A 59,372-nucleotide genomic window follows, 5' to 3' on the forward strand; every position below is an offset into this window, starting at 1 on the left:
GGGGGGGGAGCGGTGTTTCTCTATCTCTCTTCAAGCAGACTATTGAGACAAGGCAAATATCCTTTCTGGAGTCTTAAAAGTCACTCTCCTATGATTGGAAGCTCTTTGTGGCAGAGCAAGCATTTTTGCCTTTTGCTCTTCACCTGTCATTTCACACACCTGCACCTGGCAAGGCTTTCTCTTGACATGGAGACAAAGTCCAGTGCTGAAGGGCTCATGATTGTTGTGGGACTTGGTTCTGAACACTTTACATCCCCCTTGCTGCTCTCCAGGAGGTCAGACTTCAGGAGCACAACACAGATGCTCTTGCACATGTGAGAGGTATTTTTTAATAGCAAAATAAACAAGAAAGGTGGGGGAAAGCAGAGGGAAAAACTTTCTCTCTAATCATTAGGGCAAACCTAGTTCTTGGCACACTATGGGAAATTAGTAGCTTTTAAGAAAGGGCTTTTAATTGCTTAATCTAAGTAATGTGGACAATGGCATACGTGTTTTATTTTAGGGTCTATCTAGCCCACTCAGAAAATGTAATGGACCTAATTTTCATTTAGTATAGGTCTGTGCAGTTCCTAAAACATCTAAATGGCTATTAATTTAATCAGGTAATTTAACTATAGCTCTAGAAAAGGCCACCAGCTAGTTGTCACGCAATGATTATGAGGATGACATTTCTATCCCATGATGCCAGAGGCAGACTTTGATACATCATTTTCTTTTTGAAGGTTAAACTCAGATAACCTGCCTTTGGCATTTAATTAGCTACATATTAAACACTCTTTTAATAATAAAATGATTAAAAATTTTATTGCTTCTCAAATGAGGCCCTTTTAGATAGATTTAATGACTTGGTTAGAGCACTGTAGTTTGTGAACCAAACCTTAGTTAGACCAGTATATAGTATAATGATATGCTTTACAGCTTGCAAAATCTGTATTTTATTCAAATGACTGCCATAATCATTTTGGGTAAAACTTATAATGCATTCTTCTGTATTTTTAAGTCTAACTGTTAAATGTCATTGAAAAGTATCTCAGAACCAACTGATTTCAGGATTTAAAGAAATGATCAAATTCAGGTAGTTACATTTAGCTGCAGCAGGATTAATGTACTGTATTTTATACAGAAATTGTTTATCCTTTTAAAAATCTTTTTTTTTTCACAGTTCAGTATCTGTAAAAAAACCCTCATGTTCACCTAGCAATGATAAAAAAGCGTGAAGTGGTTGACAGCCTCCACTCTTTATTTGGTATAGAAATGTTAGCAATTTAATGAAAACTGACACAAAAAAAGATAATATTTTTCCCATTCCTGCATGGTAATAACAGTGTCATGACTGCAAAATAGCTGTAAAGATAATAATTCCATGGGCTGTGCCCACAGAACAAATAGTGCTATAAGGCAAATGGCATTTAAGAATATATATATATATATGTATGTATGTTTTATATCTGTGCACATACAGATTTCTCTCTGTACTTAAATCAAAGAAGCAGCTTATCTACAGATTAAGATAATTATGAAAAACTCAAATTTTTGTGGCCAGGAGTTTGGCCTGCCAAAATCCTATCACCTTCACAGCCAGAACTAGGTCATCTCCTCACAGGCAGTTAGTTAGTGGCAGAGACACATAATGTAGGAATCAACCTACCATCCAGTCCCCTTAAAAGTGATCCCTTAGGGAAGAAGTAGATTGTCAGGACAGCTAGATAAAGAGGGAAGTTCATCTCCAAGTCTGTCAACCCAGCACTTTCCATGGCCATAAAAACAAAGGAGATAAAACAAGAGCAAACCCAAGGAAGAAGTGAAAAGTGGTATCTTTTAAACTGTACTGCCTTGTTTCCAAATCTTTGAAAGATTTCTCATCACTAAGACTCTGCTGGAAAAAATAGTCGTTCCTCAACATCTATTCAACCCAGTCATGACAAAGTAAAAGCTGGAGCCTTTTTAAACCTGCCCTTTAGAAGCAGGAAGGACAGATTATTTCCTTCGCTAAGATCTATTTGATAAAGGAAAAGTGGGAGGCCATCAGGACTGTGGTTATGCCCTTTTAATTTTCAAGCTGCCTTAGTCCCTGTCCAGATGTAAATTAGGACAATCTCCAAGTTCCTCTGCTTACAGACTCAGCTGAGTTGCCACAGTGAGTAGAGGTCTACTTCTCCGTGTTCTTCCCACATCTCCTGTGCCAGGGCAGGCATGCACCAGTGTCCTTCTCACCACTGACATCCACACAATTAATTAAATACCTCTCTTTGACACAAGCCACCACAATATTTATAGAGTCAGGGCAGGTGTTCGTGTCAGGACCAAGAGCACATCCCCATTGTCCTGAGCAGCCTCTCACACAATGCCCTGGTGATACCTCAGCCTGGCATGTCCCTGCAATTTGTAGCCACCAGCCCACCYGGGTTGTTGGCTGGCACTGGTTGCWGTTGTTGGACTCAATCTGCTTCTCTTGCTCAGGTGCTGTGAGGCTGAGAAATTTCTGCTGGAGCTTCTCTCCCTCTGTCACCGCTGCCTCTGGTCTCATCAGCCCTTGGGGAGCAGCCTGCTCCTGCTGCTCCCTGACAGGTTTCTAGTCAGTGCAAAATGCTGGGGTTGGGTTTTGGCTTGTTGCGGGGTTTTGGTAGGTTTTGGCTGCGGGTTTGGTTTGATTTTCTTTATGCCTGGCCAGTCTGACTCCTGGTAACTGTTGAGAGCTCCTGACAATGGTTTCACACAGCATTGTGTGGATCTGTGGACATTCACAGCCTGCTCCCTTCCAGCTTTTGGAGGCCAGATCTCATTTCAGTTTTTAACATGTCTGCATGCCTAAATATATGGTATCTGTAAAAGGGTAAGATGTGCTTTGCACCTCACTTGATGCTTACAGCACCTCACCTTTGAGATGAGAGAAAACTTTAGAATTGTTGTCCTGACAGCCCAAAGGCAGCACCACATAGAACATTCACATTTTATAACCTAAACGAAGGTGTTCCCACAGAGGAACACCACAGAAATRTTTCCAGTAGAAATTGCAGTGGATAAAAGAAAAAAGACCAGGTTATCTGCTCTTGGGCAGTTCTTATAAAAGCAAATAGAGAGAATGTAAAATGCCACCATTTCAGTTCACCTCCACTTTAGTAAAATGCAGTTAAACCACCAGGAACCACAGCCATGCAGCAAGAAGTAAAGATTTTRGAAGCTATTTCTTCTCATATATAGCAGACATGCTGCTTCAAGACACAGTTAATCACTAGGTGATGACACTCACATTGTTGCCTTTGCACCACCCTTTTGTGAAAAGTTGGGAAAAAAAAATCTCTCAAAGTTTGCCTTCAAGTAGATACAGATTTCCACTCCAGAAGAATGATGGTGGGTAAAAAGAAAGGCTAAGGATCTTCTTAAATACTAGATCTGCAAGCATGCAGTAAAAAAAAAAAAAAACGGTAGACTTTTTCAGTATCATCCATTTTAAGCATGCCTTCCAACACTGGGACCCTTTCCAGGATGACTTTTGTTTTCTGGGGTTTTGTTATGGAAGTTGAACCTTCCTTTTCAAATCATCCAACTCTGCAAGCTATTGTTATGTGAAAGCAGAGGAATGAAACAAGAAGCAAATTTGTCTTAAAATGCAAATGCCCTCTTCCAGTCATGCATGTGCCTGCTCTGGAACCATGCCCACCTTCTGCAAAAATCCTGGGCATATCAACTTCCATATTCTCATTTTCCTTGGTGAATAATGGCTATCCCTTTTCTTATGTTCCACTTCTGTGCCCAGCTATTCTCTTTCTGCTTTTTCACAGGGGAAAAAGCTATGATCTTAGCATCATGGGATGAGACTTTAGTGCATTATCTATGCTGCAGGTGAACTAGTGAGTGAAGAAGGCTCAGGCAACCCTCTCTTTTCTACTCTTTTGAAACTATATATAATTTTTACTTTTGAATACTACAAAAGGACATCCTAGCTTGGTGGATTGCATGGCCAAGGAYTAAATACAAATTTTTAGCCCTTTTRTGCCTTTTGCARTGCCCATCARGGCTAGAAAGTGTGAATACAGGTCAGAAGCTGTCCTCCAGCAATGCCACTAAGCAGGTACTTGGGTAAAATCCTGACTTCAGGAAACTCTGCCTACCTGCAGCAATGCTCATGTTTACCCAATTTATTAAAAAACATCAGTCACAGCTAAGCCAAACATATTGTATTAATGGTTAAGCCAAGTAGCCACTTGTTGCAATGAAATCAAACTTTTCCCTTTCTCCTGGGCATGTGATCCCACACTCCCAATATCCTATAGAGTCAGTTCATAACATCAATAAACATCTGACTTGGCAAGGAGAAGGATTTCTGGTTGCACAGTTAGCAGAGCTGGCTCACTAAGGAATCTGACAAACCCCAGAGCTGGCCTAAAGGAACAAAACCGGGACCAGGATGGTCTCTTTCAACAACAGTGAGCCTTCTGCTGTCATCAAATGATGCCCTAAATAGGAACAAAACATAAAAATAACTCGCCAGCACTTCTTCAACAGAAAGATAAAACAAAGCTGTAATTTGTTGAGAAAAGGCAAGGATCCAACTTTGTAAAAGTCATAATCACATAACAAGACTTCCAGAATTCAGTACCATCACATGTTATTTGGTGACACAAGCAAAGAGATTTGGATCTGCATCTTACACTTTAGCTCCAAGCTACCTGCAAAGTAGTGGAAAATACAAAGTGGATCTGGAAACAAAGTATTTTGTACTCAGAAACTGCAAGAACTTCAAATGTTCAAAAGTGTATTTCTAATTATTATTTAAAACCACCCACAAAGACAAAACCCAGAGCTCTGCATGTGAAATTATAATCTCATCTCATCTCATCTCATGATTAGGAACTGGCAAACTGCTGCAAACTATTTGTAACAAAAAGTACACTAATAGCACTGTGCTAGCACGATCAGAACTACAACACCTGAAAATAAAAAAAAAAAAAACAGAAGATGAGATGCTTCCATGCAAAAGCTTGATGCAAAATTTCATGGAGGAAATTAATCTTTCCTCTGACTTCAATGGCCTTTCTGTGAGGACTCAAGCATGTAAATTTAAGAGGTATTTTTTTGCTTAGATAATTGGAAACAGAAAATAAATCTACTTACCAGACTTYAGATTTATATTTGCTTATSTTTTTCCTTTAGAAAGTAGGAGGTGGTGAAAGCCACTATGAGCTTGATGTACTTACTTATGAAAGAGAAGTGCAGTGAAACTATACATATAGTTTAATTCTTCATTTGGACTAAAAAAAAAAAAAAAATGGAAAACACACAGTTATAAAGAAAAAGCAGGCAATGAAGAAGACTTTTATGTTCAGAAAGATACATCRTTTGGCTAATAAATGTCTGGGATAATAGTTTTAAAAATATTTACTGTTTAAAAAGTTAAAGTCACACTATTAGTTTAGCATCACCTTTTTTTGGTTTGAAATACCTGAAGTCAAGAAAAGATAGTGCAAAGTGGTAGCATTTTTACATTTCAATATTATTTGGCTTTGAAACTTACAGTTTTCAGTCTCTGGGTTTTTTTAAGGTACATTTTGGCAAGCTGTTATGCAATTTGTATTTTTCTTTTGGAGAATGGTTTCAAGGCYGGAGCTAGAAAGCAGCTGACTGATAGTTCCAAGCTCAGGAGACAAGCATTGGTTTGGAGTTCCACATACTTACAGCAGGTAATGCTTCTGGCAGAATGRAAACAAACCCAAGGAAGAATAAGGTTATTAACTTTTGCMATGGTTTAACCCAAACCGTCYACCAAGCYCCTYACAGCYGCTCGCTCACTCCCCCACCAGTGGGATCAGGGAGAAATTGGAAGGGTAAAATCTGGAAAACCAATGGGTTGAGATAAAGACAGTTTAAGAGGGAAAGCACACAAGGAAAGAAAAAAATAAGGAATGAATTCATAGGAAAGCAGGGCCTCAACACTCTGCAGTCACCTGAAAAACAGAGCATCCCTTTTATATGAAGCTCTGGTTCAGGCCCTCGTGGCCATAAGAGCTTCTATCAGTTAAAGGATCACCATGAAAATAAGAATCACGATCTGCTTTCTTGGAATGACTCTATTTAACCCCAAAATGACTTTTCTTCTTCAAACAGGGTGGGTAGTTTCTACTGAATACTACTTGATTTCCAAATAAAAACTAGATTATCCATAATCATTCATATTTAAAWTCCTGTTATTTTTTTTCTATTTTTCTGTGTATGAACTCAGAATTATGTGCACAATGTGTTCCTGAACCCCAAACCTCAYGACCTGAGACAATGGAGCAATCTACTCTTCCAGCATATTCTTTGGCCTGTGCCAGAAAACAAGTGATCCTTTTGTTTTAYTCCTGGCTTAGTGTCTGAAACATTAAAGAACTGATCATTTGTAAGGAATGTGTCAAATCATTAGGCATATTTTGATACACATCAGACATTTTTCTCATAGTGAGTGAGAGTGATGAAAGACCAAAGTTGACTGCCTTTGTGGCAATAATGACTCAAGAGCATAAATAAAGTGATTAACTTTCTGCTGATAACCAGTCTTAATACCTCTTTACCCCCAATAGTAACACCAAGTGTCACAAAAAGGAAAACTTTCCACACAGGTTACCCATTCTAAGTAGCACTCTACTGAGCTCAGCTGCTGTGCTCAGCCACACATGCAAGAGGTAACACTGTATTTTCATCACTGAAAATGCTTTGCCTGTAGCAGTCCCTGTTGCAGAAGAAAAGTTGGATGTGCCCAGTGGAAGGGAGCATTTGCTCCCCTGTGGAATATAGTAACGATGCAGAAGGCCAAAAGAGAAATCACTGCAATTTTCATTTTATATATATAAATAAGCTTCCCATAGATATGTACAGCTTTTCCTGTGTAGAACAGCAAGGATTCTTGCTTTTACAAAACCAAGTAAAATCCAGCTCTGCCTGGCAACTACTACCTGCAGAGCACRGGAGCTTTCCTTTCCTTACACGAAGTACATGAAACCTTACTCCCTGCCCACACAACYCCAAACCCCAAAGCTGTTGTTTCTCTGCCCACTTACTGCTTTGCTGTCTCCCCTCAAGGACAGAATCTTGGGGGTTTCATGTAATTTGTATGAAAATGTAATGCTTTCCAGCTCTTTCATTTATGTTATGCAAAGTCAGTATTCTCCTCTCCAGAATTTAAAGCATACCCAGTGAAACTTGACAGGTAAGGGAGGGTAGGTGGAGGAAGGTCTTAGAGGTCTGAGAAAGCGAATATAATTTACAGCACCTAAACCCATAAAATCTTATTAAATATGTAAAGGCAGCSTACCTACCAGGAGAGGAAACTGGGMAGGGCTGGCCCCAAGCACAGAAGACACGCTCCACAGACACTCCCTGGTGACCTTCAGTGGGGAGAGGACTGTGTGTCAGGGAGCTTTCCTGCACTGTGGCTCAAATCTTGTGGGAACGGACAGCACTCCATCCACCCTCCCTCTGCAGCAACAGTGGGTGAAGTGTGGGGTCTGTGTGTGTATTTGTCCATTGTGCCACTCCTTTGCTTGGCAGGGATTGCTGGGGTGGATGAATGAGAAATCACTACCCTGTGTTTTTAAACAATTCCTGGGAAGTATCCATGACTTTTTTTGCCATTTTTACCATAGATCGGATCATCTAATGTTTTGAGTGTATAGGTAGGGTGTAGGAAGTGTAGCTGTCCTGTGAACTATGACCCACCACAGCCCATGAAAACACATTATTGGGCAAAACTTACCTTTGCCTCTCACTAAATTCTTCCCCCAGTCCTCTCAAACCAGYTCTAAGAAAAGCACTATTAAAATGCTAAGTCTAGGAAATGCTCAATATCAACAAATGAATTTTTCAGACAAATGCTGGTTTGGGGCTTTCCCAAGCATGTCAKGCTCAGTTTCCAGATGGGGCCCATTTCTATGAATTTGTAGGAACAGAGTGTGCTTAAAGACCCCACACGGATGTGCACAGAACCAGATCCTACACTTGATGGATTAAATCATATGTCCATTGGTCAAACAACACAGAACCATTTCCAAAGTTTTCCAGATGCTTGGTGTTCTCTAAAAGGACTAAACACATATGATTTACTGTGACACCAAGTAAAATTCATCTTTCTCCTTCTAGTTCCTTACCTTTTTTATCCCACTCTCTTTGCTTTCTGCCTCAGTGAAAAAAAAGAAAGAAAGAACATCTTAAGCACGGCACTCAGCCTCTCAGCTTTACTACGAATATGAAAAACAAATGCTCAAAAGAAATGTATCTGGCTCTATGCAGTTCTCTAAAATACAAGATGCAGTGAAAGACCTGTCACAAGTCTTACTGCAAGCATAAAAAAAAACCTGGGGTTTTTCCTTTGCATGCTTCACATCTAATCAATTTACAACCTGACACCATTCCTAGAAAACCTTCTTTCTCACTGTACAAAGGCCTGRTATTCAAGCATTTTTGAGTGATAATTCAATAGGATTAAATTACACTCATGTGACAGCTCAACCTCACTAATGAGGTACATTTCAGTAAACTGTTGACAGAACTGTCTGGAAGGCTTCTTTAATTTACCAACATGTAACAACATGGGAAAAGCATTAGTCAACTAGATGAAGATGAATAAGCACTGGGGTCTGGGGGCATTTTGCATTAACACATGACAACCTAAAAGTGTTTTTGTCATTTGCTCTTTTTAGCCCMAGGCAGTCACTGAATAACTGGTACCTGTTAGTGTGATTGACTTACCAAAGCAACAGAAGGGATTATATTTACAAATGTCTGTATGGAAAACAAGCCAGAAAAWKKTTTTYYTTTTTTCTTAAAAGATAACAGTTGKTCTRTGGGAASATGTTTTACAGCTACAGCCAGGCTGAAAGAATATTTAAATCTCCTCAGCCTGCCAGCATGCTGCCATCAATTATTTAATTTCAGAGTTCTTTAAGATTAGAATTTTTTTAAGCTTGATTAAAATATATAATTCCAGGGAGCTGTTGACTAGCAATAGTAGATATAACCTTTTACTAAGGAGAAAGTGTAAAAGGACATGTAAAGGATGCAGAGAAAAACTCTATGGCTTAGGGAGRCTAAAATGCATATGAAAACTAAGATAAAACAACGCCAGTGACTTCAAATGTGCAACTTCCTGTAGGTGTAAATCATTAAAGATGTGATGAAAAATGTCTTGCCCGATGAACTCAACTAAWGTATCTGTGCATTTTTAAAACTAGGAAGGTTAAACACTTGCAAATAGCATAAGATTTAAGCAAAGCAGTTTGCACCATGACTGAAGTGGCCAGTGAAGGAAAAGTCTGCCTTTCTATTTAATCAGGTTGCATATTCAGTGTGTGTGCATTTTAATCTGTTTTTCCTTGGCATTACCTGGCGCAATGAGTTCACTTCCCCAACATGGATTGTCTGCTTCAGAGGAACTAAAACTTTTCTTGATGGACGGGGAAAAAAAGACAACTGAATCAGAACCCAAGTTTTCCAGTGTAGTAGGAACAAGATAAGCATCCTAAAATAAGACTGTGGTAGAGGACTGAGTGAAGAAGGAGATTTTTTAAGCTTACCAAAAGAGAAAAATTGAAAGGCTGATTTCACTTGAATGGGAATCAGACCCCAAAACCACATAGCTGTCTGATTATATTGAATTTGAAAAATATGAAAAGAAGAGAAACAAAAGAGGCATAAATAAATATTGCCTTGAGTAAAGCTGATGAGGTTAAGTGATAGATAACCACCGAGTCTTTTAAGATTCATCTTTTCCCATTGGATTTATGCTTGTCTGCTGCTGAGCGCTACAATCACCTTAATTTTTTCCATCTGTACTGGCTGTACTACCTGAAGTCACTGCTTCTTTCATCTGGTCCTTATTAAAACAAGACTTAATTTCACCAAAGTAACCTAATAGTGTCAGTGATCCCAAGTTTTAATACCAGTCAACAGCCCTCCCCAGTCTCTTCCGCATTTCAGACTGAYGAGAGCAAAAAGGGCTACTTGGCTAACACCTGGGGAGTGGCATAACCACTGTAGTCTCATGCTGAGTGTCCCTGTCACCTCCCTGACACTTGGCACAGTAATACCCCTGGCTCTGAAAAGCGGCAGATCCACAGAACAGCACAGGCACAATATTAAGGACAACCTCAACAGTTTAGAGTAACCCACATTTTGGTCTCTTCACACCTACTACAAGTTACTTTCTACAAGAACAAAAATACTGCAAGTCTGGGGCTGGCAGATGCCTCTGTCCTCCTCTGCCAGGAAATCTCTGCACTCCTTCCCCAGTGACCTCCCCTCTTTACAGCTGCAGTGTTGGTATTTTGTATGGGCTGTGCTCTCCTTCACAGCAAATGCTGGGGAGCCAAGAGCTTTTGTCTACATTTGAAAAACTGAGTTTTGAAAATGTATGGAGAAATGTCTCAAATGACAAAYATCCAGAAGAAGGAAGAGGGAAGGGGAAAGGTGATTCTCATATATGGAAGAGCTTGTTTAAAATTGTTTCTGAAGACCCTTGCATGTTGCAATCCCACTGATGGCTGATTGAAAGCACTGATGCCACCAAAGTAGAGTAGAAAGATAGATGCGTGCTGTGCCGATAATGTATCTTTTTTAACAGTTTGAGTCTCTGGGGCTAAAAAGAGCTGGTGCGTGACTCTGTCTCTTCCTTTTTTCCCTCAATTCAGGTGCAAGTATATTTATTATGCAGCAAGCTGAAATCTTTTTGTACGAAGAGTTAACTTTTTTTTTTTTTCCACTGAGTTTTACTGTTTATTGGAAAGGGGAGTTACTTACACCATTTTCACAACTGCAGTGCCAGAGTAGCTCACAGTCCTGGGTCATTCATCATTGCAGAATTATTTGAAGGAGGGGTAACCCTATTACCCACACTTTGTGCATGGCAGAACTTGAGCTCAGAAGCTGGTGCATTCAAACTCAGTGACTTGCCCAAAATGACATCAAATTCTCTGCCACAATGAGGCCCTGAAYTTGRGTCAACCAAAGTTRTCWATATGGAAAAATAAGTAATTCAAARARCTTTCTTTTCAGACAAACCAGCTTGTGAAAACACATTTAATTGGTTCTTAGGTGTACCAAAAGTCTACAGCTGCCAGGTGACACCTTGAATAATTCTCAGGATAATATGGTCAGGCATATTAATAAGTCTATTGATGGCTTTAGGTGTTTTTCCTCTTTTTCTATTTTATTATTAATTGTTTCTAMCTACAGTGTAATCAGTGAGACTGAAAATGCTGGCATGCATTGGCTAGCCAGGGAAAGGATAAGAGTCCTAGCATCCAGAATACCAACAGAACTAATTGTCTAGCCTCTTAAAAACACAGGGATTCGATTTTTTTTAATAGCACAAAACTTTCCTAACTGGTCACCAGTATCCTTAGGAATAATTTCAACTGCTTTTCAGGAATCTTGTAAATTTGTTCCTGCCCACAAATACTTGACCTCTTACAGAAAGAGAATTACAATTTTATAAGGTGAGGTGCTCTTTCAGAGACCAGAGTTCATAGGTGTCCTCCCTTTTCCCTTTTAACAAAAATACTTGGAATTAGTAGAACTTAAGAAAGCAGTCTGATCCTCTTTAATGAAAAACAGCTTTTTTTCAAGTCCATCTCATGCGCTGCCAGAAACATGTRAAAAAGGAGGGAAAGTTAAAACACTGACTCCATTCTCATTTATTTTTGCATGACAGAAGGCAGCTTTAGAGCATACATGAACCTGAACAACTTCTCTTCCTCAATGAATCCATGGATTATGAACTATACTGTGTTTTCTCTCAGACCCCATGACCTTCTCAGGCACCACAGATGATGCTAAGGAAGTGGGTGTAGCTGAATGAGCACGAGGATCTAAGCCATGAAGGCTCTGTATGTACAGAGAACTACAGCATATTCTGAGCTGGAAGGGACCCACAAGAAGCATCAAATCCAACTCTTCAGTGAATGGCCTGTACTGGGATCACACCCACAACCTTGGCATTACAAGCACCATGCTCTAAGCAGCTACATCACAGACATCCATTGTGGATTCACCAGTGGGTTAAATGTACACTCCTCTGGAATGAGTTCATGCTCAATAATGTCATCCTTTCTCWACAWGAAAAGAAATTGGTCAATGCAGAAYTTAAAGTAGGAGACASAGGGGCACCAGAAAATCTGGTTTTTGAGGGCTTCCTCCCCAACAGCATCATCGTGCACACAGCCGGAGCTTGCTGGCAGTGCTCACCCTCTCAGCACCCTCAGCAATCTCTACAGGGCACTCAGAACAGAGCTCGGCAACCTCCCTTGCTCCATCCCATAAGGGAAGGGCAGCAATGCCATCACATCCTCCTGACAGTTTTATCATCAGTTCCAGAGCTGGATCTTGGAGCTATTTTATCTCTGTGTTGAAAAATCCATGAGTTATTAATTTACTATATGCCCATCACTGTCTTGATTCTTTTGTTCAGTGAAGARTCCCATAAGCCAGTGTCCTTTTTTAAAGATTGTAACCCAAGGACTKCACTGATGGCAATGCCTTTGGGCAACGATATCCACAAAATCTGCACTTTCCAGTCCACAGGCAGTGCAGGAAATGGTCAGGAAAGGCAGTCAGCTCCACCCTGTCCTCCATGGCTCCAGTTCTCAGAACCTAAGTCCCAGTCCTACCTCTGCTGACYAAGGGAAGCTTTTGGGGCAGAGGTGATGAGCTGGGCTGGAGATGCAGCCCCTGCACAKGAATCAGCTGCCCAGGGTGGCTCCTTTCTGCAGCTGTGGGCCTGAACACCAGTGGAGCAATGGGCACAGGTAATACCAGCCTGGAGGCATCTCACAGCTAACAAACATTTGAGCAAATAGCTCAGCTCCCACCTTGCCCTTCAAAACATGTCTTTACTGACATTTGTGCAGCACCACCTAACACCAGGGAGAGAAGAGGCACCATCCCAGAAAATACATCATTGTCTTAAAAAATAGAGCACCTACCCAAACTTCCCTGTTGCTTGTTTGCACTGCATGGCCTTGAGCTGCCCTGACAGAGCAGCTGGGTGGGCAGARTGTGGATATCCTGCTCCATCTTTCAGGTCAGGGAGAAAAACATACCCTAGGCTGCTACTGCTGCTGTCACTCTGCTCCTCCAGCTCRGAGGACTGACAATTCCTGCTGCTCTTATCTGCTACAAGATCTGCCAGCCAAAAGATGACACACAATTTGTCTTGTTATGACAAATTGCTTAATTACAAGTTTGGCAATATGTAATACTTTATATTTGCTGCTATCGTTAAAGCTGAAGAAAATGAAAAAAACATCCATTACCCTGAGAAAAAAAGTCTACTCTTACCATAAATTTCTGATAAAGAAATGAAGTAGGTTCAAGTTTAATCACACCAGCAGTAAATCAAACATCAAATTTAAAACAACGAATTACAAAGAGCCTCCTCACCGTCAGTTAGCATTGATAAATTAGTAATGTAATATTAAATTATTCATATCTTTTTTTTTCCTTAGGACTATAATGATATACCGTACACAGCACTGATAATTTACTTAGGCTGAGTCCATTCATTTAATTATGCTGCTAAACTTGGTAGGCCAATTGGTCATCATGAGAGTTTCCAGGCAAGCTAATCACAAATATATAGAACATGTCCCTTATTGTCCCCAGCGGCTAAGTGCTAAAATGCTATTTAGTGCTCAGAAGGTTAATGTCCTGCTTATGTAAATTGTCCAATTTAACATTCAGCAGCAGTATCATAAATTCTGGCTCCAGGATTTCATTAAACGTATGTTCAAACTAGTTGACCTTAAAGGTTAACAAGCACAAGTTAAACAGGACAATTATTTAACTCGCTTCTTATCAAGAGACTGAAGCACTCTAGCCATTTAATAGTTATGCATACTTCACAATTAGAATTCTTAAAAGGTCTCTGATAAAGAGGCAGGTCATGAATTTTCATAAGGATGTCAGATAATAACTATTTATCTGCACTTGTTTTTCTTTCTTATAAACTTAAACTTTGATCTTAACATTCAATTAGAAATGATTCCACAGAGAAAGACTAGGTGACTCAAGGAGCTTGTCTTCACATTAATTTGAATCTAAATTAAGCTTTAAAAACATTGCATCCATATTGTCTCCTACAGAAATTAATTCAGAAGTTAGCGACCTATTCTTCATGCAAAAACTGCTTCAGCCTTTCAGCATCAGGCGATCGAAAACCACTGAATGCCAAATTATTACATCAGGTTAACCACTGCATTTTAATGCAAATCACAAGGAAAAAAACTATCCCTATACATCATGAAATAATTTGTATCATACACAATCAACTTGCCTCGTGCTATGTTAACCAAAGATGAAGACAGATTAGCCGAGATCATTCCTTTTTTACGCTGCCCTATTTCTCACACAGACTCCTTTCCGGAGGCTTTGGTGAAATATGAACGGCAGCAGCTCCTGAAAGTGGCTGCCACAGCCACTGCTACCTGTGGCAGCAGTGATGCATTGAGAACAGCTCCTCTGCTGACATTTCAAATCCCAAACACAACTTCTAAATGCAACAGGATCAAGTCATAGCTTGAGGGATACATTAAAACAGTAAACATACACAAGAAATCTCTGGAGCTGGCATAAATATATTCCAAGGAAGTCATAAGAAACCTTTCTTTTCCCCCCCAAGCTCAATGGTACAAGGTGATTTCACTTTCACACAAAATAGCAACTACAGTATTATATTTATAAATCATGCAGTTGCCACGTTATTTTAGAAAAAAAAAAGAAAAACAAGGAAAGGAAAGAGAAATTGAAGGGTTATTTGAGAGAAAACAAACCTTTTTCTTTTTCAGTGTGATTATGCTTTCACTCATGAGGATTTTTTTAGTACAAAACTTTGTTCCTGAGTGTGTCTTCTCTAAATAAGACCACAGAACATTTTAGAGCTGTGGCCTAACTCTTTCCAGTAACACATACAAAAAAATGCAAGTCAGATGCAGCAAGTCCATGAAGATGGAAAGTTTGCTACATATTTTTCAGTAYTCTATATTTGAAGTTTTCTATCCTAAAAGACATCAGAAAGCTACATGCTTTGGCAGTCAGGACAAATACTCAAGAATAAAGTTACGTCATGTAAGCCTTGAGGGGAAGGAACTAGGGCTCTGAGAGCTGCTACCTGCAGTACATTTAAAGAGCCCAAGGAACTGTGATATATTCTAATTTTGCAAAATTAGCAGATTACTTTGGCTTGCTTCACCAGAGTTTTGTTTCCTAAAAGCACTGTAATTTAATGATGGCAAAGCAATACATGATGAATACTCATTTGTCTTTCTAAAGGTTATTGAAAACCTTGCAGAAAGAGAAGAATTTTCTAGCATCCTGAAAGTGACAGCTTTTTATGACCTCATGTGTGGCTCCTTTTCCAAACTTCATCTTTTGAATTCTGGCATCAAATTCTCCCTGAAAGAGGACATAAATAAAATGGAATGGCTAATGGACTAAAAACACTTATGATCAGGTTTTCATAACGAACATTATTAATGGCTTCCTTTGCACATGCACTGACATTAGTGCAATACTCATTTCTAAAGTAAGATTTAGAGCCCTATTTGCAATAAAAAGCTACCAGATGCAAATAAAAAATGAGAGATTCCATTACATAGCTACACACAATGGATTTCTATTAAAGATAAACAGAAACTTTCTCTTCTAAAGGCAGGAAGAGCTTCATTRGAAACCCACACACGGATGTAGGATTCACATGTGTCTTCTCAGACAGATGTGGGTATGTTTCTTTCACTGCTATCAACAGTACCAACACCTTGGGTCTGGTTTGAGTAGCAATGAACACACACATCCTATTTTGATTCTTCCTAGAGCTGTGAATCCCACATCTTCACATCTGAAAAATCAGGTTGACAGAATCAAGATTATCTTCAAACAATGCAAAAAAACCCCACCAAACACAACCAAAAAACCCTGAACCAAAACCCCACAAAACCAACCCCAAACGGATGTACACCCTTCCACCAGACTTCTAGTCTTTCTCCAACATCACCCCACCACCTTTTTCTTTTGAATGGGTAATAATGATACAAAAATTAAATCGAGAAATGAAGAAAGGCAATTTGAAGAGTTACTCTTGCACAAAACACTGCACTCTGTACATTTATTGGTTAAGATCACCACCAGTCCTCTGCTCTGGCTCTTAACAAATCACAGATTTAGGTAAATATTTGTGTCCCTATATRGAAAGCCAAGTTGTTTTTGCCTGCTGCCACATTCCTGCAGAACAAATGAAGATGCTGCCAGCATGGGGAAGCTCACTGAGGGAAGGAGGCTGAACAGCCCCATGAGCCTGATTTACTGAATAGGACTTAATCTCACAACAAAACCAAGAACATTTACAGAACTAAGTACTTTTGAACTTAAAAGCAAAGCTTGTTTCTCTGACTTCATGTTCTGTCAATTATTTCCTAAGATCCATTCCAAATATCCAAGCTCGTTGCATCAAAAAAAAAATTAGGGATTTCTTTTCCAATAATTATTTTTGTTGAGGCTACAGGAAAAGAAAAAGYTATTTGGGTTTAGTTAATGTCAACATTCAGATAAAAGCTGAAGGATACTTTTATAAMGGGTTTGTTATAGCAATTCCATCATCAAGGTAAAGCACCAGAAGYGTATAGGCAAGCAAATGAACTTAACAAACAATGACTAGTAATTACGGTTTTGTACAGGAAACAAAAATATGGTATGTAATTCTATTTTCCCTGAACACAGTAAGGGATCTACTACTGACTTTGGGGGAACCAGGARTTTATTCATTTGTCTTTTATTAAAGAGGAAAGACTCCTAAAACACTTTGAAAAATAATCCCACAGTTGATTCAGAGGGTGACTATCGTTAGAACACAGGCAAACTTGATGAAGACAGATTGGATGAGAATCTCTCCAGCAACATTCTTACGATTGTTGGCCAAGTTCTCATTCAACTGAAGGAATATTAACTGGATTCMCTGATTTGTAAATGATTTTCACTGTGAGGAGGAGGGAGGGGAGAAGGAGGAGGGATTGATTTTTAGGAATAAATTACTTTGCAGCAATATATCTGAATGCATAGTTTCCCATKTTTAAAGTGTTCCTGTGACCTTACTACTACTAGCAAAGTTCAAGTTCCTAAAAATATTTAATTACTTTAAAATCTGAGAGTATGACCAGCTGTAAACCAATTCCCATTGTGCTTCAGTTGTCAGGAGGAAAAAAACCTCAAACTTAATAATTTTACAGAATATTTCCTGATATGAGAATTAAGGCTTTTCATCAGCACTTGGGTGCAAGTAGCACATCCCAGTAACAGCTCATGTGCCTGCAACCTCGTGTATTCAGGCTTCATCAAGGYAATTGCACATAGGCTTAGTTAAGCACATGCTTCAAGCTTGCAARAACTCATGGAGAGATTTCATAGGCTGGAACGTTACATGTATATAAGTCTTGGTGAAGAGGGGTTTAGAAGCCTTTTGAAGCTGGATTTTATTTGGTTGTTTTGGTTTTTTTCACTGATTGGTGTAGGATAGCGTGCATCAGGTGGTATTGAAGGGAGGTGCATCAAAACCTGATATTAAATGAAGTGCAGCAACACATGCAATTGCTGATCTTGTGCAAACAAGTTTGAAGTAAAGGTCAAGTCCAGCTTAAAACAAGAATTTTCCTGTCTTAGGGTTTAAAAAATACCTTATAAGAATTTTAACTTAGTTTAACATGATCTTTCTTTAGCTCTTACACCATTACATAAAGGTATAATCTCATCCTCCTCAATTATCCCAGTACAGATTTTACTTRGTAGTGACAATACTGTTTTTGGCTAACCCTTCTGCATCTATGTTTTATAATGACTTTTAYGGCCAATGTGAAATCACTGCAGAGAGGCTTCACATGGTTTCRTGAAGACTGTTATAATAATGAACAAAGTAAATCTGAAAAATTTTACTATTTGAAGTAATAATTAAGCTTAATTTAAAAATGTTTAGGTAACAAATATATAAACCTTTCAATAAAAAAAATAAATATAAACTTCTCTGAGTCTATTCTGTAGGAGGAAATTACTCATAATTAGTCATCCTACAGAAAYATTTTTCTCTGCATTTTGCTGCTTTATAACTTATGTCCCTGCACAACCCTCACTGCATTCAAGTAAAATCACTATTGTGGCACCTTTGTCCCACTTGGATGTTTAATTATTACTTGGGTGTTAGATATTTTAATTTTCTTCTGCTACAGACAGGCTCAAGGCATGATCTCTTCTATGACTCCCAGAGAGCAGGATACAACTTTCCGAGCTTACCCAAGCTTTTCAGACTTTTCATACATGCAACTTCATTCTTCCCTTTACTAATGATTACTGAGAATTCTTTAAAATGATCAGCCATGAAGAATATAGCTGGTAATAATTTAAGTGCAAAAACCTCATCTCTAAAACCTTAAAGATTTGGATACAATATGCATTGCCTATCATGTTTTCTCACCTGCCCACCTGGACAAGTCCTTAAACATTTAAAATCTACTCAGGACATAAACCTTATTTTTGGGCGTGAGCTCTTTTTCTCATTTGATCATCATGGCTTCAGCCAACCCCTGTGATGCAAGTATTGATAAAATGGAAAAAAATCTGACATTAATTCCTAAAACTGCAGTCACTGGTTTGTGTTTCAAATTTGATTATGTCAGGTAATGCATCACTACCATTATTCATTCATATGAAATATAGGAATAAGATTATTAAGCCTGAATAAATGAATGAATGGAGTTAGGGAAGAAGAAACACGAAGAATTTAAGATTTAGGTACATATTAGGTACATTAAGTCCTTTTCTCTCTCTTTCATTTTCTCCTGTTGTGGGAGAAAAGAATTGTAACTAATACAATTGTAATTGTAATAATAATTGTAACCTCAACCTGACAGATCAACTTACGTTTCTCTTAAAACAGGAAGCTTTTTTTTAAATGGCACCATGGTATTGGTGTAAATCTGATATATAGTAATCAACAACTGCATGCAGAATAAATTGTAGGGATAGTTGCAAACTCAAGTWAGGAAAACACAGATTTAAGACTACCCAGCATCACTTCATGCATGCACACTGTGCAAACCTGTTTTATTCAATGGGCAATATTTCACAATTTCTTTTTAGAATAATTTTTCAGTCTATGATTCTGAGCTTGTTTGGTTTTTTGTTTTTTTGGTTTTGTTTTTTTTTTTTTAATGTACACACAAGAGTTCTTGTCTTTTCTATGTTTTTCATTGCTGAGGTAACTAACAGTTGCACAAACATTGAGCTAAGTCTACAAACATATTTGTGTTTAAAACTACAGGCATAAAGGTTTGCAAATGTTGTATTTACCCCTCTGTGTCTGCCCCCTAAAAACATTAAGATTTACTGAACTAGTGTTTGTAAGGCTCAGGGAACAAATGAATTTACAGAAAGAAATAGAAAGTTTCAACCTGACCTTGCTGGGAGCTGGACTAGAACTTTCATGAAGTAAAACATTTGCAGAGGACCAGGTAGTACTTTATTATGATTTATTAAATGTCAGTTTATRTGAGTTTTATCGAATATGAGATTAGAGCAGTAGTTATTATATGACAGCACAGTATTCTGTGATTTACTCATGAACTTCTTTCTTCATCTGCAAATACCCTGCAGAGCTGAGGGGAAAACATGGCATCAGCTAAACCAAAGAAATGGAAATGAGAAGAAACATGTTTAAATCTGGACTGAAATCTGGGCACTGGAGAGCTTTATCATGMTCATCTCCTAACCAGTGTTATTGATCTCTCTTAGGGCTGGACTCAGGCTATGAATATGACCTACAAAAGTGGCAAAGATTTTAAACTTTATTATACTGGCTTGGAATTCAGTCTTCACTGGAACAGAAAGGGCAATTATTCAGGGGATATGTGTAAGTCAAAGCAAAAGAAAGGGAACAGGAAGAAAGTGCTAGCAGCCATAGGAGAACACTGGAAAAGAAAACACAGATGGAAAGATCCAAAACACTTCACTGTTCAGTTGGGAAAATGTGGGCTCAGCACTTGGGAAGCTGAGGATAATGGCACACGAACATGTGAGGGATGATACAATTCCCAWCTCTCACAGATACTAGTAAGAATTTCTAGCACAGAGGCTACATTAAAAATTATCATAATTACATTATTTTTAAATTTCTATTCTATTGAAATTTACGGACAAAGAACTTGATGCAAAGGCCACTGGAGGCATCAGGTCTCTACATTTACTTCCACATCCATCCAATAAAGTAAAAACTGGAGTCCTATCTTAAAAGCTTTTGATGGCCGGGCCCAGAGTATATGAGAGACTCCGCTCTGGGATGAAGATCACAGCTGATAACTGTGCATTACTGAGCTTTTTTAGGAAGGGTCATCCTGTCTGCCTGGGCAAAGTTCCTTTGCACAGAATGAAATAAGACTGTGGAATACTCTCCCACAAGAACTAAAGGTAGTGCAAAACTTTTACTATTTGCTTAAGCACAAGGTATGTTACTCTGACCTTGTTTTCCTGTATATAAACCCACTGCACGTTTCCCTGTGAGTCTGTGCATTTGTGTTGGAGAACATCCTGCAAGCTTTTTTTTCCTGGTAACAAACTGACAAAAGACTTGGTCACTGTTGCTGGGATCTATATATTCATTGCAACTCTTGCAAAAAGTAAGACAGAAAGGAATTCTACAATGCCAAAGAGAAACCAAAGAGAAGTTTTGTCTTTATTTGACATSTCTTAGAAAGACAGACCAAGAGAGCCAGGGTTATTTGGCCTGGAAAAGGGAAGGCTCTGGGGAGACCTTATAAGACTTTCACTACCTAAAAAAAGGTTAGAAGAATTAGGAGAGGGACTTTTCACAAGGACCTGTACTGATAGGACAAAGGATAGTGGCTTCAAACTGACACAGGATAGGTTTAGATGAGATTTTAGGAAGAAATTCTTGGCTGTGAGGGTGCTGAGACATTGGAACAGGTTCCTCAGGGAAGCTGCGAATCCCTCATCCCTGGGAGTGTCCAAGACCAGGCTGGATGGGACTGAGAGCCTGYTCTGGGGKAAGGTGTCCCTGCCCATGGCAGGGGCTCACAACTAGATGATGTTTAAGATCCCTTACAACCCAAACCATTCTATCATTCTATGATTTTGCTGCTGCYATTTTTTCAACGAGAAAAACATAGTAACTGCTTCAACTGAGCTGTATCCCAGTATTGTTGATATTTAAACTTTCAGCCAAAAAAAAAATTAACATATTTAAAATCTTAGGAAAAAAAAAGCTAGGCTTGCAAATTCCTTCATCATCCTTTTTACACTTCTGGGATATTTTGTTTTTTTTTTTTTTTTTCCAAATATTGGCCCTGGCACATCCACAGTTCAAAGTTTTGTGCCTCATTAGCTACGGTTTCACTAGCCAAGGCTTAACTACAGAGCTGCAGACACAGARTGCCAGTTTGTGCCTCCACTGCTCTTCAGACACTGTTCATAATGATAAACTGGGATGCAACTGCTGCTTTGTCTGGTTTGGAAAGATCTTGTAGGCTGGTTATATCCCCAGCATTGTTCAGACCACAATTTCAATACAGAAAACATTCAGACCAGAGTGATGGCAGACAATGACAGTCATTTGAAATGAGGTTTGGCAACAAATTTCCTGACAAATGCTCTGGGATAATGCTTGCRGAGAGAAGTGTGCTCTCGGAGATGTGACTTGTTAATTCAGGCTGAGGGAAGAAGATTCAGAGCCGTCATTTATTGGAACCTATTACAGGACTTAATCTGAAGATTTTGACATACTTSCAAGACAAATAGGCTACCATGAGTGAGACACGTTCAATAAGGTGTGTGCTGTAGGAAATGAGGGCTGTAATTGCCATGCTGAGAGAGCTTGTTGTCTATGCAATTTAATGACCTTCTCCTAGCAGTGTCCCTTCTGACACAACGTGATTCAGAGATGAATCATGCCAAGCACATGGGGAGTGTCTTTATCATCACACAGCAGACTTGACCAAATGGTTACTGCTTATTGTCRGCAGACACCGTAGGATTTGAGTCCCACAGAGTAAAACATTAGAAATTGCATTCCTGTAATGCTTGGGCTTCTTCACTAAACATCATAGGGGTGTTCATAGTTTAATTCTTACTCTGCAAATCACAACACTGGCCCAAGTTTTTCAGCACAAGTTTTCTCTTTGCTGTGACAGTGAGTTAGACTGAGATTTGCCCCAGATAGCTCCACTCAGCAGTACAGATTATGACAGAAACAAGAATCAAATCCTATTTGTTCTTAGCCAGCAGTTAACCAAGACACATTTACTTAGTCTTTATAATCTTTTTTGTGAAAGTTTCTTCAGCCATGTAAGAATTTCTGCCACCATTTTCTGACCTCCAACTTCTAATTTTCCCACCTGATACTGAGGTAGAAAAATAAATTTCCTACTTGGCTGCAATCCACATCATTGAGGAAAAAATGTGGAATGACAGAAGTACAAAGACATAGGTCACTTATTGTGCAGGGTTGTGACAACAAAAGAAATATTGACAAAAATACAGGGCATAGAAATTAAACAGCCTTTTTAAGATTTTAAAACCTGTAARATACTGGACTGCACTGCATGTAGCATTTTCCTCTTTTTACCAGCTATACTAAAATCTACAGATGTACTTGACAATGTCCATGGTTATTTCTAGTGCACTACCTTGGGGCTCGAAGAAATCTGGAGATTTTGGTTCCCAGCACATTTTATTGCTACAAGAACAGCAGTTCTTGATACGTAATTTTTGTTTGYTTYGTTWAGAGTGCTTCTGAGTAAGAAGCTGACTAAGATTTGCTTCTTTTGCAGTTCTGGTGTTCTAGGTGGTGCTGTTTTCAGGATGTTCTTACAGATCCATCAATTTGAGTAATTCCATGTAGTGTTACAACCYGGCCTTAAAATCTATGTGTCTGTCYACCKGTTGTGAAGYGTCAGAAAATTCGTGTGACTAAGATTTCTCTCACCTAAGTTAYGAGAAATGCTGTTTCCCTACACACSGTGCAYAGTCTGAGATRGTTACACGAAGAGAAAGGGATTTCAGCACATCAACAGGAGTTTGCAAATATTTCCGGCCTCTCCTTTTGGTCCTTACAGCAATATTTGAAAGCTTGGCTAAGTTTTCTGGGGGACGCCGGCACTGTGGGGGAGCCTTCGAACTCCTCTTCCCTCCAGCACCCGAAATAAACACAACGCTCATTTATTTTAATCATTGCCGTGCCCATGCACAGCAGCTCCCCAGAGTGGAAGCCAACAACCCAGGCTGAGCTTTGCTGGTTTTGAGCTCTTCCCAGAGCACTTTCCACTCTCGGCTGAGCGCGGCCTTCCCGGCACACGGAGACCCGGCAAGCCGCGATCGGGACCTGCGTGTGGGTGACCCTGGAACAGCCGAAACCTCTGCCCACGGAGCGGCAGCGAGAGCCTGTGGGCAGGAGGGGCGGGGGCAGCCCTGTTTGCTTTATTTACGGGCCCGTTTGCTTTATTTACGGGCCCCTTTTAGCCCTGTTTGCTTTATTTACGGGCCCCTTTTTGCCCGCCCCGGAAGCCCCGCCCGCCCGCCCGGAACCTTTGTGGCCGGAACGCAGGTTGGCGGCGCGGGGCCGGGCCGGAGCACGGTACTGGACGGACCGCGGGGAAGATGGCGGCGGCCGTGGCGGGCCCACGTGGGCGCGGTGCCGCGGACACAGACACGGACACGGACAGCGGTAACGGGAGCGGGGACGGGGGGGGGCCTTCTCTTCTTCTGAAGCTTCTCCGGCCGCCGCTGTGAGCCATCKCTGACTTTGGAGGCCTTTCCTCTCTGCCCCGTCCGGGCCCGCCGGGGGGTCCGTGGCCCCTCATCCCCCCGCTCTGGCCCCTGGGCCGAGGGCTGGCACCGCTCGGTGCGGGGGACGGGAGCTCAGGCCCCMGTCCGGCCACCTGCTGAAGCCCCTTCCCAGCGGCGTGTCCCGTGGATGGCAYTCCCGCGGTGCCTGGTGCTGTGACTGCTCCTGCCCGCCTTGCGCTGTCACTTTGGGCTTTTATTATTCAGTCCGAGGGTACCGACAGCAACTCCTTAATTTCCCAGGCCCACCAAAATAGCTTTCGCTGCTGAAAGAGCAGGTGGGAGCGACTGTGCAGCGCTGCGCGACTTCCCYGTCTGTGCGAGACCGGGATCTCTTTTTTTCTTGGAAGGAAACCCTTGGGACACGCTCGTCACAGTGATGCACCCTTAACGCACAGTTCTCCACTCGTTCTCGCCTTCTTGCGTGTTGTGACGGTGTACCCAACTAGTTGTGATTACTTCTTAACTATATCCTGTGGTTGGATCTTTTTTTTTTTCTTTATTCTGGGAGGAATCAAGGTTTTGGCCGTTTGGAGCTGCAGCTCTGGTTTGGTTTGAGCGTCGAAACTGAACCCGAGGAGAAGCGTTGTGTGGGAGTTTCTTTCAGCGCTCATTGCTGAATGTTTGCTKTGTTTTAACTGTATGTCTGCACCTTGATCACTGAGCAACCTTAAAACTGCAGAGATGTGTATGTGCCCTTCACATCGACACACACATGCACATATATTTCTTACATATTTCTTATATTAAATCTATGCCAGACATCAGTCTTCTCGATTCAGAAGAGAGCCCCAGGTCCTACTTCTGGTGGAGTTACTCTAGTTTAAATTACTTTGAAATACCCCAGCTTTATTTCATGTGGTTGACTTATACTCTGATATATTATAGAGTATATATATTATATGGCAGTGGAAACCTTGTTAATCTTCCTGTTGTTGTTGAAAGCAAAATGTCGTTGTTGTGCTACTTTATGGCAGAAAATGTTATGTAAAGGAAATGATACATGTTTTTGCAAATTTTCTTTTTATAAGTCTGATCTCTTTTTAATGACTAACTGCAAAAGTTGGTCTTAAGAAGTGTGGGGGATTCAGGCTTGGTCTTTGGGTAGTTGTTAGCTTTTGTGTGTGTAAAAGTCAAGCAGGGGTTGATTCCTTAAAAGCTAAATAGCAATACCCTAGCATGGACAAGGCCTAGGGGTGAAAACTTGACATTGTTTTACATGTAGGAACCAGGATGTGGTTATGCACTTACTTCTTCACAAGCAATAGTTTGAATTTATTTTAAAAAAAACTCAGGATATGGAGACAGGCTGATATAGACAAGGATGAAAAGGATGCCTTTAAGTAATTACTGAATGTGTTGAGAAAACTTGCCACTTCTAAATTTCAATTTATAGTAAGAACTCTTCTAAAAGAAACTCTCATAACTTATGTTGAGTGGAGGATGACACAACACTGTATTTGCCTTGGTGGTAGTAAWAGTCCTACTGATACAGATAACAACCAAGCATTCAGTAATTCTTTCTCTCCCACATTTGTTTTGTAAACGTAGACTCGAACTTCTTTCCATCATCATAACTTAATATGCTCCCCAAGCCTCTAAACATGCCTGGGCATTAGAGGCTTGTTCTTAAATTGGTCAGGGCCAGTGTTTTGCTGCTATGTTGTGTGTTAGGTTTTTTTTTCTGGTTTAAACAGGYACATGGAGAAGGCAGAATAATTAATTAGTCTGGCAACAGAGTGTATGTTTATGTTTGCTAAGTAATTAAATAGTTGATTAATGGGGAATATCATTAATAGCTGCCTCCATGGTTTTATGGAGAACAGATCTGATCACTTCATTCTCTTAGTGGTTTGGTTGATAAAGGCAGTTCATGGGGTATAGGAATGCTTTGAAAGTAAAGCRCTTGGCTCAGTAGTACTGTGATTTTAAATCTGACTTTTGTTTTTTAAGTAGCRTGAGAGTGGTAGATGGATGAAAGTGAATCAGCTAGTGCGGAATTGGTCCCTTGCTGGTGGGACTGGCTGGGGTCAGAAACCAGCCTTCTTCTGTCCAGCACTTGATTTTGCAGCCTTGAAAGTTGTAAATAAGATAATTAATTTAAAATTTCATGTGGCACAAATATTAGTGGAATAGTAGTTAATGGTAGCGAGACCTGTTTATGCTYTGCTCTTGATTACTTGATGAAATGGGTGCACTGAAATAGCCAAACATTTTAGCACACGCTGAACCTACAGCCCGTTTCATTCTAGTTAATCATCTGCACTGTTAAAGACTTCTATTTTTGCAGTTTGACTCACTGAACAGAGTAGTGAGGACTGATTCTTTTTGTGTTTGTTGTGCCATCAGTTTGGCACATCTTGATGTTGCTTAATTCCAAACTTTAGTATTGTAACTTCATTTCCTTTTTTTTTTTTAATTTTGAAGGGCTCATAGGGACAAGGAAACTTGACTTTGGGGGTGTTTGTGTAACTTGAGCAGTTACTTATGCCAGAAAAGCCAGTGCCTCTGGTTTCTTTTGAGCTGCCTGATGACTGTCTTGGTTCTGTATTTCACAAAGCAGTCTCCCCTGGGTTCATTATGCTTAGGTAATTGTGTTTTTGCTGGCAGTGTTCTCTCTGAGCAGCTTTTGCTTTCATGTAAGCAATGCCCCCCAGCTCCAGTTTAATCCCTGTGGCTGTTTTCACTCAAACACCAGATGTCACTGTTGCAGTTTTTCTGTGTGTACATGCACACATATATACATACATATTCGTGTATATGGGCATTTTTAAGTGTTGTGGGTTTAAACCCGTTTTTTTCCCAGCCAATGTACCAAAAATGTCGTAGTTTGAACTTGTCCGGAAGCCAAAAAGCACCCAAAACGTTCCCTCCCTCCCCACCAGAGAGGCAGAAGGGAGAGCAAAAGCCCAATTAACACTAAAATTTATGGCTTTTAGATAACATAACATAATTGAGAGAAAGATACCTATATGCTCCAGAAATGGTCAGACAGGCTGAATAACTTAAGTTGCAAAATAGATTTATTACTAAAAAATTACTAAGAATAATACCGCACCGGGGAGGGGAACAGAGATAGAGAAAATTTACAAGGAGAAGAAATAAAAACAGACATTTTAAGACACCTGTTATTCTTTCTGGGAACCTGTCTCTCCCAAGTCACCCCTCCAAACCCATCCATGCCTTCCCAGCGCAAGGAGGGCAGGCATGAAAGTTTGAAGATAGATCAAACTACTCATTATGGTTATCATCCAGCACCATAGGAAAATAGTCCTTACAGCTCCAAGCTGTGGAAGCTCTTCTTTTAAGAAACAGTCAGTGTATAMCTGCTGATGGCATGGGATTCTTTTTCTTTACCTTGTGGGAAGAAAGGAAAACAGTCCTCCAAGGCCGACTGCGTTACTTTGGCGGCGCAAGGCCACTGTCCCAAATCTCCTGGCAGAACACAACTTCTTCTAAGCATCAACTCACTTCAAATGTGAGAGGGGGCCAAGCCTCTTCTGCCTTTTTGGCTTATGATCAGTTCAGTCATCCAAGGCCAGGTTTTTTATCTTGGGTGCAGGGCCTCTCTTTTCTGTACAGGTCTCCCATTGAAGAAATAGTCCTTTCGAGAACAGCTTGCTTTCTCCATGTTCGAGCACCACAGCAACAGCAACAGCACCTGTCTTCTTCTTACTGTGATCTTGGGTCTCCATTTTTTCTTACATCTCCTCACCCTCCTCCTCTGTCCTCCCGCAGTACATGATACTAACAACCTAAAACTAAATGGCGGCTGTAAACTATCTTGTTTTGAATTCTTAAGTACAAGACCATACGTCATCACAGAGGTGTAACTATCCTGTGCAATTGGCCCAGGCCTGACCAGGAGCCTGTCCATCAACCTCAGAGCCACAATGGATTGGTTCCAAAACACAGGGGGCAGGGCTCCTTTTGCTGGAGAAGAAGGAGAAAACTTCTAGAACTTTGTCACAAGAGCCATCTTTGTTGTTTTCTTGGTTCCCATCCCCCCACCACCAAAAAAACGGACCGAGTAAAACTAGGACAATAAGTTACACTTTTTAAACTGGAAAATTGAGGGGGTTCCCCTCCCCCCGCACCAGTTACCAGCCCTAAACATGAAAATATTCAATAATCTAATAATAAATATCCAAAGCTGTGTGCTGCCTTTTCAGCCTCTTTCAATCACTTTAAATCATCACTGAGATAAGCAAAAACTGGCACAGCATATTTTCTAATAAATTCATTATCATGGTGTGTCCTACTTGAGTTAATTGAACAGAGCATGTACAGCAAAACATGGCTCTGAACTCAGATAACATTTACATGTGGCACTAGTGAACAATTCTTACTAGAAACAATTCCTGATACTTTTTTTTTTTTTGCTTTTCTTTTTCTTTTTTATCCCTAGGTTCTGAGTTAAGCTCAGACCTTCCTGAGCACAGCTACTCTTCGGATGGTGAAGCCCTGGATGGTGATGATGAAGATGAAACAGCAGCCCCTGGCAACACGGCTGAAGAGGCAACAAGCTCCAAAGATGGCCCAAGTTCAGGCTGGGCAGATGCCATGGCAAAAGTGCTCAACAAAAAGATTCCACAGAATAAATCCACCATCTTGGCCAAGAATAAAAGCCTGGAGAAGGAGAGAGAAAGRAAAAAACAAGAAAGGGAGGAAAAGAGGATGAGGGTAAGAAAAAGATGCAGTATTCCATGYGCAGTGACTGTCAGATGGGCTACATGCAAGATAGTCTCAGAACACTCTCCCAAACCTTTCTGCTGAGGCTATCTCAGCTTTGGAATCTCTCCTTCACAGTGATCTTGAGTAGCTTAATTTTTTGTACTTTCCAGTCATGCTGTGTAGGGTTTTTTCCCTTACTGCTTCTTCTGGGTCATCAGGCAGGCTGAACTTTGGCAGCAGGACTGTTCCAATSTGTCAGCTTAAGGTGTTTTCCTTGTTGAGAGGGTGAAAGCAGCTGCTTTAAGGTTGGTTTTCTAATTGCTGTTGTTAATTTGGGRTGGAATTCACTTTGTTGGCATTACAAATTGAAATAATTCTCTACCATAGAAAGTGAGAGGGAGAAAGAGAAGAAAACTGCTTTTATTTAAACTATGCGGCAACTTCTCAAAATCAAGGCCTTTAGGTTGGGATTGCAGTAATCACTGATGTGGTGGTGAACTGTTGTTTGYTCCCCTCATCATTTTACTGATGGGAGTTTTCTGTTATGGTGTCAGTGCCTTAAAGTGCTTCTGATTCTGAAACTGGTATGAAGAAAGCAAAACCATGTTGGCAAGTAAGTSATTTGTTTGTGCCTTTAGTGGAACTTTTAATTCCAGGCTCTGATTGATTTACCTTCAGGCTAGAAATACATTATTAGTTCTAATGTCTCATCCTACCAGTTCTGTTTCAGTGGGATAACCAGGTTATTCACCTGACAGTTTGGGACATGCTGTGGTTGGGCCATGGCTTGCCTTTTAAATACARTACAGCATCTGCTCAGTTATGGTTGTCCTAAATATCTGCTCTCATCCAATAAATATGTGAGAATACTGCAAAACAGAGATGGGCCACAGGTCCCCAAATTGAGTTGTTTACCTTAGAAAAACTTGAAAGCAGTTTGCCTTTCATTGATTTCTTGCTGATGACAGGTAGGATAGGACAATTCTTTTGATCAAAGGCCAAAACATGGTTATAAACTCAGAAATTCATAGTAGTCTGCCTGGAATTATAAAGATAAGGACTCTGAAATACCATTAGAGACTTCTTGCATAAAAGATTTAATGGAACATCACCAGACCTAAAACACTGTTAAATTGTGCAGAGGAAAAGAAAAAATGTCACAACTTTACTCCTGAAGGAAAGCTCATGAAATACAATGGTCTATTGTAGCAGAAGCAAAGCTGGTGGTACTGTGTCAGCTGGTAATGGAAAAGGGGATCAGTTTGGTTTTGAAATGGAGAGCTTCCAAAAAAAAAGACAAAARTCGGTATTGTGCACATGACTTCTTCTCTGGTGGACACTCAGTGCTYTTCCTGGTGTTTGAGTTCTGCCTGTTGCACTCTTTGCCATCCATCACTGTCCATCACAAAGCTATTCTGGGTTTAATTCTGCTGGGGGAAGTCAAATTTCCAAGGCTCAAAATGTGCCATGCCTGTCTTGATGGACTCAGGATTTTGTTATATACAAATTTCTCCGTGATCAGCTTGTGAAGTCTGGGATTTGAAGGCTGTCTTTGAATAATTTCCTTGCTCATGGCAGTCAGTGTGAAAGCTTTTTTTTTTTTTGTTACTGGAAGCAAATGACTCTGATATTTGACTGTGGCCCCTGATGTGTCAATGCAAGAGATTTGCTCAGACCTGTTGTCCGGCCCCATACTGTAGTTCCACTTACTCTCAACCAAACTGAACTTTGCAGATTTTTTTTTTCTTCTACATACTTTTTCAGAGTATGCTGCATTCTCAAATGTCCATGTTGTTTCACATAACAATATTTATAATGCAGCTCGATAAAAAGCGGGAATGGGAAATGATGTGCCGAGTGAAGCCAGATGTTGTCAAAGACCGAGAGAAAGAAAGAAATCTTCAGAGAATTGCCACAAGGTAAAAGTTTTCCTGAATGCTTTCCTTAAATATATGTATATCAAAAAGAGGAAGAAAAGGCCTGTGCAGGTAATCTGTTTCCAATCAGATTGAACTCTTAAGAAGTGTCTRGCAGGAGCCGAGAGATTTATAGACGAGTCTGCATTGTACAGTATCAAGTTCAACAAAAAATTTCAGAAGCTTTATGAAAGAGTAAAAATTTAGATGGGAATCTAATGTTTGCTTAACAGAAGTGCTTTGCTGGATCCCCTCATTTTGTTAATTTAATGCTTTAAAAATGCACAACAGTTGTTTCTACTGTTCTGGTGTTTTGCTTTTCTGCAGAGGATTYGCCAGATCCATGGCTGTGAAGTTGAGCTTCCTGTTCACATTGTGGTGTGTGGTGTCACAGAACTAGTTGAACACGTTGATGTGCTGCCTGCATCTGCCTCCTTACTCACTCCTCTGCCTTATCCCCTTACTTCTGCTGCCATTAAGAACTTGCCTGAGTAATTTAATAGCTGATTTTAGGACAAATAACRTGCTCCCAAGGATGAAACATGCTCAAGGATGAAACTGATCTCAGCACCACGTTACCATGCTCACTTCAGAGTCTGAATAATTATTTTTGGATTTGTTTGTTACTGGTTCCTAGCAGTAAGTCTGAAGGAGGAGTGAAAATTGAAAGTCTTTTATATTGTAGTAAATGTTACTTCTTAACCGAACTGAGATTCCAAGTAACCATTTTGGGGAGCTAGAAGTCATCCAACATCTGTACTGATTAGTTGTTTTGGTAGGGGGTTAATTTCTGTAAAAGTAACTTGAGTTAAAATATCAGCTTTGTTGTTTTTTTTTTCCTATCCCAGAGGTGTTGTGCAATTATTCAATGCTGTCAGGACACACCAGAAGAAAATGGATGAGGAGGTGAAGAAAGCTGGGAGCTCTGAGAGGAAGCGTGCTAAACTGATGTCTTCTGTTTCAAAGAGAGATTTCATTGATGTTCTAAGAAACATGGAAGGTGCTAAAGGAGGCAAGACTCCTGCTGGAAAGGCTGGAAAAAATAAACAGGTAGGGCTTCATCTGTGAGAAAAAAATGCATRCAAGGTACCTTCTCAGTATAATGATGCTGGTAATGTGCCTGCTCTTCATAACACCTGTGATCCAAATGGCTGGACTTCTGGAAGGGAACAAGTAGCTCCTAGCCTCTTTTCCCTGTCTTTTGACTAYCAAAATACAAAATGCTGGAAGCTTTTCTGGTAAGACATTGAGCCTTTTATGCAAATAACTTGGTTTAGCTGTGTGTTTAAAAACAGATTATGAAATACTGGATTTTATCTTGGATTTTGCACARGCATGGAACAAACTGCTAGATGATGGTGGGTTGTGACATTTGGAATTTGGCCAGTAATAGTTAGCTCCTTAAGATTGTTAAAAGACATGGAGGCTCATCATCTTAAATGGTGTATTATGCTGTACTACTTGTGTGTCCCCACGGTATGGTCATGTCAGACTTGCTTCTTTTGGGTAATTATGGTGTCTGAAACTGAAGGGATTTGCCATACAAAATGAATGCCACACCAGAAAGAAACAGACACATATTAAACCTTACACATAGGCTTTTCTTTCCCTGATCCTCTGTGTGTTTTGGGCTGGTGTGGCTTCCTTACTCTTGTGATGTTTTGGAAAGAAATACATTCCACTTTTTCCAATGTGTTTGAGACACAGTGTAGTTGGGCTTGTCAGTCCTTCATCAGTTCTTTCAGCTCACCAAGTAGCTCAGGGTTGAAAGCAAGTTGCTCAGACATATTCTTTCTTGTATTTCAGAAGCTGCACGTTTTTGAAGCTTATTTGTGTTCAAGTTTGAACTCTGTGCTTGGTAGTGGGTGGAATACTGCACTTGGCCCAGACACACTGCAGTTAACTAAATGCTTTTCTGTGCCAGGAAGAAATACTTTAATCAGTTGGGAGACAACAGTTTGTCATATGTTTTTTGTTTGTGTGCACTTGGGGAACATGCTGAAACACTGCCTGGCATGGAGTGCTCATACAATTTTCATGCAAGTGCAATATTAAAGTATTTTTTAAATTCTTTGGATAATGAGAACAATTTAGCTTGGTGCTGACACTTTAYTTCTCCTTAAATAATTCCAGCTTGCTGGTTTGGGTGGGGGGCATGTGCGTGTGTGGTTCTCCTTTTTGGCTTTGCTTGTTTGTGTTTCCTCCTTTGGAATAGCAGAATAACAGAACAATAGTAATGCCAACTACTATTGTAGTCAGCATTGAATCAATAGCTGAGCAAGAACTAGGACCTTTGTTTTGTGTCATTGTGGCAGGGCAGTTTTTTGATTAATAGGTCAGAAAACACAGATTGCAAATGTTTCTAGACCAGGAAAATAAAGGTTTTATTTTGGCAGCATCAGTAACGGCATATTTCCATTCAGGACCTCTGGAGATGCCTTAGATGCTGGCTGGTTAGTGCTTGGTTTGAGTGGTAGTATAGGTGCTACTTTCATATTGCTTGTGCACAAAAGCTAGGGTGGGGATCAGGGTTTTTGGTTGGATTTTTAATTGCATATMTGCCTAGGCAGACCACCCCTCTTCCTCTCTCCCTTGTTGCCTTTGCTTCAGTGGCTCTCCATTCAATACTCAACCAAACTCCTTTCCAAGCTGTTCTTAMTCTGCCTTATTTTCTCTTGAGAACRTATCTTACTCATTTAGCAGGCTCCCCTCYTGGTAGTTGATGATGCTTGAGGTTGAGGCCAAAATCTGCTCTTCAGTCTCCCTTCTCAGAATTACACAAATATTTAGCCACTGAACAGTTTCTGCTGGCCTCCACTGTCAAATCTCTGCTTCTTGGTTTTTGAGGGGGCATGTTGTTTCAGAGGGTAGGAAGCCTGGATGAGGCTTTTCAATAGTAAATTCCTTGCAGCAGGAGTTCAGATTCTTTGTGCCATCTGAAAGCTTTTGTTTGTTTGTTTTGTGGGTTTGTTTTTAGCAGTTGAGTGTATAGAGTGTATTTCATTTTTGAAAAAGAGAGAGGGGAGGAGAAATACACTTATTTATCTCAGCAAAAACAACGGAAGAGATGCCAATCCCAAACTCCAGGCACTCTGCCATCAATTAAAAGGCAGTCCAGAACAATAAAAACACTACCCCACCCACATAAAACAAGCAGTCAGCAGGAAAAATAGCAGAATAAAGTTTTACCAGTGAAAGCAAACATTTCTTGACTCTAGCCTTGCGCTGTGACATGAGACTTGATTGCATTTGTGAGAATGGGTGAATTTGTTTTCTTCCTCTGCAGGAGTTTTTGAATGCAGAATTTGCTCTGTATTTTTGAAAGTCTGGTGATTTCTTGTCAAGTGTCAAGGGTTGTTGAAGAAACCCCTTATAAAGTTCTGTTGTGATTGACTATTTAGCTAAGTATATTTATGTGTGAAAAAAAGAAATTAATTGCTCTGTAAAGGCCCATCTGCAGTAGGACAATTTCAAAGTAGCATGACCACTTTTTAAATTTTGTTCTCTTTCCATCAGCTTCATGCATTCCTGGGAAGGACAGGTAACCTGTGCCCCACTAGAACATTGTTTATAGTCTTGTTTACTTTTAGCCATTGGCCTAAATGTTACTTGGCATATATCTACCAACATAACTATGAGGGAAAAACTGGAAGGCTGTGAAAGTTTTCCTATGCCCTTCTTGTGAAACTGTAGCCCTTCTTGGAGTATTGTGTGCCCAGCTGGGAGTAATTACTTTTCTGAGCTGGAGCCAAAAGCTTTGCCTTTCATATCATTTGCTGTTTATCAAGGTATTTCTTAATCCTTGCTGAGCCAGCTGACTTGTGTAATATTTTTTCCTGTTTTTTTCCAAGTTACTGGGCATGATGCTTGCCTCTGGGTAAGATCATCTATTTTCTCTCCCTTCACCACCTTCTCTGAAGCCTTATGGGAGAAAAATGTATTAATTAAAAAAAATTAAGATCCCACTTGTTTGTCTTTGGATGGACTTTTTTTAAAGTTTTGGGTGAGTTTTTCTAGGAATCTTTTACTGATAGATATAGCTTTCAGTCTTGTTCAAGACAATCATTACCAGCTTTTCATTGCAGTATCTGTTGGTTCTATCTTCCAGTTTCCCACCTGTAAGACACTATGAGATTATTAAACTACAGATTTAGAAAGGGTACATATTGAAGATGCTGTTTTTTCAGGCCTGGAGGCTGAAGGAATTTTTATGTGTGTAGAAGAAATACAAAAGTGGGTTATGGCAGTAAAGGATTCCTTGCAGGAATCTTACCTTTTCTTTGTGTCCTTAGAAATTTCAGTGTGCTCTTAGGAAAGCACCTTTTCTTCCAGGGTTGAAGTCTCTGTTCTCTTAGAGTTGCACACACATGGTGGCTGATGTAGTGAACTATATCAAATCTTGAAATCTTAATTGGAAGAAAACAGGGAAATTCAGAGTTAGCATTCTCAGAGCAGCCTCTGCTCTCCTCCCTTGATGTGTGTCAGTGACAATTTCATCTTGACTTTTTACCTGTTAATTATTACGCTCCCTGTAAAACACTTTTTAGTGACACATAAACAGCTGGCGTGAAAGTTACAGATACTCTTTATGACCAGCATAACCTGCACTCATGAACCTTTCATTTTTAATTAGGCCTTTGCAGCATGATTTTGCTTCAACTTGTAAGTTTTCTTACACCAGATCTGTTGCAGAGCATTTCAGTGGTGGAAATAAGAGCAGGATTTCCTAGTCTGCTTCAGTAAGCATGATCCARATTCTGCAAGGTAATCTTTCTGTAAGCTAAGCTGACTGCATGACCTGGAGGTACAGTTTGCTTCCTGTGTTGTGGTGGCATCTGGAAAAAATTGGTATATTGGTCTCAAAATAGTACCTATTCTAAAATTATTTATTGATAGGAAGAAAGATGAGTTGAGAATTCAAGGGCTATTTTGTAGCAGCTATTGCTCATGTGGGACTTAAAGTCTTAAAATAACTTTTCCAGAGAAGTTTGTTTTACCTCAAGCATGTTTTATAAATGCTCCAAGTATTTGGTAAGTAATTTGTAAGCACAGTAATTAGAGTCAGGCTTACTATAGATTTTTCTTTTGTTCATAACACTTTAATTTTAAGCAGTAGTTGGAAGATTGTTCAAGGGCAGGAGGAATACTACATTTCCAACTTTGACTGCTGTTCTTGCTGGAATACAAGGACTGACTCGGGGGCTTTAATTTTCTAAGCTAAATGGGGGTATAAAATGAGCTTTCCAGTTTCAAAGTCAGATCAGTTCAAAAACAGAGTGACTGCCATCTTTTTCATGCAGCTTCATGAGTATTGGCTTTCAGCATGTTCTACTTTTTTTACACTGTTTCCCCAGTGTAGAAATGGGGAGGGTGGAAAAAATATATTATTTTCATTCATACACATGTTTGGAGTGACAGTAGTCTGACCAGTTGGCTTCAACTAGCATTAGGAAATTGTTTCTGAAGTACRGATGAAGACAGAGATGACTTCTGGAAATTTGGTAGGGTGTTTCAACATCTCTTTGAATCTTACAAGGAAACTTCCTTAGGTGATAATGGCATTGCAGAGTAGCAGAAATTTATTACTACAGCTGTTGTGTGCTGGTTTTACAGACCTAATTGAAGGAGTAACCAGGCACGCATGTATTCCACAAGATTTGAGAGGGCAGCCAAATATTAATTTAGTTCAGCTGTAGCCAGAGCAGATCTATTCTCCCAGTTTTAATAAATGTCTTCCCATCATATGCACWAAATCTTTTAATTTGCATTCCTTCGGATACTTCATTTGTATCTGTTTTTCCCAACTGTATGTACATTCTCTTGAAGGTCACCCTATATATATTTGGAGCTGATGCTTCTAATGAAGTTTCTTGGGTTTATACCAGAAGGTGGCTGACTACCTAATTATATGCTGTGTTCTTAGGGGTAAATGCAGTGCAGCCTGCCACCAGTTTGCTGTATCCTGTATTCTTTATGTTCTTTAAGGTAAAGGTTGTTCTGCAGTGTTAGAAGTTGTTTGATGGTGACAGTTTTACTTTAAATCTGTTTAGAAGTTATATTGTCTTACATAGTTTGGGTCATCAGCAGGGTTAGGTTTTTAAGATATGAAAGCTCAGTTCCCTGCTTGTTGTCGTAACAGGTAATGCACATCTGTGTTAACATGGGAATGTAGGACTTTGTCAATATTAAATGTCCATTTAAATTTGTCAATGTTTAAATATTTAATTTGATTGATAAACATCAAGAACTTGACACTGTAAATTGAACTCCAGATAAGACCAGGGTCACGTGATGGGCTGGATTTTACGAGGTTCACCCTTTTGCCTGTGTTTTCATATTCAGATTTCCTTTTCTGTCCTCTTTTTCACATACTCGACCAGAAGTCAGGAAGGGAAAAGGCTGTSATTTTGCACTTTGTTCCCATCTACCTTTTTTTTAATCGTTTCTGTTCTGTGTTCCTGACAGGTTCTTTCCCCCTGCACCTGAGGGCCAAGCACACAGCCCAGCATCCTGTTCCTAACGCAGGAGCAGTTGTTCACACAGAAAGGCCAGTTCCCTGCGTGTCATCAYGAGTCACTCACAGCTCAGCTTAGTGCTGTCTGCTAGGATTCACATASTGTGTGATCAGTCAGGACAGATACCCTAAGAGAATTCAATTGCTAAATGCCAGTTGCATCTACTGAGGTGATGACCTGAGGTTTGGGGAAGGTGGTCTTCCAGATGTTTGTAACTTGTCCAGATCCAGGCAAATGGTCATGGAGATAGAAAAAGATACATTGCCAGCTCCAAAATACATCTTTAACTGATTTTTGAGTTCAGAAAGAATGAATGGTGCAAGGCTTTAATGAGTTACTGTAGAAAATGTCTGTCTTTGTTAGAGCTGAAGATRAAATACTTTATGTTTGTCTTTCTGTGAAAAGAATGGTTATACTTGAAACATTGCAAAATCCTTCAGAATGAAGTGGTTGAAGTTTGGCAAATTTTTAARTGAATATAAACAGGGACTTGTGATTGAAATGTCAGGCAATACTGAGACAGCTCCWTCTGTCATATTTGAGAGTAACTTGCCTTGCTATTTGTTTATTAGTGCACAGGATAYTATGATGGTGTTCTGTTTTCCCAGAAGATGTTGCAAGGCTTTTTTTTTCAGTAAAACTATGTCTAAAACAATCACATTTGAAAAACTTGTGGCATACATCTTCTTTTGATCTTCTTGTGAATATACAAAGCACAAAGAATCAAATCCTATTAGACTTTTATCTGGTAAATCAAGCTGGAAGCCTTATAAAAGCAGCTCTCCACTTTTGGCTTCGTTCATAACTCTTATAGGCAGGGCAATGAACTTAGAGAAAAAATACATCTAAACATTTCATAAAGTTTATAGAAAAATGTTCTCTGGAAATAAGAAGGTTTGGGTGGAGCTTGTCTATCTGAGTAAGTTTGTTTCCCCCACCTATGCATTTGTTATTGGAAATTATCTTGAAAAATGATTCCTTTACTTTGAAGTTTTATTAAGGTATAAAATGTTCTGMTTTCCAGAGTGTTGAACCAGCAGATGTGTGTTATAAGTGACCTCTGTGGGTACCTACTCATTTGTTTGTCTTGGTAGATAGACTTCAGGAGTGGTGGGTCAAACTGCTTTCAGCTTGCAATGGTTAGAGGGTTGCTGAGTTCAGTRTGTTTTGTTTCCATACTATGGGAAATCCTGGCCAGTTTTTAATGAGTGTTTCTGAAATTAACTGAAAGGTTAGAAAATACACATTTTTCCTTTTTTTGGTTTTTTTTTTTTTTTTAAACCTGCAATTATTACAAATTATACTAAAACTGCATCTTGGAAAGGTCTGACCTCTTCTTGGTTTGCTGCTGAACTTCGGACAGTGTTCTGCAGGTGGTCTGTGTCATTTCTTCTCCACCTGCAGCTGTTGGGAAAGCCCATACAGAAGGACATGGAAAAGTCAGAAATGCAGAGAAAAGGTGTCCAGATGTTTAAGATGAAGGATTTGGATCTTGTGCAGTTTACATCTTCCTTCATCAGGTTTAAACTGCTTTTAGAAAGCAGCCTGGGAGTGTTGAGGGGTTTGGTCTGTTCCTTAATGAGCTTGACACTCACACATGGCAGTGTGACGGCAAATTACAATAATATAAAATCAAAGAAACTTGAATTTGGAGACATCTAGGATATGTAACAAAAGCCATTTAAATAAAGCAGGGACAACGACCACGGGGAGGTAAAGTCAGACAAGCTGCTTAGCAGACRTGAAAAACTTCATTATTTCATATTTAGTAATAAAATTGCACAAAGGTTAGTTCCATGTGGGCTCTGGGGTTTTTTTTCCCTCACCCTCCTACCTCATAGATTTTTGGATCCTTGCTCTTCTTCTGGCACTCAAATGTAAGTGGAAATCCTGAGTCAGCAAGAGGAGGCTTTTTACTAGTCCCACTTCTTCCTCATCAGCTGTTCTGTGAGATGATTTCTTAAGTGMTGGAAGTGATGGGCATGGTCATTACTGAGCCTTTATTGTTTGAGACAACCATTTGGGGTTCACTCTGTTATGCCTCTTGCTGAATAGTAATGAAAAACAGTGGAGGATTACAGCATCGTTTATAGAAAATAATTTGAGTCATATTTATGTTATTCAAAAATTTGCAAACTGCTAATTTATTCTTAAAAAAAAATACAGAAATACTCCAAACAGCTGCAGCTCTGCATGTTTGCTTTATTGGGCCAACAGGCAAGCTTTTATAAAAACTTGCAGAACATTTTAGGTACCCAGTTGACATAGTGCATAAATRTCTTCTGCAAATGGGTGACAAATGAGAAAACTCTGTTTTGACTTGAAAGTGTTCGTCTAAAGTAGGCTATTGAAAGACATGAGAATGTGACTTCTGACGGACAACACAGTGTAGGCTTTAGTCATGCCTAAATGCTTTTTACTAGGCACTTGCTGTATTTGTATTTTCCAGGTACAGCTTGGTGGTTCAGGAACTGTGCAACTTGTAACAAAGATGTTGTGATCTGAGGTGAAGTTTAGGTTTATCTTTAAATTCTCTCATGTCTTCATTACTGCAGGAAATTAAGAAATGTAGGACGAGCTGACGGGGAGTTTTTAATTACTTTCAGAAGTTGTGTGGCATTTGTTCTAGGGTTGAAATGCTGCATATCTAGAAAAGTTCTTTATTCCTTCATTTTTGAATCCCGTCCAAACAGAACAATTCTCAATTCAATATCTTCCTTTTAATAATAACCATGGAAACTGGTAAGGATTTGTCCATGTAAGATTGTTCTAACCAGTATGCTTTTAGAATAAAATGAGCAATATTTTGCCTCAGACTCGAGGCTCATGGCTAGCTATCAAGAAAAGTTGTTCTTTCTGATGGAGAGCCATTGTCTTTTCCAAGTCACAACCATGATTCAACTAGTTTGGTTGCTGTAACTTGCCATACAGATTGTTGTCTGATAAGCAATGAAAGTGTAACRCATTGTTTGAAGTATGAAAGTCTTGATTATGTGTTGTTTTTAACCACAGTAGTCAGTGGGTCTTTATGTCAAGTATTAGTTGATCCTGATGCTGTGGGGTGTCAATACATGAGGCATGAAAGCTGTGTGGAGATTTACAGGTAAATAAAGGGTAGGACTAACAAGCAAATGCACACCTAGTAATGGCCAGTCTGGGAGGCAGGAATTTCACTGTCAGTAGTGTAATTGCTGATAAATGGGCACTGCAGATGTGAAGGTATAGATGTGAAGGGTATAGATGAGGGTGATGAAGAGTTTTGTTTTTACAGGAGACAAAAAACTAAACAGGACTGAAAATGAGTAGTGATGGYATGAGTGTATGGTCTGTAAACTCTCTGCTCTGAAGTGTTGCTTGACAACCTCACACRGGGAATGTATGAATCTATTCCCTGTCTTTCCACATACCTTCTCTGTAATAACTTGCAATCTACTTTGAACTAATTTTTGCTTGTTACCTACTTAAAAATGCTTCTTTGTGGACCTTTTCTTTCTTCTTTATGTCATTGTTTTATCCTGATGGTTGGAAAGACTGTAATTACTTCATATTTGCCACACTATTTTGCAGAACATGAGTTAGAAATGACAGAGTGTATTCCATAAGGGGAAGTGCTAGTATGGGTAAAGGTTCATACCTGTRTTGTAACTCAAGTGTAGGATTGTTTCATGGGGTGAGTCTTATTTTCAGATGAGTTTTTATTGTCTGTGAGCAGCTCCTGGTGTAAGCATGCCCATGCTATTCATCATGCTYATTAAAACATGGGGTGGGAATCTTGATGCCAGTATGGCCAAACATGTCTTGCAGCAACATGTGGTGGAATTCCTTGTGCAGCACAAGGGTTTCTGAGATGGCTGTGATCAAAGGTGGAGTACAGCACAGGCTGAGGAGTTCCAGAGCGTCCTGTGTGCAGAAGGACCCTGTGTTAAGCTTTAATTCTTAAAATATTTTTTTTAAAAAATATTTAAAAAAAAATATTTAAAAAAATATTTAAAAATATTCTGTCTTTTTCTGACAGAAATAATAATTTATGAGGTTTCTGGTGAACCAAGGATGAGGAAATCTGTTCTCTCATAAGCGTATTCTAAGATTCTTCTTTGTAACTGAGCATTTAATGACGATGCTTATGAATTTTCTTCTTTGCTTAGGCCAAGGTTAATGCTTGTTTTTAGAAATTCTGTAATTCAGTTCTGACCCCTCTAAACTTGGGAGATATTTCAACCTCTGCATGCCAACCCAGAGCATTCCTTCTCATTCACACATCCCCCAGTTGTAGTAAACTGGAGAGGAGGATGTGAGGATAGGGAGATTCCTCATGCAGGTCGTTAAGTTCTGGGTGGTCTTTTGGCTGTGCTCAAAAGGAAAATCAGTATTTGTTGTGCTTGTAGTAATAATTCCAGTGTGTTACTTTCAGAGAAGTTTGAACAGGAACAGCAGGTCTCAAAACACACTGTAAAAAAAAATTCCTTCTTAGATTTACTTACTAGAATTGCCAGAGCAGATTTGGTGTGTGTGAGAGACCTTGTGGGCTGAGTAAATCCCCTGTGCCACTATTGATACCCACAGTGTGATGTCACTTCAAGTAAACCAGGRCAGTTTAGTTCAGCTGCTTTAATTTCTCATTCAGAGAAGGGTGCAAATGGGCATTGAATAACTCTCACCCTAAGGAATAAATGATTGTGCAGAATTATACTGGAGCAGAATAGATTGCTGTTGTGCAGCTCACATGTTCAGAAGCTTGAAAATGCTTCCCAAAGTGAGTTGCTCTGAGAATTCAGCTCAGAAGTTCAAGCTAATAGCTGTGCAGGTTGTTTTCTCAGTTTGCAGATCTGTGGGGTTTTGGCTGTTTGGGATCAGGCTTACATAGGAACTTTTCTTAGAATCAAGATCTTCCTGCAGTTGAAATCACATAAAGTTGCAAGCAACACTAATGATCAAACCCAAGTATCATTTTCCTATTAAAAATCATTACATTTTGTTTTCTGCTTGTTTTTCTGCTTTAGCTACTTGGCAGGTTTTTTTTTTTAATTTCTTCCCAGCCTGGAGGACATCTATTTTCTTAGCCTGTGAGGTCGAATATTGCTGAAAATGAACTTACAAGAAATTATTATGCTGCTCTTCTTTGTTTTTCATTCCCTCCCTCTTTTCTGGGGGTTGTATTATTATTATTATTATTATTATTATTATTATTATTATTATTATCGTTATCATCGTTATTATCGTTATTATTGTCATTATTATTACTTTAAAATGAGATTTAAGACACCTCAGTGTACTGGTTTGTATGCCTGTGCTGTTTGTTTGGAGGTTTTCGGAGTTTAAAGTTACTTGCTTGGGGATGAGAAGCAGAATAGCAGCAGTCATTCAGAGCAGGCTGACAGCGAAGGTAATGGTCAGATGTATGTGAGAATGTTCTGCCAGTTAAGCTTTTTAACTTCTTCATCATGACAAAAGCTTCGCTGTGTTTCAAGGTCTTAAATGTTTGTGTTGAGCACAACAGAGGAACCTAGGGAGGCAGTTCAGATTAATTAGACACGTTAGAATTGTTTTCTCAGTGCTTAAAGTTATTGCTTGAGAGATATTTATGTTTGAAATTCCTTCCCTGACAGGTACAAATAAACGTTTATTGTAGGTGATGGTAAAGAGAGATGTCCCTGCAAGCTCTGGCATTTCATCTTTTTTTTTTTTTACAGAGCAAAGGCAAGGGGGTCCAGCGTACTGATTGTAATTCCTGGGTCTGAAAAACATTTCTTTGTTAATACCCTGCAGTTCCTGTCCTCTGGACACAGGCTCTTGAAGAATCTCCACRGGGCTGTGGGTTTTTTGCTGCTTTGCAGAGGCAGAAGCTGGGGTGTGCTCAAGTGACACGAACTGATGGACAGTGGAGTGAAATGCTGTGTTTTGTCTGTGTGCCCTGATTTCAAGGCGTTTCTTTTAATGCCATTACTTACCAATAAGCATTATGGACTGCTTGAGCATAGGGTTCTGGAAAGGCTTGGCAGGATTCAGAAGGGGCAGAGAGGATTGATCTCATACCTCAGTGTCAGTGCTGTCTGCCACTGCTCCAGTGCTGAGCTTGGCAGGTCTCCACTGGAGATACTGTCATGTCATTTACCAAGAGCAATTTTTTAGCTCAATTTTTTTTGTGGTTATAAAAAAAAAGAACAAAAATGGGGAGATTTTTAACTTGGTCTTGATCATATAGCTGCTGCTGCTACCATGAGGCTTTCATAGACCAATCTTTCAAAACATCCAGGAGGCAGTTCCACCCTGATCCAGCCAAGGGGCAGCTGCGTGTTCTAAGTGACAGAGCTAAGCTTTGTTGGAGCTTTGTTTGGTGGTTTTATTAGGACTTGGCTAGGAATTTCAGTTCATCTTGTCCTGGTGCAGATTTTAGAGGGAATATCTTCAAACCAGAATTAGTTTAGGAAGTATGGCATCACTGCAGAGCCATACTTGGACGAGACTTGAGCTAATGTTGTGACAGCTTAGGTGGCACACCAAGCAGGCAATGTGGTGGTTGTTTCATTGCTGGATCTCTTTTCTGTTGGACTAGGAGTCCATCACAGCAAGTGAGTATCAGCACTAGAGTAACCACAGTGTGTGCTTTGGTTTGTCTTATTTCAGCTCCTGATAAGTCCATCAGCAGTGACTAGTAAAACACCACTGATTCTTAAGGTATTTTACTAATTGCTGCCTCTCAGACCTTTTGAAATAGGTTGCCACACCTTCTGGCAAAGAAAAACCAATTCCTATGTTATGTATAAAAGAGCGGAGGGAAAAAAGCAACACGAGAATGTTTCACTCCTTGCCTTACTGAAGGATTCACATTATGTAGCATTACACTCTATTGTTTATATAGCYTGCTTTATTTTCATTTGGGGATGTTCAAAGTGGACTTCAGTGTTGTAGTGAGATGTGCATGAACAGCTGACTGGGAGTTCAAAAGCATTTGAGTAGATTGAAAGCTGGTTTATTTTCCACGTSCCAAGAATCAGTTTTGTTTTATTTAGATGAAACCAGATTATGGCATTGAAAACCCAACTGTRTTAACATTCTTACATAAAGCAAGTTGGGAAGTGATGTTACAGTTGAACTAATTGTTAATTATACAAATAGTCTTGCTGCATATTTTCTTAAGACTTTGGGAATGTTTTGTGATGCAGTAGATTTGGGGAGATTTTTATTCTGAGAGGAAAAGAGAGTAGTAAATGAGTTAGGAATGAAGATACTAAACAAGGCATTTTCTTCACTTGGAAGCATGCTTAAAATTGATTAAATATTTGCTTTCAAGCATTTAATCTTCACCTTTGAGGCATGAACATGSTACTTCTGTCTTTCTCCTCTGGGCTTGTTGTAAAACTCCATTCAGGCCTTTGTGGTGCCTTACATAATAGGTAATGCTATGGAGGATCAGCATCCCTTTTTTGTTAAGGTCCTGCTTTTGTCCTGTTGTTCACTTGACATAGCCAGAAAGAAGGACTAATGGTTGCTGAATWGTAGCTCGTGATGAATTTGAGGATTGGGCTTTTCAAACCCTGAGCTTTYCACTGTCATTGCCAGTAATAATCTGCTCCTTCTGTGCTGTTTAAAAACCAAAACAAAACAAGAAAAAAAAAATCGCTGTTCTGCATCTGGGAGAAAACGAAAGGAATTCTATTGGGTTTATTATTGAAAAAAAAAGTAGATTGTTTTGTAAGAAATATGGGATGTTTCCATTTAGGTATTTCAGATTAACTCTCCTAAATTCACTGTTCAAAYAGTGATTTATCAAAGATCTGGGATGAAGAAAGAAAAAGTGTGGGGATTTTTGTGATTTTTTTTTTTTTAACTGTTCTCTTCTCTGCAAAGGTAAACATATACAATTACTGCAATACAGTTAAAAAGGAGGGGAAAAAAAGTTACTCTCTCCTTGTATCCCAGAACAGAATACCTGTATTTGCACTATTGTAATAACACAGATTATTCCTGTGTGAATATTTTAGGGTCTGTCTAGGAATCTGCCTTATCTGTAGCTCTTTAATTCCAGGTAATCAATTACCCTGAGTTGATATTAGGGTTTACTGTGTGTAGCACTTGAAGTGAATTGCTGCAAGARTGGAAAGTGGTTAGGAGGCACTACCCTGGGAAAAAGGGGAATTGCTGGATGGGAGTAGCTATTAATGAGAGCAGCTGGGAAGACACAAAAGCAAACCTTAAACCAAAACCCAGTGCAAACATCTTGAGAAACAGCTGTGGAGTTTCTTTTTTTGGGCTRGGCCCTGGGAAATTCCTTTTGGGAAGGAAAGTGTTAAGGCTTGTTATCCTATTTTTGTGATGGTAGTGTTTCATAAAGAGCTGCAGGAGAAGTCACATGTAGCATTGCTGCTTTGATTACCTATTAAAAATACCTATCTTGTTTGGCAGACTTTCTACAGTCCCATAACTTCTGATGGTCTGATAGGACATGTTTGATTTACAGTAGTGGACCTGCACGCTTTTATTTCTCATTTGTCCTGCTGTGAAATTCTGTRGACAGCTCTCTCACAAAGATTGCACGGCATCAGCGTGAATATGCAGTGGTGTCACATTGCTAGATGCATGACAGAGARGAGGCATGGACAGATCATACATTTGCTGTAGGTTTTGCATCCAGTAGGCAAATCCTGCCTGCAGRGGATGCTGGAAGAGATGATCCCAACCACTGCACCCCTGTCAGGAGGTGGCAGTCATGTAACCTCGGGTGAGTCAGCTGAGGTCCCTTCTTTGGAGTGGGGAAAGCCTGCCTGGACCCCACAAAACTAAATCAGTGTTTCCAGTGCCCCTAATTCCAAGGGTGGGACAATTGACAGGACAATTTTTTGCTTGCCTGCTGGACACTGAGCCATGTTGTTTCTCAGGAGTGTTTTGCTTCTAGGGCATAAACCACAGCAATAAATCCTGCAGTACATTGAACAGCTTTTGGTATTTTCCTCCGGGAAGGCTGTAGGAATAGCTTCGAGCTGTTGTTAGAAAGTGTTGCCACAGGATGGGGCTGTTGCACTGCCCAAACGTGATCTGTCACCTCGAAGAGCTGCGACCAAGCGCTGTTTTCAGTGCTAACCTGAAACTACACTCCTGGCCTTTTTCTTTATTATTCACTGGTCTGTGTAGTGGGCCTCCCGTTTATCCACTTCCAAGAGGTAGGAAATTTGGAGTAAGGTGTTGTTGGCTTGCTAGGAGTAGATCAACTTTGTTTCTTTTAGAGGCAGCTTTGTACCATATGACAAGCCCAGGTAGTGAGGTAATAATTCACATAAAGGGGATTTGRTTCACATATCACTGAATATGTTAAATATTAAATGGGGGGGGGGGGATTTAAACCTTTATTAAATCCATATTTGTGTTTTAGAAATGTGCCAAGAAGYGTTCTAATGAAGCAGCACCTGGGGGTTAATTAATGATATCATGAATCCATTCTGATTGCCAAGAAAGATTTTAATAAAGGAAGCCATGCCCAGGGTTGACTRTTTCATCCATGAGGAATAATTGTTTTGTTTCCATATTTCTTTTATTGGTTGGTTAAAACAAATTTGCTTTTTAGCATCAAGTAATTTTTGGTCATTTTACATGTTTCTGTACCATTTGCACAAAGAGCTGGCCCTCTGTCTGCTGATTGTAGGAGGTGTTATTTTGACTGCATGGAGACCTTGTACCTTTTACTGCCTTTCACATTTCACTCATGTTCCTCTGTTTCTTTTTTRCCTTCCCTCAAACATTCAGGGTGAAGTGAAATCTGAAGAGGGGCCAGAATGGAATATAYTGCGTGATGACTTCATGATGGGAGCATCTATGAAGGACTGGGACAAGGAAAGCGATGGAGAGGGCACTAATGAAGAAGGAGGTGGTCTGAAACAAGAAGATGACAGTGACTGAATGAAACTGAAAACCATTCAAGATAATGTTTTATCTTATTAAGTTTGTTTGGATAAAAAGTCAGCATTCTGTGAATGTACAACATTTGGAGGATACCTCTTTTAAAAGAAAAAAAAGACTTATATAACCTTGGAGTGTTTTCTCCTCCATGTCAAAGTTTTATTTAATACAGCTCCATTTGCTATACTGAAATCCTGAAATATTTTCCAAAACAAGTATAATTTTCAACATATTTCCAAAACATTTTGTACAGTCAAAATAGTGGCACTTGCCCAATGAAAGATAGATTTTGCCAAGGTCATTAAAAGTTTATACATTAGTCATGGCAATTGATGTATTAGTGTGCCTGCATTTCCAAATCACAGTTGCACTTTGAAAAGTTGTTGCAATTTGCAATAGAAATGACTTACAATAAACACAGAAATGCCGTCACCTTGTAAAGTTAGTGGACTCCTATAGAGTCTCTACTACTTTGGCCAGAAAAGTTTCTGTAGATAATAAAGAAAAGTAACCATTAATGTGATGGTTCTGGTGTTGGAGCTTTAATTTGATTGGAGACAACTCTGGAAACGTAATTGTGAAAAGAGAGACTTGACCCTGCTGATTTGGTTTAGTATTTATATATGTGTGGTTTTTCCATTGCAAATCTGAGATTGTATAAGCTAAGAGTCTGGTAGGAGAGGAAAAGGACAGTCACTGCTCTTGTTTTCATTGGGGAGGGAGTGCTTTTCTAGCAACACCACATAAAATTGTGTTCAGTGTGGTTTCATTTGCAGTTCTGGTGTTCTGAGCTTTTTCAGTGAGGAGCCAGAGCTCCGAGATCCATGCCGTGGGTTTAGTCAGCTGTGATCTAATTCCTCAGGTCTGCAAAGGGCCAGGCAAGAGCCCTTCCTYTTAGGTGTGCGCCACAACAGTAACAAATTTGGAAGACATCTGTCAGGGGAACACAATTGCCWTTGTTTAAGCTACAGCAATTTCTACTCAGTAGTTGTTTGCTTGTGGAGAAGCTAACATACATAATAGGAATATATTTTATGTAAGYATATGCATACAGAAGGAATTGTGTGGTGATTAAGGTGTTCTGAATGAGAGGCAGGGGTTGAATTCTGCTGCCTCTGCTGTTCCAGACTGGCTGTCTGATGCTGTGTCATTTGTTTAACTTTGCTATCACATTTCCCCATTTGCTATGTGAAGAAAATGCCTTGGGGACTRTTAATTGATACTTAAAATACATAGTACTGCTCTGTCCATTTCCACAGATKCCTTACACACAAACCTTTCTTTGTACCTGCCTATAGGCAAGATATGATTAGGAGCAACTTTGAAATTTTCAGTCTTCAGCATGGAAATACGTATTAGGATTTAGATTTTCTTAAAATTTCGAGCAAAATGGCAGAGAAGCCCATGCCAACAACTGGCAGTCATTGTCTTATCCCTAGCCTATTCATCTGGTATATATTGTAGCATAACTCTTTGAGGAGAACTCAAAGCTARCAGCAGAAATGTTTAGATTTTCAAGCTGTTTTGAGTGTTTAACATACTAGATATCTGAGGAGACATKAGTTTGTGGCCTGATATTTATTATCACAAATGAAGGCATGCACCCAAAATACCAAGTGGCAAAACCACAGAAGTTTGACATATGGTTATCCTGGCTTCTGAAGGCTCGACATCTGTATAGCTGTGCAGTTAAGAGTTCCCATCTCATTGGTGCAGTGCAGAAATGTGCTGCAATGGGATTGCAGTCAATGAAGCRGTGTAATATTCTAACCTGACACTCTTTCTATGGAGTTCAGCTGCTTTGTGTGGAAAAATTACATCAGCACCCTTAAATCTACAGTTGTTCTCCAGTTTCATATCAGCAGTTTCTTTCCATAATCAAACTGCTGGAAAATAATCTTAAGTTTTCCTTAGGAACTACAACATCCTGAGGTGATTATTAAAAGTTTCAGAATGCTTTCCAAATACTTTTAGAATACTTGGGTGTTTATTTGTGCATTTTTGGAGTAATGTTTTGATTAAAGCACTGAAGTGTCTCTTGGGTGTTTCAGAAAAATGTGGAATCTATCAATATTGCTAAAGATATTTTGAGCTCCCATGTCATTTAGAGTGCATAGCCTATGTGTGGAGAGCATTTSTTGCCTTTTCAGAAGCATACCACTTACATTTTTATGTATAATTACGAGTAATTATTTATATTTTTTATGATACGTTGTCCTTTGGTTGTGCCACATGCAGAGAAGCTCCAAGAACTAAAATTGCTAACTACATATTTTGATTTTAGGCCCTTTTATTTCACAAGGTTTGTTTTTATTGATGAGTGCTTCAAAAGATCTTGTTTGCCCTGAGCACCTTCCAGTCTCTTCATTGAGCTGCCCTACCCCCTTTTTCAGTAATGTTCTTCCTCTTCAGTAGCTACCAAGAACAACCTCAGCAGCTTTTCCCAGCAGAGTGCTCACTCTGTTTTTCCTGCTCCCATGMATATCTGCTCAAGCAAAGCTGTGCTGCTGCCCTTCATTCCAGAGAGCATGAATCATCTCAACTTTGTATATTTCTGTACCTATCTATATAAAGCCAATAAGGATGGGGTGGTTCCAGTTTTGTTAGGCTTCAGGCCAATTCCAGAGTATGTAAAGTTTAATATTCTATGGATTGCATGCAAAGCAAGAGTTTTGTTTAACAAGAGAAGGCACAGGGTCAGCTCTTCCCCATGTCTCTTGTCCCCTGGTCTAATTTCTCTTCACATTAATAGTGTTAACTTTTTTTTTCAGCAAGGAAAGCATGAGTTGGCCTATGGAAAAAATTAACTGTCTTGTCCCTGCTTTTCTTCAGCCTCCTGTTAGGGAAACACTTTGGGAGTGGTGATGGAATATCCTTGTTGTGCCTGATGCCACTGTACCACAGTGTCTTCTCTGCTAAAACCTGGAGGGAAGAGCTCCCACYTCTGCAGCTGTGAGGCAGGTTCTTGTGGGTTCACAAGTAGAGCAGAACAAATGAGCTGGTARTGAAGATAGAGCTTTTTTTGTCTGATTTGTTTTAAAGAAAGAAATCAATTGTTTGGAGGCCATAGAAGTGTTTTGACTATCTGATGCTTCCAGAAGAAGGTGGTCTGTAGAGCTGCATCTGTTTGGAGCTGGCTCAGTAGCTTTCTCCAGGGAGGAAGGCAGAAGTCATCTGGCACAAAACGCTCTGCACAACTGAAAATGACAAACTTCTCATTCTTATGAAACGAGTCCTGGCACAGTTAATATACACACAGAGCAGTCATCAGTGTTGTTCACTTCCAATCCCTGCAAATTGCTCAATGATTTCTTCAAGACTTGCTGAGGTAAGGAGTGAGAGGGCCAGGAGAAGACTTGAGGTAGTGGAGACTCAGGATCATGTTACACAGCTTGGGTCCTTGTGCTAAACAAGATGTTAAACTCGGGAGTCAGACCTCGGACACTGGAGACTGAAAAAGTTCTTGATTAGCAGTTGGTGGAAGACTGTAGATTTCATTTACTGCTGTTCTAAAGCAGTGGCTTCTAACCTCTTGCAGCATGTAAACCTCAAATGTTTCACCTCTGTAAGTGATCTAGCAGATAGGGGCTTTTYCTTAATCTTTCTTTTTCAGACTTACAGCAATGGCTGATACTACTTAGACAAAGCATTTTGTTTCCAAATGCATCTTTTCAATTGCTTTTCTGTTTCAAGGGACATGTTGAAAACGTAACTCCAGTCAAACTGAGTTTCTTCAGCACCAAAGATGCTTGTGTTTGTGTAATGCTTCATCCCGTGGAATGATTTATTTTTGTTTAAATCCATGTGTTTAATCTGTTGCATACTAAATTGTTGAATGAATTAGGGCAGTTTCATCAAGCTCTTGGATGTGAACTCATGAGCACAAGCAGCTTCCAAGAGGCACTTTGGAAGGTGATTTTAGGAARACTCATAAAAAGCATTATTTCTTCACAGTGTCTCAGTTGATTCAATAGCCCATTCTCTCATGCCAGTGCATGAACTTCTGGAGCAYTATTTTACAACATTTCCTTAGTGTTTCTTAACTCTGTTTTAGGTATATGTGGTGTTAATTGTGAGCTGCTAACCMGGATCAGACTTGCATTGAGGTTTTGGTACCACCAGGATTTCTTACAGACATAGTGTTCTCAGAAGTAGCTGAATGATTAATAGAAACAGTTCTCTTACCAGATAAACTGGTTACACTTCTTATCAGTAACTTCATGTGTAATTTAGAAATGGTTAAATATAAAACCTGCTGATGTTATGTTAATAGTTCTTTAAATTGTGCTGTAGGCAGGTGTGATCGTAAGTTGAAGGTAACAKAGTTGTTTGCCATAAATTAAAACCTGCTTGAATATTGAAGTACTTAAAGATTCCAYTAGGCATTTATGAGTTCTTTATAAAGTGCATTATGAATACAATCTTGGGGATTGTGATTTAAGACTATGGCTATTCAGTCACTCTGTTGCTTTGTTCTTTGCTTTTCTATCCTGATAAAGGAGGACATTCCCATCTTGTTCAGAACAGAAAACCTTACAAGTGTTGTTTGATTCAATTAACAAGAGAGTGAAAAGCTTTCTTGATTCTGTGGATTTTGCACTGACTTTCAGGTTGTGAACAGTTTATCTCAAGAGTATTTTCTTCTGTTTTTAAGTGATCCATAAATTGCAAGCTTTGTGGGCAATGAAGCAGCCTTTTACTTAGGCTACCCTGTGTCCATGGACAAGAACTGGCCTGTGTCCATTTCAGGAAGGGTGCCTGAGGTCAGGCAGCTGAATGGGAACTGTCACTAGAGAGCTGTTGGTAACTGAGCCTTTGACATATCTGCCCCGAGCAACTTCACAGTACACCTCGCAGGGCTGCCTAGAGGCGAAGGGCAGTCAAAYACACATTGTCAGCCTTCCCACCACTGCGTATCTCTGCATCCTCATAACCCCAGTGAGGTTCAAAGATGGTTCATACTGTGCAATAGTGCAATATTGCTGCACTAGTGTCGTTTTGTACAAAAGGTAACAGCATAGTTTTGTGTATGTTGTTTCTTAGAGAAGTATTTGACAGTACCTGCTGAAATTTGGTACTTCTGAAAGAAATAGTCATTAACTAAGAAAAGGCTTCATAGGATTCTGAATGGAGAGTCCTTTGGGATTAACAGAAAAAGACTCAAGAGTTTTCTGAACCTTCAGACAAGATCCACAATTTAAGGATGCATTACTCAGCCAAAACAATGTATTAGACCTGAGTATAACTACACTTCCAGTATGAACGTTGATCAGCCTGGGAGGATGATTTATTGATATTCATTCTTGTGGATTGTGTTAGCAAAGGGATTGGTCAGGCCTTGCAAGATGCTGAACATCCTCCTGATGTTGTAGCACTGCAACCAACAGGTCATATCAGGATTGCCAGTGACACTGCTGCTCTCTCCACCTACTGTTTTSCCTTTGTTTTTTAAACTGCTGGAGGGTTCCTTTATTTTGAATTTTGGTGCCATTGCCTAGAATTGATGAAGTGAAACAAATTTCATGTGAAGAAAATAGTTCAAATAATGAAAATGTTTGTCTTTCTGTGTCAATGCTGTCCTTCCCAGACACAGACCATTATATTCAATTCTCATTTGCTTAATTTGCTGCTGAAGCACATTGCTGGACTATCTGCCTTGCGATGAATTAATTGCTTTTAATTTCATTAGAYTTCAGTGATGAGTTTGTGGATTCAGGTCCTTTATTTGAGACACTACTGGGTCTGATGTGCATTTTCAGCCAATGTGTAGGCATTCTTATGCTCTGATTTAACTGTTGGCAAGGTGGATGTTCAAATGATGCTTGAATTTGTGAGAGGCGTTTCAGCTGTCAGTCTACATCCATGATGGAAAGTTTAGAAACTGCCACAGAGCCCAGCTAAAACCAGGAGAGTAGGTTACTTTAATTGCAATTCCTTCTGTAAGATCATCAGTTTAGGAGAAGCAGATATTGAACACYTTTGCCACTCCACAAAGGTGGTCTRTTCAAGATCCAGGTGTAAAATAATCTGGATATGGATCAAAATAACTACTAACACAGCAATGGATCTTTGTGTTCTAATTCTAGTTGGAGTCACCAAGCTCAAACCRTCTGGCTGTGAGGATGTTGTTTGATCAGCAATTCAGGAATCCTGCATTCACTGATTTCAGTAGCCGGACATAAAAATGGGGGTAAAAATGTGCAAGGCCAAGAGGCAAAGACCTCTGCACTAACCTGGTGTGTGCAGCACGAAAGTTTGGTACTGCATGAGGTTTGGTTTGGCTGTGGGTTTGGTTTTGTTTCATGAGGTAATATGAAACAATGCATTGCTTTCTGAAAGATTTCTCAGATATTCTTGAATATGTGTTAGTTAAAAACCATTAGGAAAAAAACATTTCTGAAGCTGTGTTAGCTTRTTAGAGCTTTTCATCTGTGCAGGCTGCACAGGCAACTTGTGAAGAGGTTGGGATGCCAGACCCAGAGCTATTTGTTTGTTGTAGCTGCAGAATATGATTTAAATGTGGCATTACTGGCTGGCCATTTTTGAAGTTGCTGCCAATTAATTTTGCTATACTCTTAATTTCCTTAAAATTTCAACAGTGCAATCTRGGTGCACATTCTAATTTGAGTTACATGATTTTAATTGGTCGAATAAACTCCAGTAGATGCTCTGTTAGGAATACAGTATTTACAGATACAATTTTTGTCTTAGTTAATAAGGTATAACCCAAATCATCACCATGCAGTTCAGAAATAGAAGGCAACAACTGTAATACTGAGGAGGGGATGCAGGTCACGAGTTCAAACCTTGAGATTAAAGGGATGACTTTTACCCTACTGTCTTTACTTTGTCATGCTTGCTATAAGTAGATGTCAAGGCACTCTGCTTTATAAACCACTGAGCTTATATTTCTCTGKCTTATTTTAATTATTTTTATTTTTAGTTAGTGAATCTGATCATTTTGCTCTGCTGATATTTAAGTCTTACTGACTTAAGTGGAAACAGGATTTCCTGAGGTGATTAAAAYCACAGGTGCTAGGATTAAGGAAGGCCTTTTTTTCAGTGGCACACAGACTAAAACTGGAATGATACAGAGAAGATTAGTGTGGCATCCTCCAGGCTGACAGCAGATTTGGGAAAGCACATGARGGGTTCAAACTCCAGGAGGTGTAACCATGGGGGAACTTCTCTGGCATACASAAAGTTTTTATGAAGACTTGAGTCTTAACTAATTCAAAGATTGAAATGGGCTGTTGGAAGCAGAAACCTTCTTAGATGTAACCSTGATGTGTGCAGCCTTTATGGGAAGTGTGTATGTTTTTAGGATAGGGGCTTTAGGCTCTTGATGCTTCTCTAGACCCCCTAATGTCTGGCTGTACTCTTTGGAGACAGGGTGCAACTTTACTGCAGAGGAGCTATTTTATGAGTTGTAAAATCCAAGACATGAAAAATGTGAAGAATAACGTAGCACTAAAATACAGAGTAATGGTGGTGTTCCTTTCTCACCCCTTTTTCCTCTTATCCATAGGGTGTCCTGTCTAAAGTTCCAGTGTTGTTGTTTTGGAGGTTTTTTTGGGTGGTTTTCAGTAGAGTTTTTAGGGGGTTAATTGCATTCTGAATGTCTTTTGTTAAGGTACAGTTTTAAACACTATAGCAGGCTATTCACAGCTATGTAGACATAATAACTTTGTGTTCTTACTTGATGGTGGAGATGATGCCATTCCATAAGTTCACAGAGAGGACACCTAAATAGCTTTTCAGATCAGAGCCTGTTTACTACTCTTGGGACTGTTTCCACTGAAGTTATTAAATCTATTTGCAGGAATGAGAACTTTTTTTTTAATATATATAGATATGTATGTATGAATACCTATATTTATAAATATACAAAAATGCGTGTCTGTCTATATATAAAAATGAAAGTTTTTATTTCTGTTACATATTTTATATTTGTTCTATATATATAAAATAAGTTCTGGTTCATACAAATAAGTTCTCTCTCTCTGTATATATATATATATATATATATATATATATATATATCAGAAACATACCTTTGATTTGCAAGTTGACAAGTAGTTACATATGTATATATGGATAGCAGTCTTGCGTGTCAAACAGCATGTTCCATAAAGTAGCCTTTATCTGGTGGAACATGAGTGTTGCAGGAATGGACTGTGGTTGTGTGAAATGCAATCCCGGGGCAGTGGGGCTGCTTGTATTAGTAAGGTCAGCAGGGTTTGCTCTCAAATTCATCCAGGCGTTACAGCGCACACTAATGAAACGTGCAGCACAGGGGTATGGACTTCGACTTCACTAAGGATAATAAACAGTAAAATCTAAGGTTTTATTATAGTATATATTACAATTTTCCATTATTTGTCATCTCYTCTTTGCCTCACCTTTATTAGGTGCCACCTTGGCTCTCCGAGTTGAACCTTTATATGTGTATTTTTTATAAAAAGGAGAATTGAAAAGTTTTTTTCCCTAGCACCCTGCATCAGAATGACTGAGATTCTACACGACCACAGTTATGGCTGCAGATTTTGGTGCCACAAAGAATTAATTGTGCAATCATCCTACACTCGTCATCAGTATGAGAATTTACAAAAGTCACCTCTTAACTTTTAAAAGTTATTCCTCTCCCAACAATGTTCTTTAGTTTATGAAATGTGACCAGCCACCTTACTTAATGACCCGGTCGTCAGCAGTTTCAGAAAGATTATTGCCTTTGTATTTTGCACAGTGCATTTGCGTATAACCAAAACAATCTAAAAAGAAACCACAAATTGTAAAATCCTGACCACATAATTTTTAACTTAATARGAAACATGAAACCCTTATGTTTAGTGAAGTAACTTTCCAGGTGTCCCTGTTTTTCTAATAAACAGTGACTGTTTATTAAAAAAAATGAATATGTAAAAAGACAGTATTGTATTGAATTAAAAGCTCCAAAACAGATAAGTTCTGTTCCCTATATGCACTCTAAGGGCCCATTCCTAYTTTTTGACTTACAAAGCTTCCACTGACAGCAGCCTCACAGGACAAGGCCATTTCACAGGGGCACAGGGAAGAGAGAGAAGTGTAAGCTGAGTTAACCTTCAGTGTCTCATAATCCCAGAAGCTTTTGAAAGTAACAGGTAGTCACCAATAAAAACTATGTTGGAATGAACAAAAACTAAAAAGCTTTTCAAGCTAAAATTCAAAGCCATAACTGGGATAATATATCAGTCACAAAAATTAACAGTAGAGTGTAGATGCTGGATTACCTGTGCAAAAGGTCATGTTGTAATTGAATTCTGATGGTMTTACACTTTATCCAGCTTTGTAGAGTGCCTGCAGTTTGGGTCTGTCATTTCTGACAACATTTGGTTGCCTCCTCTGTGTGTTCCTGACCTTAGCAAGGTAAAAATGACACCTGTTTGARTCTAGTTTGCCAGATTTCTGTGGAAAAAAAACCCTCCTTAAATGTGCAGGGGGGAGATTTTAGAAATAAGATCGGTCTATCATGATGTATATGTTCCAGGTATTTTCCATGTAGATTACATCATGGAAAGTCGATGTTTATGAATGTGGATGTGTATTTGAAGGATTTGGCTAGCAGGTAGGTGTCCCTTCCTGGAGCAAACTGGAGCAGCTCAGGCACGTGTGTTGGGCTTCTGCAGCTGCTGGGGATTTAGCCCAAGTGGAAAGGGCTTTTGGAATGGAGAATGCATGCTTAGGAAGTTCTGTCTGGCAAAAACATCACCATGGTGACATTGGGGAGTTTTAGGGAATMCAGCTTTGTTGCAGTCGTAAGGCAAAGTGGAGACATGCACCTGGGTATGCCTGACACCATGTGTCACRCTAAGAGGATGAGAAGAGAAGCAAAGGGTTTTTCTCAAATGAGAAAACCCCCCAAGATTTTTCTTAATTTTTTTTTTCCTAGATAGTCTAAAAGACACTGAGGAATCATTGCCAAATCGGAAGGAATCTCAGCAACTTTCGAAATCTAGTCAGACTGGTTTGCTGGATATTTGCACRCCAGCCTGGCTGGATCTCTCTGGCAGCTGATGTGGAGGGTTCCTCTGGAGCTTGGACCTCCTGCAGCTCCGTGGGCAGCCTGGTCACTTGGCCACTGAACACATGGGGGCTGATGGCCTCCAGCAGGGCATCCCTAAGGCTTCACCATTTGTGCAAAGTTTGGCTCAGTTGGTTGGGTTCTTTTTTCCCCACCAATGATAAACTTACAAGGATCAAAACACTTTGTGACCTGGCAGGTTGTATCTGCAGAGGGATCCTGAGATGGTGGCAAGTTCCCTGCATGAGGAGGGTGTCCAGCACTGTCCCAGTCACTTCTCACCTCCAGATGAGTGGCACACAGCACATTCCCAGCAGCTGAGGATTACAGGGCCATACTTGCTGTATAAGGAATTTCTTCATGGTTTCAGCTGTAGCCTTTGGAGGAAATAATTTAATAACCCTTTTCTTTAGAAGTATTTGCGGTCGAGGTACCTCGTGTAACAGAATTAATTCCTCAGCTCGGCAGCAGTGGAGCTGTGAGATGTAACAGCTCGAGGAACTGTCCCCTTGGTTTTGTACAGGTGTGCTGCAGAAGTGAAACCAGCTGAGTCTACATGTTGAGCTTGCTTGTTTATTTGAGTAATTTTGGAAGCATTGCCATTCCTGACACTGCAGCTGTGTTTTTGAGGTCAGCAGGAGCAGGATATTGACATGTACAGCAGTAAAAGAGTGCTGTTGTGGCAGAGACGTTTAATCTGGCCTTGCAGGAATTCGTGGATTGAAGTGGGAAGCACTATTAACTCTTGCATCGTGAGGGTGCAGTCTTGGTTGTGTGTGTGCAGGGCTGCACATACCCACATGCTGTTAAAGAATGAAGAGTAAGCTTACTTTCAGAGTCTGTGTGTACTCATACCTGTCAAAAATGTATTTCCTTAGGTCCTCCATCTCTCAGAGAACGTCATCGTTGCCGGTACCCACAGCAGTACGAGGTTAGCTGGCCGTGCTGGTGCAAGGTTCCCCTGCAGCAGAGCCCTGCCAAGGCAAACAGCATAGGGCACCTCCGTGCTGCTGGGTACCTCCATCACCCCAGCACACAGCCACAGCTGCTTGGAGGAAGCACTTTTCCTTGCTGCTGAGGAAAAACGCACATTTAATTTGGAGACTGCCATTCTGCAGCTTTGGAAAACATTGGAACATTTTACAGAAAGAAGGTGGTTCCTGAGGTGTGGTCTTTGGTGGTGTTTGGCTGGTTTGTGTCTTACATGATTCTATTGTGCTTCCAGGTCCAGCCATCCTCCCTTGTTTTCTCTTGTGGGTGTTTACCTGTAATACCTCTGGCAATGGCCGAGGTTTTCTTTGGAACACCTATGACCCTTCRAGTACCTCTTCTACATCTTTCTTCATCTCTAAAAATAAAGTAGAGGTTCTTCAAAAACAGCCTTGCCCCACTTAGGACGATATTATTGGAAACTTCTGGCCGGTGAAACCTGTGATAATTTAATTCAGAAGGGAATGTAGAGCTAAAATGGGTGAGAGTAAAGAAAAAGGCKACTTGATCACTTTTTAAAGCAAATGTACAGTGGTGATAAATGAACTGTAAAGGGAAAGCTTTATGACATTAAGGTGAGGGATGCCTAGTAGACTGTAGAGTGATTTCCCTAGGGCAGAGTAGGGTATGGATGGAGCCTGTGCTGTTTGTTGTGGCCAAGAGAGGCAGCAGAAAATTTGAATTACAGGCATAGCCAAAGCATTTGGGGTTTGAGAGTTTCTGTCAAGTGCGGATGAGGATGTATTTGCACGCTTCTGACAGGAGAGGAGACCTCGGCGAAGGAGCAAATCCTCCTCATCTGTCGCCTCTCCCTCCTCAGCCGGTAGTACCGATTACCAAGGTGTCCGGGGAGCGGCGAGAACTGCCCGAAACACACTTGGAAGTGAAACTGAGGGACAGTGCCGAGGAGCGTTCTGTGACAGTGCGGCGGGCAGAGCTGCCCCGCAACCTTGAACGGGAACGCTTCTGAGCCGTGTCCAAGAGGCGTGTTACTCTCCCTCTAACGCCGGAGTGCAATGTGGCCCWATTACTTTAATAATAGGTGCAAGCAGCACTAAAGGCTTTATTTTTAAAAAAAAAGAAATAAAAGCCTGGCATGACTTGCTTTTTCTTCTCGGCTCCGGGCTGCCTCCCCTCTCCTCGCCCCGGGGCGAGGCACCTCGGCAGCGGCCGAGCTGCGGCGAGTCCCTGGCCGGTGGCGCGGAGGGGAATAAATAGCCGGGCGGCGGCGCGGAGCCCTCCGCTCCCGCAGCCCCTCCACGTCACTTCGCAGCGAGGCGAGCACGTGGGGCGGGCAGATCGTATAAATCTCCCGCTCCCTGCGCGGCCGTGATGTTATCTGCTGGCACCCGTCCCCTCCGCGCAGGGAGAGCCGAGGGGCCGGGGGCGGCAGGCGGGGGGCGCCGGGCGGAGCGCTAGAGCCGCCGGGGACGGGGCCAGCCCCAGCCCCGCGGGGGAGGCCGGCGG

At 40.1% G+C, this 59,372-nt stretch overlaps 1 protein-coding gene across 1 annotated transcript; it reads left to right on the top strand.

The window, feature by feature from the left end:
- The first annotated feature begins 23,567 nt into the window (after positions 1 to 23,567).
- On the top strand, positions 23,568 to 47,373 carry RRP15 (ribosomal RNA processing 15 homolog). The gene is made up of 5 exons (XM_057386262.1): positions 23,568 to 23,740; positions 28,268 to 28,542; positions 30,355 to 30,452; positions 31,298 to 31,499; positions 46,703 to 47,373. Exons 1-5 carry the CDS (start codon positions 23,674 to 23,676, stop codon positions 46,853 to 46,855), a joined length of 795 nt encoding a protein of 264 aa, XP_057242245.1. The 5' UTR covers positions 23,568 to 23,673; the 3' UTR covers positions 46,856 to 47,373.
- The last annotated feature ends 11,999 nt before the right edge of the window (positions 47,374 to 59,372 follow it).

The sequence above is a fragment of the Malurus melanocephalus genome, unplaced genomic scaffold, assembly GCF_030028575.1.
Source record: "Malurus melanocephalus ecotype Western Australia unplaced genomic scaffold, MMel_1.1 scaffold_942, whole genome shotgun sequence".
NCBI classification, from domain to species: Eukaryota; Metazoa; Chordata; class Aves; order Passeriformes; family Maluridae; genus Malurus; species Malurus melanocephalus.